We start from the raw sequence: 72,089 nt of genomic DNA on the forward strand, positions 1-72,089 counted from the left end.
TGCCTCCTCACCACAATCACTTGTAAACACAGAAGTCTGGTTTCTGTGTTTACAAGTGACAGCTCTGCACTCTGTGTGTAACCCCCTGAACTCTGCACTCTGTATGTTATGCAATCCTGGAATTTAATGCCCCTTTAAGACCTTTCTACTGTTTGTGAAATCTGAACGGGGTCGTGGTTGAGTTCCTGCACCTATTTTCTGATAAAAAAAGCTCTGGTGGCAAGACATGAAAATTGCTGTTCACAGACGCTCTCCATCCAATCTGACAGAGCTTGAGCTATTTTGCAAAGAAGAATGGGCAAAAATGTCACTCTCTAGATGTGCAAAGCTGGGAGAGATATCCCCAAAAAAGACTTGCAGCTGTGATTGCAGTGAAAGGTGATTCTACAAAGTATTGAGTCAGGGGGGCTGAATACATATGCACGCCACACTTATTACAAATGTATTTGTAAAAAAAATTGAAAACCCTTTATCATTTTCCTTCCACTTCACAATTATGTGCCACTTTGTGTCGGTCTGTCACATAAAATTGCAATAAAATACATTTACATTTTTGGTTGTAACATAACAAAATGTAGAAAAATTTCAAGGGGTGTGAATACCTTTTCAAGGCACTGTAAATAATTTTTTTTTTTTTTGCTTAAAACTAACAAACATGTTATACTTACCTGCTCTGTGCAGTGGTTCTGCACAGAGCAGCATGGATCCTCCTCTTCGGCCCTTTTGACCCCTCCCTCATGACGAGTGCCCCAAAGCAAGCAGTTTGCTATGGGGGCACCCGAGCTGAGCTGCAGCTCCGTGTGTCCATTCGGACATGGAGCTGCGACTAGGCCCCCCCCTCTCCTCATTGGCTCAGAGACTTTGATTGACAGCAACAAAAGCCAATGGCGCACTGCTGCTGTCTCAGCCAATAAGGAGGGGAGTCCCGGGCAGCCGAGTTGTTCCTGCATCGCTGGATAGAGATGGGGCTTAGGTAAGTATTAGGGGGGTTGGGGGGGACTGCTACATACAGAAGGTCTTTTAGATAGAATGCATTAAGATAAAAAATAACTTCTGCCTTTAGAACCACTTTAACTGTCTGTTCAAGAGCTGCAATCTCTGTAATGCCGCGTGCACACGATCATTTTTCGTCATGAAAAAAAACAATGTTTTTCGGCATGTAGAAAAAACGAAGTTTTTCCAACTTCATCATTAAAACGACGTTGCCCACACACCATCGTTTTAAAAAAATGCTCTAGCAAAGCGCGGTGACGTACAACACGTACGACGGCACTATAAAGGGGAAGTTCCATGCGGATGACGCCACCCTTGGGGCTGCTTTAGCTGATTCCATGTTAGTAAAAGACGATTCGCGCTTTTCTGTTTGTTACAGCGTGATGAATGTGCTTACTCCATTACGAATGGTAGTTTTACCAGAACGAGCGCTCCCGTCTCATAACTTGCTTCTGAGCATGCGCTGGTTTTTAACGTCGTTTTAGCCCACACACGACAATTTTTTACAACCCGAAAAACGACATTGTTTAAAACGTTGTTAAAAAATGCAGCATGTTCGAATTTTTTTTTTCCGTTTTTCAGAACCTGAAAAATGATGTGAAGCCCACACACGATCATTTTAAATGACATTTTTTAAAAACAAATTTTTTTTCATGCCGAAAAATGATCGTGTGTACGCGGCATAAGAGTCTTCATAGTTCATAGTTCATAGTTCCTGTATCTCCCGTCTCACGTTTCCAATTTCTAACACTTGCCTGACTATTTACTGTGCCCTATATTGATATAGGAGCAGGTTAGAGGAGCTGCAGAGCGCAGTGGGGGACCAGGAATCATACAGACTGGGAATTGTAATAGATCTGAAGCGGCAAGAGGACAAGATAACAAAGTTTATAGGAACAATTGGAGGAGTATATACAGGGCTTTTTTTCAGGGGGAACTCAGTTCCACCACCTCTGCACCTATTTTCTGAGAAAAAAAGCTCTGAGTATATATATTTGAACACCATTAAAGTAATCCACTGCAATATGTCCATGTGCTATGTTGCTCTTTATATTTTCAGAATTTATTAGGGTCTATATACTCTGCAATAAAATGGGACTGTCGCCTGAGGCCTCGTACACACAAACGAGTTTCTCGGCAAAAACCAGCAAGAAACTTGCTGTTTTTTGTACATTTTTCGATGAGGAAACTGTCCAGGATCCCGTCGAGCCAAAAAGAGAGCATGTCTTCTTTTTCCTCGACGGGAATGGAGAAAATTGGCACGTCGAGTTCCTCAACAGCCTAACAAGGAACTCGACGAGCAAAATGATGCGCTTCGCCCGTCGAGTTCCTCGGTCGTGTGTACGAGGCCTGATTCTTAACTCCAAAATGGATTTGATACTTTGCGCTATTCTGGATATAAAGAACACAGACTGCGTATTTGTATCAGCTTCCATTCATCTCCCCCCAGCAGGCTCCCCAGCGAGAGGGAGGATTAAAGAAGGGCAAAACTGTGATTGTCACAAAGATGCATTCTACACCTGAGTGCACATAGGTTGTAATGATAGCCATTCCTATTTCTTTCTGTTTTTCCTGGAATGCTCATTTTTACAAGAACATTTGCTTTGACTTTGGACTCTACTGCATTTATATTTCATACATAATGTATAGTATAGCACAAACTTTGACATTTAAAAAAAAAATAGATAGTACCTTCTATTCTTGGCAGGTGTTGAGATAATCCCATAAATCAATTTCTATTGAGTATGTTGATTCAGAGCTGAGTTTTCCCTGGCAGAACATGGGTCTTGGCAGAGCAGGATATATTAAAAAGCTATGCTATCACCAGAACAATTCCTGCTTTTCAATAGATAGAAAAGCTCATGCCAAATCTTCACACATTTCAAAGCAGGATTAATCAGATTTCGTGATTATATCCTGTACTGAAATGTATATCTTAGAATAGGGATATGCCCTATGAAAATGATATATAATGATGTCCCTCAGGGCTTTCTCACATAATGTGGTGCCCATAGGTGGCGTGCACCCCAAAGCTCAATTACTCATGCCTTTCTATGCAGCCTCAGATGCATGAGGCAGTGAATGAATTGGTCTGTTTGTTCATTCACAAACTTTGCTTGGTGTACTGTGTGGAGATGGATGCAGTCTATGTGATCTGTGATAGTTCTCTGTATAAAATCATCCCATACACACAGAGCTGTCACAGGTAGGGTGACCACGTGTCCTGGATTGCCCACATTTTGCAGGTCTGTCCCGGGCACATTCATTCCAGGACAATACAGTGTTCCGGAATGAAACTGACACAGCCACCCCCCCCCCCCCCCGGGCCAATCTGATGCCCCCAAAAAGGCCACCACATCACTGCTTTACTCACTGACAGTACTTGTCCTGGTCGGGAATGCCTGGAGGAGCACAATCCCTGCCCCCTGCTTGTGATTGGAGAAATCATAAATTCCGCCTCTTGTGTCCAATCACTGTGCTGTGATTCGTTACAGCACAAGCTGATTTTTGGGAAGGGAGGGTGTCCCTGAATGGTAGTTTGGAAATGTGGTCACCCTAGTCACAGGGGCTGCAGCATTTCCTGCTCCCCAGTGCGTGGGCACCCATTCTGAGGCATATACGGGTACATCCACTCAGAAAGTAAGGCCCGGAGCGAGAGAAAATAAAATGAAAGATAGTGGAGGGCCGGCATGGGAAGCAACTATGGGGTCAAGGATTGTAGGTGGAGAATGGGGGAGAGGTGGATTGGTTGGTGCAACAGGATGAGGAGAGGTTTGTGGTAGTTAGTTAAGGGATAGCTGGGGTCTCCTGGACAGCAGAGAAGGGACAGGTGACAAGCAGGCAGTTTCCCACCCACCCTCCCTGTGTTTTGTTTTGTTTGGTTGGTTTGCTTTATCTCTTTGCAGGTGCAATATGAGCAAGGGACATCATGGCAGCTGATCGTGTGGCGGTGGTTAGTTAGTTTTGATGGTAGAAGAAAATACGGTTAAAATGGAAGTGTGGGGGGCTCATCGGTGGTATGTGCCCCTCTGGTGAATTACAGTTACTAAGGTTAGCTGGAATACGGTAATGGTTGCCATGCACTGCGGGTGTGGGTTGTCTCCGAGCTGGTGTGTCACGACTGGAGGCCTGGTATGGTAAAAGGTCCCGCAGTGTTACAAGTGGAACAAGTTGGAATTCTGGGTGCCGTCATAAAACCAACAGGCTGATAAGTTGTTTTTGTTAATGAAAAGGCTGCTATGGCCATTTGTACTCCAATTCATGTGTGGTCTCATTAATTTAGTTAATAGCAAGTGGGATGGTGAGTACTCGTGGTCAGGCAGACACAAAACAAGGTGGAACATCTTATCAACACAGTCACGGTGAAGCTCCGGCTGTTTATGTATGTTGGCTGGGTGGGAAACGGTTAAAATATTATTTTCCAGCAAGAACTCATCTATATGGTCTTTATTAAACTCTCCAGTACCTTCTCAACTATAGAAGTTAAAGCGGAGCTCCACCCTAAAGTGGAACTCACGCTGATCGGCACCTGCCCCCCCTCCGGTGTCACATTTGACACCTTTCAGGGGGGAGGGGGTGCAGATACCTGTCTAAAGACAGGTATTTGCACCCACTTCCGGCCACACGCTACGGGCAAAAGACGGGTTTTTCTGACTTCCCGCCCGCCCGCCCGTTGTGTGTTGGGAACATTCGGCTCCCAGCACACAGCGTGTGAGCCAATCGGCGGGCGCAGCGCGACTCGCACATGCGCCGTAGGGAACCGGGTAGTGAAGCCGGAGCGCTTCACTTCCTGGTTCCCTCACTGAGGATGGCGGGGGGAGCAGCAGAGAGACGAGCGATCGCTCATCCTCTGCTGCTGACGGCGCTGGACTCCAGGACAGGTAAGTGTCCTAATATTAAAAGTCAGCAGCTGCAGTATTTGTAGCTGCTGGCTTTTAATATTTTTTTTTAATGGCACATCCGCTTTAAACTAACAGGTCTATAGTTACTTGGTAAAGACATTTATCTAGATCCACAGAGATGGCCGCAACTTTAAGGCGGCGTAGCTTATGTCATTTAAGCTATGCCGCCGTAAGTTAGCGAGGCAAGTACATGATTCACAATGTACTTGCCTGCTAAGCAGTGGCGGCCCGTCCATAGGGGGCGCGGGGGCGCCGCCCCCCAAAGCTACTCATCAACAAAAGAAAAAAAAAATGAAAAAAAAAAATAATAAAAAAAAAAATGAAATTTTTTTTTTTTTTAATATAACATGTCCCTTTAAGTGTGTGTGTGTGGGGGGGGGGGGGGCGGAGCGCCGGCCACAGAGGTGCTGTGGGAAGCATGATGTCATCGAAATCGTGAGATTTGGCAAGCCGCAAGCAAATCTATCGGCTGGCTTTTATACTGCCCATGGAGCGCAAAGCTCCGCGCTCGCACAACCACTCTGTGCTGGATGTGTCCTGTTGGTGGTTAGTGATTGGCTGGTCCATAGGACTTAGGGCGGTGCTTTTATCAGACCAACCAATCACTTCCGGTTTTCTGTGTGACTCATCCTGGCTAGTCTGAACATGAGAGAATTCGGCCAGGGGTCGGGACAGCTCACTGAAGCTGCTGGCAGGTAATTAGGCAGAGAGTTGTGCTCTCAGGACGTGCAGCAGTTTCCTGTGTACTTTGTGTAGTGGATCTGGGGGGTAGAAGGGGGGGAGTGCAGTGAAGGGCTGAGAAGCTTTTAGCACATTTCCTGGGGACAGTAATCTGGATGGGGCTGCTAGTGTTATATGTGTGGCAGGTAGGGGGAGGGGCAGCCTGGGACGTAGTGGATAATGTTAGAATAGTTGTTCAGGCTGTCCTCTCCTCTCCTCTCATCCAGCTAAATTTGCTCCCAGTCTGAGAGCAGAGATTAGAGGTTCTCCTTGGCAGGGGGATCAGATCAAACTGGATGGCATGGTGACATTGTGCTGGGAAGACAGGAGGAGGGGAAGACAAGCTTCCTTCACTGTACACTGATCTGTGCTGGATCAGGCAGATCTACATTCTCCTCCTGATCATTAAATATCTCCTTCATTGCTCCATCATATCCATTCCATCCATTCATCCATCCATCCATCCACCCCACCCCATCCATCCACCCCATCCATCCATTCCACCCACCCCACCCCATCCATCTCACCCACCCACCCATCCCATTCATCCACCCACCCCATTCATCCACCCCACCCATCCCATCCATTCCACCCACCCCATTCATCCACCCCACCCATCCATCAATTCCACCCACCCCACCCATCCCATCCATCCATCCCACACCATTCATCCACCCATCCCATCCATTCCACCCCATTCATCCACCCACCCCACCCAATTCATCCACCCATCCCATCCATTCCACCCCATTCATCCACCCCACCCCACACCATTCATCCACCCATCCCATCCATCCCACACCATTCATCCACCCATCCCATCCATCCACCCACCCCACCCATCCCATCCATTCCACCCCATTCATCCACCCACCCCACTCCACCCCATTCATCCACCCATCCTATTCCACTCACCCCACCCATCCATCCATTCCACCCACCCCACCCCATTCATCCACCCATCCCATCCCACCCCATTCATCCATCCATCCCATCCATTCCACCCACCCCACCCCATTCATCCACCCATCCCATCCCACCCCATTCATCCATCCATCCCATCCATTCCACCCACCCCATTCATCCACCCACCCCACCCCATTCATCCACCCATTCCACCCCTTTCATCCACCCACCCTATCCATCCACCTCATCATCCACCCACCCATTCTCCCACCCATCTATTCACTCCCCTACCTGTCCATCCATCCCTTCACACCCCTTCCTGCTGGTTGTGTATATTGTGGCTATCCCTCCTCTTTCCTATATAAAAGCAGTTGGTATTGTCCTAAAGCTGACCGTACGCTGTCCAATCCCCTTTTTCATCAGACTATATGCAATACAGTCTGTGCAATTTCCTATAGATCTGCCAACTACTATGTAGTGCAAGAGCCTGCCTTGGGGGGGAGAGCAAGTGCAGGGGGCCAGTTCTGTTTTGCGCCCCCCCTAAAATTTTGACCACCAGCCGCCACTGCTGCTAAGTTATGGCGGCGTAGCCTAAAGCGGGCGGGCGTAAGGGCGCCTAATTCAAATTTGTCTGAGGGGGCGTGTTTTATGATAATGAGGCTTGACCCGACGTGATTGACGTTTTTTTTTAACTGCGCATGCACCGTGCGCCTACATTTCCCAGTGTGCATTGCGGCTACGTCCGCCACACGGGCCTATTGATTTCGACGTGGACGTAAACGACGTGAATCCCTATTCACGGACGACTTACGCAAACTACGTAACATTTTTTAATTTCGAAGCGGGAACGGCGGCCATACTTTAACATTACTATTCCATCTATTTGATGGAATCACTTTAGGCCTGCTAATGCGTTACGTAAACGGCGTAAATGTACTGCGGCGGCCGGGCATACGTTCGTGAATAGGCGTACTGATTTACATATTCTACGCCGACCGCAATGGAAGCGCCACCTAGCGGCTAGCCTAAAAATTGCAACCTAAGATAGGACGGCGCAAGCCATCGTATCTTAGATATGTTTAAGCGTATCTCTGTTTGAGAATACACTTAAACATAGGTCGGCGCAGATTCTGAGTTAGGTTGGCGTATCTACTGATACGGAAAAAAACAAGATGCGCTACACATAATAAAATGTAAACATGTGTCCAAAAACAAATGAAATAAATCATCCGTGAATAATATGTGGAATATAAATGAACAGCAAATAATCAGGAAAAAAAATCAGGAAAAAAAATCCTTATTGGAAACAAAAAAAGTCCTTTCACCAGTGATTATGAAAAGAAAAGTCCATATTGGTAAGTGACAATCCAAAAAGAAGAGACCTCCACCATACGAGTATTTGAATCTGCTTACCAGATTCCCGGTGGTCTCTTAATTAAAAGAAGACCCCAGGTAGCATGAAGATTTTAAACTCTGCAGAGTCAAGGCTTGAAGGACAATCAGGACAACGATCTCGGTTGCACTCCAGTGTTAGGGGATACGGTGACCATACCACATAGAAAACATAGGAGGCCACAATAGTGTAAATCCGTAAAGAATTACTTTATTTAAAAGTTAGTAACAAAAACACACTTACAATTTAGCAGTGTTTGACAGGCTTATCAAGTTAAAGCTCCGGCCGGAAGCAGACCAAACAGCCCATCAAATGGTGTGGAAAATATGCAGACAACGGGGGGTGATACCGATGTGAAAGCACGTTCCGCCCGACCTGGTTTCGCGACAAATCGCTTCCTCTGGGGCACAGGCAACACACCGAATCACCCCCCTTAAATTAGCTAAAAAGACGCCAGTGTGGGAGGAGCTGACGTCACCTGCCGCGCGTGCGCATGACTGGATGGCCCAAGCCTCATTCTAGGACAAACCAGTGCTAGTGCGCATGCGCCGGCGGGACGTATGTCAGCAAACGCTTGTAATAGCGTTAGTGAGCTCCTATAATACATATATAGCGGCGTGTACATAAAAAAAGGAAAAAATCCCGCAGCGTAACAACAAACGGCTGCGGGATACATAATCTAAAACATCTTTATTAGGACGCGGGGATCACTTCCGCGTCACGTGGTCACACACGACCACGTGACACGTCAGCGGCGTGATGACGTGACTGGGCGGAGGAGCCCCGCGTCTCAAATGTAAATTAAAAACAGACAATCTGTATGGAGAATGTCAGCCAAGCCTCGTTTTGGTGAAAACCAAGGGAGCTGATCAGCTGGCTATGCCCCAACCAATCAAACAGCTCCGTTGACAAAAAGCTGGCCAAACACTCCAGAAATCGGATACAGCAAGAGAACCAATGGTTACAGCATCACCTAGTAGCTGTGTTCATCCGCTGTAGCCGGCAAGAGTATACTTGTTAAAAAATTGAGATAAAATGGAATATAATAAAACGACATAACTAGACACTATAAAACATAAAAATTGACAATGACCCCTGAATAAATTAAAAATTAAAAAATAGGGTATGTAAAAGGACTGCGTCCCAATATGGTAATTGAGCTGGGAAAACGAATCCTAATCCTAACATATTGGTGACTAACATATTGTAATTTAACTCAATATGGGCCCTAGTGATGAACATATTCAAGTGTGCAAAACCACATAATGGGAAGAGCAGACGAATCCAGGGTACAGACCGTAATAACCTTATTTGAGGGCATGATAGGAACACTGTTCAAAAGAACCATATACATTTACATAATAAATAATATGATACTGATGTCAGATTAAAAAGACACATGGTGACATAATGTGAGCTAGGTGAATAAATCTAGGAGTTATTTATAAAGGCATTAATATCTGTGTCGATATTCAGCCCGAATGGCGTATAGGTTTTAACCCTATGGATCCACGCCATTTCTTGCCTAGATATTTCACGAACAAGGTTGCTACCCCTCCAATGCGGGCGGTATTTGTCAATCCCGACAAACAACGTATTGGAGGGATCTCTATTATGTTTTAAGTCGAAATGTCTGGAAACAGAGTGTTTATCAAATCCTGCCCTAATTTTAGCAATATGCTCGTTTAGCCTAACTGACAAGGCTCTCTTAGTGCGGCCGATGTATTGCAAGCCGCAAGGACACTGGATGAGGTATATCACCCCCTTAGTCAAACAGGTTATAAACGGTTCGACCTCAAAAGTTTTGTTGGTGGCTGTGGATTGAAAGGAACAAATCTTTCTATTTTGGCAACTATTTAGAGAGCAAACTTGGCATCGTTTACACCTAAAATACCCCGTGAGGTTCTCAAGAAATGTCCTAGTAGCCTTAGGGGGATCATGAACACTGGGAGCAATGCGGCTCCCAATAGTAGACGCACCCCTAAACACCACATTTGGTCTAACCGGAAGTAATGGCGCTAAGACCTGATCAGTTGTCAAAATGTGCCAATGCTTCTGGATAAGTTTCTTAACGATAAAGTGTTAAGCGGAAAATGTGGTGATAAAGGGTAGAGAAAAACCCTCAGTTGGAGGCCCTTTAGCCTTATCTGCCAATAGTGTAGGCCTCTCGGTGTTTCTAGCTCTCTCCATTGCCTGTGAGAGAGTGGACTTATCATACCCCTTCTCCTCAAACCTCTTAGAAAGGACTGAGGCCTGCTTTTCAAACGTCAACGTGTTGGAACAATTGCGTTTGAGGCGCATGAACTGGCCCAAAGGGACAGATTTTAGCCATGCTGGCAAATGGCAACTGTCCAGAGGTATGTATGAGTTGCGGTCAGTTGGTTTAAAGAAGGTAGATGTTACAAATCTACCATTATCGATGGTAATCTGGAGATCCAAAAAGTGGATAGACTGTTGGCTAGATTCATAATTAAATTTAATGCCCCTGGTGTTTTGATTCAAGTGGGTCATAAACTCAAGAAGATCAGATTCACTGCCATCCCAAAGGAGGAGGACGTCATCGATATACCTTGACCAGAGTAGTATCTCCGGTCGACGTTGGCAATCGATGACATCCTCCTCCCACTTGGCCATGAACAGATTGGCCAAGCTGGGGGCATATTTAGCCCCCATGGCCACACCCCTATCCTGTCTATAAAAGATGTTATCAAACAGGAAATAGTTATGGGTGGCCGCATACTTTAATAGAGTCATGATGAACTCTATCTGCATCTGTACAAGACCAGATTGTCTTGTCAGATACAGTAATACGGCCTCAAGTCCCAAGTGATGTGGAATTATGGTGTAGAGGGAGGTCACATCAGCTGTGACCATCCATATACCTGGCTTGGGAGAGATACTGGCTAGTGTGTTAATCACCTGTTTCGTGTCTCTGATGTACGAGGGGATTTTCTGCACAAGTGGTTGCAGGAAAAAGTCAATGTACTTGCCCACCCGGGACGTGATGGAATCAATACCACTCACAATGGGCCGTCCCGGGGGGCAAGTCTGACTCTTGTGGATTTTAGGTAAATAGTAGATGACGGGAGTCCTGGGGGCACTCGGTACCAGAAAAAATGCTTCCTTACTGTTTAGAATGCCCCCCTGGAGTCCCTGCTTAACCAGCCCTTCAAGTTCTTTCTTATAACTGACCACTGGGTCCCTATTAAGGGGAGTATAAGTGTCCTCATCATCGACCAAACGATGCATCTCTTTCAAGTAGTCGCTCTGATCAAGAATGACAATGCCTCCGCCCTTATCAGCCGGTCTAATTACTAGCGACTTGTTGAGGCATAGGGATTCAAGACCATTAGTCAAGTCTCTGTTCAAGTTGGATTTGCGTATCTTAAGCTTATCCAAATCGTTCAGGACGACATCCCTGAATACCTTGATGCTCGGGGCCAGAGCGCCTGGTGGATTGAATAATGAGGCATTAGCCAAAGATGAGTGTTGAAACTCATTAATGGTCTGCTGGCTAGAGAGGGGGTTAGAGAGAAAATATCTCTTAATACTTAGGCGTCTGGTAAATTTGTGTACGTCCATATATGTTTGGAACTTACTAAGATTTCTGGGTGGGGCATATTTCAGTCCTTTATCCAGAAGCTTAGTCTCTGAACTGGTCAGTGTCTGTTGGCTAAGATTGAAAATGCCTATTCCTAGGTTCTCTTTCGCTTTGGACGACTGGGCCCTCCTCCCCCCTCGGGTGCCTCTCTTCGTCCTATGTTGCCTCCCTGATTGGGGGGGGGCCCTGCGAAAATCCCAATTCTGATTGAATGAATGAATAGGAGGGTTAGCAGGATAATTGGAAACCTGATGAGCACCAGGCATCTCTGGGTAACCTGGAGGGTAGGGGAATGGGTTCCCCATTGGATTAGGAAAACCAAAGCCCTCCCTACCAGGTGTATAACCGTTCATGTTATCAAAATTGGATAAGGGCCGGAAGCGGTTCTGTGTTGGTACATTGAACCCATAACCCCCTTGACCATAATCCTGTTGATACCCATAACTAGAACCGGGAACGCCCATATTAGGAGGCGGTACTCTCTGGTTAGTTGGGATTGTCGTCCACATCCGTGGGGATGATGGTTGATCATAATGAACCACCCCACGTCCTAAATTGATCCCATTATAGGACCCTTTAGAACCTTGTCCCCTCTGATTAGGTACCTTAGGAGGACCTTTGGTTTTCCGGGTGTTGGTGGAAACTTGAGTTGGGACCCCCTGACTAGAGGGGTGTGAAATAACACGTGGTGCTGAGGAGATGGATGACAAAGGGGGGATCACACCACTAGAAGGTTGTGGCGTGGTGTCCATAGTTAAATCACCCTCGTTAGTAAGGGAGAGTTTTTTCTGCCATAAGAATACAAGACCTGATTTGTAGTCATCACTATCCCTCATAAACTTCTTTTTCTTTTTGGCTTTTTGTTCTTTCTCCTCCTTATCCAGTGTTTTGAGCAGATTGGTAGAAAGTGTGTTATACTCATCTCCGTCTTTAAACGGTGTAAGAAGATCTTTAACAAGCTTAATGTCTTCATCCAACCTAGCCAACTTATCGACCCTTCTTTTCAGGAGGAATCGCAAGAAAGCTATACCTGACTCATTAAAATAGTTGTACCAACCAACAAGGTCAATGTCACCCTGGTGGGGCGACACTTCCCATCTGAGGCTTCGTGGTACCATAGACCCCTTAATGTAAGTCTCTAGGAAAGCGACATCCCATTGGGTGTATATTTCAGCTACCAATAGGTTTTTAAGTCGCAAAAACAAACCCCTTACATCAGTACCTGGGGTAATAGGGGTAGAGTCAAAAACCCCTTCCAAGTTAACTACTCGTTTGGAACGAAAGTCAAAAACGTCCATAGTGAAATGAAAAGAAAAAATACGCCGACCTAACTCTACCTGAATCTAGCTGTTTGATTCCTTTTTAAAGATTGGCACCACATTGGCCTTACGCCAATCCAGTTTTACTATTCCAGCCATGAAAGAGTCCCTAAAAATCACAAGCAATGGCTTTGAAATGAATTATTTTAGGATTTGTGTGTGTATGCCATCTGCTCCAGGTACTTTATCCACCTTAATTCTCTCTAGATATTTGTGGACCATATACATTTTGAGCCATTGTGGGTTATTTGGGGCTGTGTCAATCCCATCCCCATTATGGACGTGAACTCCCCCATGCTTCTTTGTATACACAGAGCTGAAGAAGGTATTTAATTCATTTGTCTTATCTCTGTCCCCCGTCCCCCACTTTACATTATATTGTAGGGGGGCTACATTTTTTACATATTCTGTTAAATTCTTTGTAACATTTAAAGGATAATAGTGTTCCTTCATTTTTATATTTTAAAAAAAGCTCCTTTCTTATTATTTATAGCTGTTTTAACTTTGGCCGTGAGCCACATAGGTTATATTTTTAGCCTTTTAAACTTATTGACCATGGGAATATAATTTTTACAATGTTCACATAGTCTTTTTAAAGAATTCACATTTCTGTTCTGTGTTCATCAATGCCAATATTCCCTCCCAGTTTAACCTCCCTGACAGTATTCCCGAGTCTGGCTCAGGGTGAAATTTCAGTACTAATAGCGGTAACCCCGAGCCAGACTCGGGATTGCATCGCAGTATCCAGGTAGTTACTTATCTTGTCCCCTGGATCCTGCGATGTCTCCCCGCTGTGTGAGCGAGCTGTCTCCTCGCTCGATTCACACAGTGCCCCGAGTGCCGCCGAGCTCCGTTCCCTGCAGCGTTACGACGCACAAATGGCGGAGATCGGCGCCAAATTCAAGAAAGTAAAAACACAGTACACACAGGGCCGTCTTTAATATGGTTTGGGCCCTGGGCAAACATTTTTTTTGGGCCCCCCTCCAGCTTATTTTGGGCCTGGCTGGTTCACATGTATGTGTTTTGGCGGCCCTCATTTGTGATTAGAATGGGCTGCCATGCCTTTGTTTCCTGCAGAAAAAAAGTGCACTAAGCATTTTAAAAATACAGTTGCCTTAAAAATCCATTCTGCTTTTGCACCATGCTACTTACCTGCAGTTCTTGCACACACAAACGCACTGTGTTTTTAAAAGCGTGACCTAAACGTCTAAAAATGCAGCAAGTTTGACAGTGCAGGAACTGCAGATAAGTCACAGCAGAATGGACAGACAGTGCTGTATTTCAGTGCTTGATGGGCATAGGGGTTCCGTGTGCGCATCCTATTACATGAGGCATGCGCTTTTCTTTGCAGGAAATGCAGGCATGGCGGCCCATTCAAATGAATGGGCTGCTGTGCCTGCGCAAATGTGGGCCGCCAAAACACATACATGTGAACCAGCCAGGCCCAAAATAAGCCCATCAAGCAGTTAAATACAGACAGTAATGCCATGTGCTCTGAGGCCTTACTCAGCCTGGACTGCAGGTCTGGTCTGTGATTTAAAGAGTTCCTCTATATTACACATGGCATGGCATGGGGTCCCATGGTGCTAAAGCAGAATGGACAGACTGTGCTGTGACCCCATGCCATGCCATGTGTAAAATAGAGGAACTTTTTAAAACACTGACCAGACCTGCAGTGAATCATCAAATATTATAAAGACTTTGGGCACACTCTACAGAAAACTTCTATTTACAATATAGATTAGCAAACAGTGACATACCTTGAGGAGCAGGACATGAAGAAGTCAGCCTCGGGAAGAGCAAACTGGGGATGTTATAAAATCACATTCTAATTCACTTTTATATACAAGCAGCACCCAGTGGCAGGAAGGGAGAAGTGCACGTCTAAAGGGAAGCCAGGGGTGCTGTACATTTTATAACACTCGGGAAGGGAAGCAGTACTGTCACTGGCTGCGTGCTGCTGATGATTTTCAGCCTGATTTGTGGGCAGCACAGGGGCTTAACGAGCGGCAGGGCCGCCATCAGGAATTATGGGGCCACTTACACAGCTTCAGGCATGGGCCCCCTGGAGCAGAGATTTACGTTACGCCTCCGCAACTTAGACGGGCAAGTGCTGTATTCTCAAAGCACTTGCTAAATAGGCCGGCGTAAGCCCGCCTAATTCAAATTTGAAACAGGGGGGCGTGTTTTATGTAAATGTTCTGTGACCCGACGTGATTGACATTTTTCACGAACGGCGCATGCACCGTCCATGGAATATCCCAGTGTGCATTGCTCCAAAGTACGCCGCAAGGACGTATTGGTTTCGACGTGAACGTAAATTACGACCAGCCCCCTTTCACGGACGACTTACGCAAACGATGTAAAATATTCAAAATTCGACACGGGAACGACGTCCATACTAAACATTGGTACGCCGCATGTACGCCACCATATAGCAGGGGTAACTTTATGCCGGAAAAAGCCTAACGTAAACGGCGTATCTGTACTGCGTCGGCCGGGCGCGAGGAGAAAAAAAAGCTGATCACTGGCGGATGACAGAGGGACACTTGCTGCCAGCTCATCTGTGCCCATGTGTACCACCTGTCAGTGCCACCTACCAGTGCACAACAGTGCCGCCTACCAGTGCCCCCCAGCGCCACCTACCAGTGCCCACAGTGGCACCCATCAGTGCCCACAGTGCCACCTATCAGTGCCCACAGTGCCATCTATCAATGTCACCAATCAGTGCCTCATTAACAGTGCTGCCCATCAGTGTCACCTACCAGTGCTCATCAGTGTCACCTACCAGTGCCTATCAGTGCCCATCAGTGCCACCTATCAGTGCCATATGCAGTGTTTCCTTTGGAAGCTCAAATATAAAGAGATGGAATAAAGGTGTCTGCATGGAGTGTCTTTGTAGTGTGTACGCATGGTGGGCTTCCACCCGCTCACCATTCCTGATGATACCAAGGCTCAAAGGAATGAGATGTCCTAGAACGGGCTCTTGAAGGATATGCAGTCAGATGAGGGATGCCAGACTGGCGACCTGATGACCCAGGGATCCAGCAATGCCTGTATAGGTGGCACCAGGAGGTGCCCCGAGTGTTCATACAGCTAATGGGGTGTCTGCTACGGTTGACCTGTGCCCAACTTTGGAGCCTGCTGGCGGAGAGGGTCATCACTTTGCCTAGGCCACGATGTCTCCACACAATGGGCAAGGTGGAAGAACTCATTCTCCTGCAGCTGATCATGAGTATTCTCTCCCAGGTCGCCATGTGTCCTCTCTCCTTCCTGGATCACTCTCCCCTGCTACTCAGCCTGCTGGGGGCTGTAGTCTGCCCCCTGTGGATCACCCTGGTCACTAATGAATTAATGCACATACTCTGCTCATGTAAAACTAGCTAGGAGGCTCAGTGCACTGGAGGGCAATGTCGCTGCTGGTATGAATTGCATAATGTATGTCTTACACTAGCTGTCCTGGCTAAGGCTTCCTCCTGACCTGATTTGGATCCCGCACTGTACCTCGGTTCAACCCCTTTCCTGGCCTTGTATCAATGGTTCAGGCTGGTGGTGGTATAATGGTGCGGGAGATATTTTCTTGGCACACTTCGGGCTCCTTAGTATAAATTAGGCATCATTCAAATGCCACGGCCTACCTGAGTTTTGTTGCTCATGGTGTCCATCCCTTTAAGTGGTTGTAAAGAAGAGCCGAAAAGCCCAGTCGAGTAGCCTGCGTGTTCACGACGCGGGACTTTCGAGGGCTCATGTAAGTAAATGGATGAATCATCGGATGTTTTTCACCTTAATGCACAGCCGTGGCCAAAAGTTTTGAGGATGACACAAAAATACATTATCACAAAGTCTGCTGCCTCAGTTTTTATGATAGCAATTTGCATATACTCCACAATGTTATGAGTGATCAAATGAATTGCAAGTAATTGTAAAGTCCCTCCCAAAAAATACATTTCCACTGCATTTGTGAAGAAGACTTCAGGACCCCCAAGAAAGCCCAGCAAGCGCCAGGACCGTCTCCTACAGTTGATTCAGCTGTGGAATCGGGGCACCACCATCTGCACACACAGTGAGGTGAAGACTTTTGGAGGATGGCCTGGTGTCAAGAAGGGCAGCAAAGAAGCCACTTCTTTCCAGGAAAAACATCCGGGACAGACTGATATTCTGCACAGGTACAGGGATTGGAGTAAGGTCATTTTTTATGATGAATCCCATTTCTGATTGTTTTGGGCATTCGGAAAAAAACTTGTCCAAAGAAGAAAAGGTGAGCGCTACCATCAGTCTTGTGTCATGCAACAGTAATGCCACGTACACACAATTGGATTTTCCGTCGGAAAAACCTTGGATGTTTTTTCCGACGGAATTTCGCTTAAGCTTGGCTTGCATACACACGATCACACAAAATGTATCTGAACTTTCGACCGTCAAGAACGCGGTGACGTACAATACTACAACGAGCCGAGAAAATTAAGTTCAATGCTTCAGAGAATGCGTCGAATTGTTTCCGAGCATGCGTTGGAATTTTGCACGTCGGAATTGCTACAGACGAACGGATTTTCCAATAGGAATTTTTTGCGTCTGAATTTCTGTTTCAAAAGCTCACATCGGACTTTTGCTGTCGGAAATTCCAATCATGTGTACAGGGCATAAAGCATCCCGAGGCCATTCATGAGTGGGGTTGCTTCTCAGCCCTTACAATTGAACACAACCGTGAATAAAGAATGGTACAAAAACATCCTCCGAGTGCAACTTCTTCCAACCATCCAAGAACAGTTTTGTGAGGAACAATGCTTTTCCAGCATGATGGGGCCCTTTGTCATAAGGCAAAAGTGATAACCAAGTGGCTTGGGGAACAAAACATTGAACATTTTGGTCCGTGGCCAGGAAACTCCACAGATCTTAATCCCATTGAGAACTTGTGGTCAATCCTCAAGAGGCGGGTGAACAAAAAACCCACAAATTCTGATAAATCCAAGCATTGATTATGGGCTGCCATCAGTCAGGAGGTGGCCCAGAAGTTGATTGACAGCATGCCAGGGAGAATTGCAGAGGTCTTGAAAAAGAAGGGTCAACACTGCAAATATTGACTTTTTGCATAAACTTCATGTAATTGTCAATAAAAGCCTTTGACACATTTATGAAATGCTTGTAATTATACTTCAGTATATCATAGTAACCTCTAACAAAAATATCTAAAAATACTGAAGCAGCAGACTTTGTGAAAATTAATATTTGTGTCATTCTCAAAACTTTTAGCCACGGCTGTTCAGTGTACCAGGGCAGCCATCTGAAAATTTTGAGCCCCATACACAGCTTTAGGCCTGGGCCCCCCCGAGCCTGACCACCAACATTCCCCAGGGCTTGCCCTCAGGCCATCCCCCGAATCCACACACCAGCCACCTCACCTGTACGCACCTACCCCCCTCAATCCTTTATATATGTCATCCTCCCCCTCAATCCTGTATATCTGCCGGCCCCCCTCACACCTGTATATATGTCAGTCACACCCCCCACACACCTCTGTTTAAATGTCAGCCCCCCCACCTGTATATATGCCAGTCCCCCTCACACCTGTATATATGCCAGCCCCCCTCACACCTGTATATATGCCAGCCCCCCTCACACCTGTATATATGCCAGCCCCCCTCACACCTGTATATATGTCAGCCCCCCTCACACACACCTGTATATATGTCAGCCCACCCCACCTGTATATATGTCAGCCCCCTCACACTTGTATATATGTCAGCCCCCCCACACACACCTGTATATATGTCAGCCCACCCCACCTGTATATATGTCAGCCCCCTCACACTTGTATATATGTCAGCCCCCCCCCCACACACACACACCTGTATATATGTCAGCCCACCCCACCTGTATATATGTCAGCCCCCTCACACTTGTATATATGTCAGCCCCCCCGCACACACCTGTATATATGTCAGCCCCCCCCACCTGTATATATGTCAGCCCCCTCACACTTGTATATATGTCAGCCCCACCCCCACACACACACACACACACACCTGTATATATATCAGCCCCCCCACATACCTGTATATATGTCAGCCCACCCCCCCACTTGTATATATATATATATGTCAGCCCCACACATACACAAATCTGTAAACACACCAAGCTTTGGCCCCTCCATGTACACAAACAGCCCCCCTCCCTTTCCTTCACAGCCCCTAGTCTTAAAGGAAATCGTCATACCTAGTCCCAGCTCGTTTTCACAAAGCTGACATGTTGCTGACACAGAGGAGCACAATACAGGCAGCTCACACGAGGGGTGCACATGCACATAGTAGCCAGAGGTGGCAGTAAAGAGCTCGATGTCTGAGCTCAATGACACAGAGAGCAGCAAAAGCTTCAAGATCATTTCTATAGTGCACAACACAGCTTCCCTTTACCCGTCCTGCCTTCTTCTGCGTTTGGCGGGCCCCTTACAGTTGTATCGGTTGTACCCCCCTGATGGCGGGCCTGCAGTGTACGCATCTTCTGATGGCTACTTCCAGCAGGATAATGCACCATGTCACAAAGCTCAAATCATCTCACCGCTGGTTTCTTGAACATGACAATGAGGTCACTGTACTCCAATGGCCTCCACAGTCACCAGATCTTAGTCCAATAGATCACCTTTGGGATGTGGTGGAATGGGAGCTTTGAATCATGGATGTGCAGCTGACAAATCTGCAGCAACTGCGTGATGCTATCATGTCACTATGGACCAAAATCTTTGAAGAATGTTTCCAACAACTTGTTGAATCTTTGCCATGAAAAATTAAGGCAGTTCTGAAAAAAAGGGGTCCAACCTGGTACTAGCAAGGTGGACCTAATAAAGTGTCGGGTAATGGGTGAGTGTATATCCTTTTTGGTTATTGAGGAATATATTTGGGATCGGCGTATTAAAGCGGAGCTCCACCCTAAAGTGGAACTCACGCTGATCGGAACCCTCCCCCCTCCGGTGTCACATTTGACACCTTTCAGGGGGAAGGGGGGTGCAGATACCTGTCTAAAGACAGGTATTTGCACCCACTTCCGGCCACACAGCTTCGGGTTTTCTGCGGGCATGACGTCACCTCCCGTTGTGCTCTGGGAACACTTGGCTCCCAGAGCACAGTGGGAGCCAATCAGCCGCGCAGCGCAACTCGCGCATGCGCCGTAGGGAACCGGGTAGTGAGGCCGGAGCGCTTCACTTCCTGGTTTCCTCAGTGAGGATGGCGGGGGGAGCAGCAGAGAGACGAGCGATCGCTCGTCCTCTGCTGCAGACGGCGCTGGACTCCAGGACAGGTAAGTGTCCTAATATTAAAAGTCAGTAGCTGCAGTATTTGTAGCTGCTGGCTTTTAATATTTTTTTTTAGTGGCACATCCGCTTTAAGTTACCTCTAATCGTTGTCTAGGGGTGATGGTAGTGAGTAGAGCAGTAAACGAATGTCCAATCAGCGAAATAGGTTTTCTGAATGCTTTATTTCACAGCCCAACATGACCAACATCAACATGAGGTAGGGCAGAAAAGGTTGATGAAGTATAGAACTTTGCGGTATCAGGCCTGGTTAAGAGAGGAAAGCAATCCTGCTTTCAGCAATAGTACAGTTCGTCGCCACTCTAGCCAGAGTGGGTGAAGTGCCTCTGGACAGACTCCTGCCACAAGCCTGGTAGCCGAAGTGTCACTTTAAGGATGCTGGGAGAAGCAGGCCTCTGCCACAGACCTGGCTCTGATGGGCCTCTGCCACAGGCCTAGGACTTGAATGAGCTAAATAGTTGAGCTTATCCTCCCAGTAAATTAGCGTTAGGGTCACCGGTTGACAGTTAAAGTGTACCTGTCAATGTCCCGGTCACCAGAACCCCGATGGTTCGTTCAAGCCCTTTTGGACAACCTGCCACCGGGTTCTCCTCAAGTCGATCCCCCACCGAACGGCATACAGCCTGGGATCTCCTCAGTAGAAGGGGGACCCAGTCAGTCACTGGGGCCCCTTTGTGGCATCAGTTGCTCCAGGCCAGGAGGGCCCAGAGTCTGGAACTCCGCGTTGCGCGCGACCCCAGGCCAGGTAGGCTATAGTGTGGGGCCCGCGATGTGCGCACACCCTAAAGGTGGGTGCCGCACCTGAAACCAGGAACCCGCGAAGAACCCAGAACAACGGCTTCCGCCACAGAAATACTCCTCCCGAGCATGCCCCACGAGGGAAAACTCCTCTAATTGGCTGCTGAGGAAAAGCGGCTCCGCCTGGACCTCTCTGGTGCCACATGCCGCCCAGGGATGGTACCACATCCCTAGAACGCAGTCTGACCCACAGAACAAATCCAGATTTGGCGACATCCAAATTTAACACAATTAGGAATGAGAGCAACGTACCTCTAATTCTCCCAATAACTTTAGCGTTGCGCCTTTAGTGAAAGTAAGGGGACGCTACATTTCAATGAAAGTTTGTGTGTCTGGAGTTCACCTTTAACATCGACAGATGAGAAGTTTCATCTTGTTGGTGGACAGAAAGGTTCATTGTTCACATGGCAGGTATTATGTAGCAGCACCTTTTGTCTCCCATCTCAGAGGAGTGGCTGTGTGGTTGATGAGTAAGCACAGAGGACATCAGAGGGGCCAGCCTGCGGAGGATCTGTCATGTCTCTCATTGGCTGCACACCCAGGATTCCCCCTCCCCCCACTGCCAGGTGAAGCCAGGTGAAGCCAAACTTTCATTCAGGTGGAATGTCCTTTTGTTTGTTCCAGGCAGAAATCTCAGGCTTGGAGGATGTGTTCATTTCTGCCGGGACACAGAGGCTGATCTTTTCTTTAGAACGCCACCAATCTTCATACAGGTAATGATTTACTATGGAACTTACTGTTCTTCTTACTTTGTTTCATACGTTGTTTGATTTGCAGCTTTTATAGGCCTATTGTTCTGCGGGCAAAAAAAATGACATGCAGTCCCTTTCTGCACAGTGTTGCAAAAATGCCAGAAAGCACCCTGGTGTGTTAAAGGGACTGTCACAAAGCCTAATGTGGGAAGCCACAGATGCAAACTGTCATTGTGAGACTCTTGGCTAACCTTATAGCCCTTGGCCATTATCTTAGGTTCACATCTGTGCGTTTCTGCAGGCTGCGTTTGTGCACGCACAGCAGCGCATTCATTTCAATGGGCTGCCTGTGTTTCCTGCAGAAATAGGTGCATGCGCCTTTTTCCAAATGCAGTTTCTGCATGCGCACTGCGATTTTTACATGCATGGGGGTTCCATTCAGTTTTCACTGCGGGTGGGCAATTTCTGCACCTGCACCTACACACATAGGTGTGAACCTAGCCTTAAACCTGACTGTTGATCACTGTAATTTAAGACTCCATACACATTATTCATAGGTGTGCGCAGACCATGGCATTAGGATGTGCACCCAAAGCGCAAACACACGTGTGTGTATATATGTGTGTATATATGTGTGTATGTATGTGTATATATATATATATATATATATATATATATATATATATATATATATATATATATATATATATATTCTCTCTCAATAGATCAGTGGACGGTGTCAGTAGGGAAGAAATTTATGTCAGTAGTATATTTTATTTATCATAACTTTTCTTTTTATTATTATTATTATTATTATTATTATTATAATTTTGAATTTTTTTTTAGATATAAAATAAATATATACCGTATTTATCGGCGTATACTGCGCACTTTTTTTACCTAAAAATCAGGGCAAAATCGTGGGTGCGCGATATACGCCGATACCCGCTTCCCGCGCTGTGTTCGAACCACTGCGTCGACATATACCGAGCGGAGTACACTCGGGTATAGTCGGGCAGGCTCGGCTCCTCTCACGGTCACGTCCTGTACGTCCTTTACGCGAGAGGAGCCGAGCCCGCCCGACTATACCCGAGTGTACTCCGCTCGGTATATGTCGGCGCAGTGGTTCGAACACAGCACGGGAAGCGGGGATCGAGCGGGGAGGACACCACGATGGCCGCAGAAGGACGCCGGACCGGACGAGGCTGCCGATGGACGACGGGCAGGACGCGATGGACGACGGGCAAGACACCGACGAGGGGCATCCAAACTGTAAGAATTTTTTTTTTTTTTTGCAGGAATTTTCCTTCAAGTTCGGGGGTGCGTGCTATACGCCCGGGGCGCGTTATAGCCCGATAAATACGGTATACACACACACACACACACACACACACGTTCTTAGGAGCTCCACTGGGGGCTTTGGTGCGATATCGGAGGAATAAAGAGACCCCTAATATCTCACTTTTAAGACAGAGATTCCCCAGTCCCTTCTTCTGCAGCCAAGCAGCAGGGGGAATCTGTGCAGCAATGTCTGCTATAACAAAAGACAAAGCATAACAATAAAAGTTTATATAGTGCAGTGATGACGCTTCCGGTGGTAGAGAAAATGCATTCGGTACGGAGACTTCTTCCGGTGACATCATTTCTTGGATTGCACAGTTTTTTTTTTATATGCTTGCCATGAAAGACCAAAGAGTGAGTGGATATTATTTTATAATAAAACCTTTTTAAATGATATCACTCCATTTATGCTCCTTTTCTTATCCTATGAGTACATCTAACTATTGGGGACATGTGGAAGAGGAAAAAGACACATCTATGAAAGATATATTTCATCAGTACAGGCGATCTTTACATGGATAGCTGGTGAGTGGGGGCACAGGAGGAAGGGGAGCACAGCACTTTGCCATATTATTGCACTTTTAAAAGAAATGTTTCTGCACGGATGGCACTTTAACCACTTCCATACCGCGCCTATTCTGGCACTTCTCTCCTTCATGGTAAAAATCAATATTTTTTTTTTTGCTAGAAAATTACTCAGAACCCCCAACATTATATGCATCTGTTTCTGGTAAGTCTTGGTCAGAACTGAAGGGATACCTGTTCAAGAAATAACAGTTTATATAACCAACAGGTGTCTCAAAACATTGTGTTATTATATATTTATATATATATATATATATGTATGTGTGTGTGTGTGTATATATATTTTTTTTAGCAGACACCCTAGGGAATAAAGTGGCGGTCATTGCAACTTTTTATCTCGCACGGTATTTGCGCCAAAAAATTCATGGATTAGAAAATAACAAAACAGTAAAGTTAGCCCAATTCTTTTGTATAATGTGAAAGATGATGTTACGCGGAGTAAATAGATAACTAACTTGTCACGCTTTAAAATTACGCACACTTATGGAATGGCGCCAAACTTCGGTACTTAAAAATCTCCATAGGTGATGCTTTAATTTTTTTACAGGTTACCAGTTTAGAGTTACAGGGGAGGTCTAGTGCTAGAATTATTGCGCTCGCTCTAACGCACGCGGCGATACCGTATGTGTGGTTTGAATCGCGTTTACATATGTGGGCGGGACTTGCGTGCATGTTTGCTTCTGAGCGCAGGCTACTGGGGAAAGGGGAGTTTTATATATCATTTTTTTTTTTTTACTTAATTTTTTTTAATTTGTAAACTTTTATCACTTTTATTCCTATTGCTAGGAATGTAAACATCCCTTGTAATAGTAATAGTGTGACACTTGCCTGCAGGAGAAGCCCGCAATGTCCCCGTCTTCCTCGCGAGTAGTGAGCAGCCATTCTTCACCCCTCTTCCTTCCGGGGGGGGGGGGGGGGGGCGCGAACTCTGGCTCTGTGAGTGGCCGGAGTCGCATGATATCATGCTTGCGGGAGCCTCCACTAACAGCATGACCCGAGTTAGAAAGTTAGAAACTCCACAGCATGCCCTTTCTAACTCTGGCGCATGCGCATAACAAATCGTTGTACGCCGATTTGCAAATATCTCCTAGACTGTGTAGGGAGATATTTCAAGCACCTAGAGGTAAGCCTTAATCTAGGCTTACCTGTAGGTTAAAGTGGTTGTAAAGGGTGTACAACCACTTTAAATAACTACACATCCTCCTGCCCACCCATTCCCATAAATTAGACAGTACTTAAAGAAGCTCTGCAATACTTGCACAAAATGCCGCTCTGGGCTCTCATCGGGTCTGGTCTTGTGACTGCAGAAGGAGAGGATCTTCAGTAGAAATTATGGGCCAGATTCACAGAAGAGATATGACGGCGTATCTCTGATATGCCATCGTATCTCTGAGTATCTATGCGACTGATTCATAGAATCAGTTCCGCATAGATAGCCCTAAGATCCGACAGGTGTAATTGACTTACACCGTTGGATCTTAGGATGCAGTACCTCGGCCGCCGCTGGGTGGAGTTTGCGTCGTTTTCCTGCGTCGGGTATGCTAATGAGCATTTACGGCGATCCACAACGGTTTTCGTGTTCGTTACGTCGTCGCTAGTAATTTTTACCTGTCGCAAATTTACACCTGCTTTAACATGGCTTAACTTTAGTCGAGCCATGTTAAAGTATGGCCGTCGTTCCCGGGTCGAATTTCAATTATTTTTTTTGTTTTGGCGTAAGACGTCCAGGAATACGAATGGACGCTACGCACGTCGCCGTTCCAAAAAATTACGTTAAATGGTACACGCCCCGTTTGAATTGGACGGGCTTGCGCCGGACGTGTTAACGATACCCCACCGCAAGTTTACAGGTAAGTGCTTTGTGGATCAGGCACTTACACTGAAAACTTGCGGCGGTGTAACGTAAACGGGTTACGTTGCGCCGCCGCAAAGGTACGAGAATCTGGCCCTATGTGACCAAATATCAAGGCATTTAGTCATGTGACTGCCGCTGTGGGAGCCTGAAGCAATATTGTGTACAAGATGGTTATTCCAGAATGCCTTTTGGCATTTATTTATTTCAAACTCGAGACTAACAACTGAAATGCAAATAAGGAGCTGATTTTTCTGCCAAAGGGTTTTCGTTTTATGTCAGTTCACACAGCATAGCCAGATGGATAACTGGGCAAAATATCAAATCATATATTCATTTTTACATTGTAGTTCAATTATTTCTAAAGCCTTGTACACACGGTTCGATTGTTGGAAGGGGATTGTCTGTTGTCCTAAATTTTTACCGTTAGTACGCTCTTTTTAGACAATTGTTTTCCAATTTTTGGCCTACAAATGTTGGATGACAGGCTAATAAATTTTCAGCGGACAACGGCTCCATGTCTGATTTTCGTAAGGTCAGTACACAAAGTCGAAAGTATAAACACGCATGCTTGAAATCAATGCTCACCAATCATGAAATTAGCAGAAGAGGGGCCCAAAGGGTGACGCTCAAGAGCTTAAATTACACGTAGTACGTCACTACGTTCGTGTTTGTGGTACGACGAATTGTGTAACGTAAGTATGCAAGACAAAATCCTGGCACGCACCTATTTGTCCAACAATCGAACCATGTGTACGAGGCTTTAGTCGATTCATTGTTTTTAGGTATATGCTGTTTGTTATGTGTTCCCATTCAAACATTTGGCTTCAAAGTTGGAAATACACTTAAGAGTCGGTTCACACAGCAGCGGCACGACTTCGGGGGGCGACTCTGCAAGTCGTCCTGAGGTACCGCCTCGAACCGCCCCCAAAGTCGTACAAGAACCTTTTTCTAAGTCGGAGCGACTTGCATTGCTCCTATTAGAACGGTTCCATTGCATTCAATGGGACGCGACTCGTCAGGTGGCTGAGCCGCCTGTCGTGTCGCCCCAGTATGAACCGGGTCTAAGGGGTTAGGTGAAGAGTTCAGTGCTGGGGCATATTACAGTGGTTCCTTAGGCTCCCATACTAAGTGTCCCTCCCAATCAGCAGCTTCCTAATAATGAAAACAACTCAAGCAAAGAGGTGCTGGATAACTCTCCATCTGTCCAATGCATTTGGTTATGTGATACATTGTCTTTTGGAGGGGTGGGATGGCAGTGGCTTCTGTAAACGGGGTTCTTAAAGCGGAGCTCCACCCAAAAGTGGAAGCTCCGCTTGTTCGTACCCTCCACTGCCACATTTGGCACTTTTTAGGGGGGAGGGGATACCTGTCAAAAAACAGGTATCCACTCCCGAGTAAGATCACCACACAACAATGCAGCGCTCTACAAAATTTCCGGCCCCTTCTCCTTTCCATCCCGTTGCCTTCTGTGTGACACACAGGTCCCAGAAGACAGCGGGACCATTCAGAAAATGCAGCACGACGCATGCATGTGAAGTAAGAAACAGGCTGTGAAGCCACAAGGCTTTACTTCCTGTTTCCCTTAGTAAGAATGCTGGTGCCTGCACACAAAGCCAATGGATGGATCAGCTAGGGGTGCCGACATCATGGGATACCTCAACAAGTAAGTGTCCTTATATTAAAAGTCAACAGTATTTGTAGCTGCTGACTTTTAATTATTATTATTTTTTTTTTTTTTAATACAGGCTAGAACTCCGCCTTAAGTATATGTGACTCATTTGAGGTTCAGTTAATAAAAGAGAAGTATGGGTTTAGGTAGAAAAAATAAAGTATACTCCCCTAGGTGGATGCAGCATCTGTCCCCCGCTAGTTCGAAGTCCTGAGCAATTAAACCCCGCTAATCACTCAGTTCTCAGTCTTCAGAGATTCTGTAACTGTCAGTCACTGGCTCTCTGCTCTGCCCCTCCAGCGCTCACTGGAGCACCAGGCTGTAGAGGAGGCAGGAAAGGCTGGCTCAGGCTTTCGGAGGCTTGCTGAGACACTGTGCCAGCTGCCAGTCCAGGCATCTGGGTGGGTCCTGGCCATAGGGCCGGGATATTTTAAGAGCCTGGACCGGTTCTGTGACATCAGTTGAAATGGGCCACAGGAGTGCAGAACAAATTGCACTGCTGTGATCCATAGAAGTACAGGCAAAAAAAGCTTTAACTATACTTCTCCTTTAATAAAGGATGTTGCATTTTGAATGCGGTGCAGTGCTAGAATGTTTGACCACACTCAATATTGTACAATCCATGGGGCCTCATCAAACATACAGGAATTGCTTCCTTCTTTCTAGAGCAGGGGTCTCCAAACTATCTAAACAAGGGGCCAGTTTATTGTCCTTCAGACTTTAGGATTGTAGCCAGTGGGAGTGGAAAATGTCCCAACGTCAGTGGGGAAAAAATAATGCCTTATCGCTTGTTTTAGTGGGAGTAATTGTGCCTCATCATTGGTGTCGGCAGGAGCAATTGTGCCCCGTCATTGGGAGGAATTGTGCCCCATCATGTGTGTCAGTGGGAGGAATTGTGCCCCTTCATTGGTGTTAGTGGGAGGAATTGTGCCCCATCATTGGTGTCAGTGGAAGTAATAGTGACCCATCATTGGTATCAGTGAGAGAAATTGTGGCCCATCATTGGTGTCAGTGGGAGGAATTGTGCACCAACATTGGTGTCATTGGAAGAAATTGAACCCCTATATTGGCATCAGTGGGGGTAATTATGACCTATTGTTGGTATCAGTGGATGAAATACTGTAGTACCCCAAGGGCCGGATAAAAGCAGGCAAAGGGCCGCAGTTTGGAGACCACTGCTCTAGAGTAAAGAGAATACTACTTCAAAAGTTGCAGATATTTTTATTCACTCTGAAATAAAGATTTAGACCCCTTTCACGCGATTTGCAGGCACTATAATGCTAAAAATAGTGCCTGCAAAGCGCCCTCAAAGAGCCGCTGCTGTCTCTCCAGTGTGAAAGCCCCTGAGCAGTGCGCTAGCATGACGGTAAAAACAGTCCTGTTAGCAGCATCTTTGGAGCGGTGAAGGAGCGGTGTGTGTATACCGCTCCTGCCTATTGAAATGAGTGGGACAAGATAAGTAATTTTCATTCCGGTACCTCGAGTGGAAAGTAAAATTCTGCTGGAAATGGAGGGTGATTAAGCTGAAATCTGGTCTTTTGCTTGACTATAAAGGCTCATACACACGGTAGGACATCCAACAAAATTTCCCTTGGATTTTTGTCCTAATTGATTTGTCCTGCCACACCCATAGCATACACACAGTCAGACTTTTCTGCAAACTTTTCTAAAAGTTTCCTAACATCATGTGTTTTTTTTTTGCTCTTTTCTGCTCTTTACCGCCACCCTTTGGTTAACTTCTGCTATTGTTTTTTGCTTTTAACATTGGTTTTGAGCATTCGTATTTGCACTTTGTCCAAAAGTTGGTTGGATTGCTGTACACACGGTCACACAAAGCACCATCGGACTTTTGTTGCCGAAAAGTTGGTCCGTTCGCAGACCCAACTTTTTGTTGGATGAAACCAGAAAAAGTTGGTCTGATGGAGCGTACACACGGTCGGACAAATTTGAAAATTTGCAGATTTTGAAGTTGGTTGGCCAAAAGTCCTACCGTGTGTACAGGGCTTAAGAGCCATGTTTTTGAATCTGGGCTCTGTACAGGCGTTTCCTATAATACAGACCTGTCACTGCTGCCCTCTCTACTTGTGCAGGGTGACCGGTCTGTTAGTTTTTTCTATAGGAATGCTGTGAAAGGGCAGTTGTAGCATAGCACCATTGACTTAAACTGGTTGGCCCAGATTCACAAAGCACTTGCGCCGACGTATCTCGAGATACGCCGCGTAAGTGCAAATATGTGCCGTCGTATCTATGTGCCAGACTCAGAAACTAAGATACGCCTGAAAATAGGCTTCATCCGACCAACGTAAATTGACTACGCCGGCGTAGAGTGGGCGCATATTTACGCTTGACGTATTTGGTGCTCCCATTGATTATCTATTCACATATGCAAATGGGGTAGATACGCCAATTCACGAACGTCCGTCCGTCCATCGCAGTGCGCATAAAATCATACATCTGGCGTAAAGTTATGCCCCATAAAGGAGGTGTAACTCAGTAGCATCCATGCAAAGGGCTGCAACAGGGAACACAAGCCAACGTATTTTACGTAGGACGTGAATATGACTAGGCGTAGGTTACATTCACGTCGTAGGCAGTTCCGACATGATTGTGAGCATGCGCACTGAGATGCGCCCACGGGACGGCGCATGCGCAGTTGGCGATTCGTATCTGTCTGGCTCTCGGCCCATCATTTGCATGGGGTCACGCCTCATTAGCATGGCTCACGCCCACTTCCACTTACTCCGGCTTACGCCTTGGAAACCCAGCGCAGATTTGGGAGGAAGTGCTTTGTAAATTCAGTGCTTGCCTCAGGAGAAAGGAGATACGCTACGGCGGCATAAATATGCCCCAGTGTCTGTGAATCCGGGCCGTTGTGTTCAGTGGTGGTACACAATAGCGACATGATTAATGTTTTCGGTCTGTAAAAGTGCGGCTCAGCTGCCTGGTTTTTACAACCTCCTGGTTGCTGTAAGCAGGCCCTCAGTGCAGAACCCGTGGTCCCATTTCCCAGCATTTTTAAAGGTCATGGATTTGTAATGCCTCCAAGTGAAAGTTTAAACCTTGGGGGTTCTTGCAAGATCTCGACCTGTATTTTGGCCAACCCTGCACTACATAAGTCATTATAAGGAAATAAAGGCATGCCTTGTATCTGAAATGGCAGCGCAGGGAAAGCTCCTTGGGCAAAAGTAAGTGTCACTTTAAAGCGGAGGTTCACCGCTAAAATGCTGTTTTTACCCTTAGAGTGATGCTCGTTGTGTCAAGGGGAATCGGCTAGTTGTTTTAAAATCGAACCTGTACTTACCTTTTTAGAGAGCAATCTTTTCCGCCACTTCTGGGTATGGGCTGCGGGACTGGGCATTCCTTCTTGATTGACAGGCTTCCGACGGTCGCATCCATCGCGTCACGATTTTCCGAAAGTAGCCGAACGTCGGTGCGCAGGCGCAGTATAGAGCCGCACCGACGTTCGGCTTCTTTCGGCTACTCGTGACGCGATGGATGCGACCGTCGGAAGCCTGTCGGAAGACTGTCAATCAAGAAGGAACGCCCAGTCCCGAAGACCCATACCCGGAAGTGGCGGAGAAGATCGCCCTCTACAACGGTAAGTACTGCTCGGGTTTTAAAACAACTAGCCAATTCCCCTAGACAAAACGAGCATCAATCTAAGGGAATCGAAGTAAAAAAAAACATTTATGGGAGAACTCCCGCTTTAACCATACATCAGATGTAGACAGTTTTAGTTGTCTGCTGCTCTAAGGCGTTCCCATCTCAACAAAATTCCCATGACAGTTGGATTCCTGTGTAATAACGTAATGTTTTGACTTTTCTAGTTAATAGTATTTTATTCAGTGTTTAATTCTTTCAAAAGCAATTTATTTTGACCTGCTGATTCTCTTTGAGATAAAGGCTCCAGAAAGTCTCATGCAGCTTTTGTTATACATTAAGTGAATTTAACTACTGAACTACATCATTCTCCAAAGCTTTAGTTTAGGTAAAAACGCAGAGTGATATAGTTCAAGCATTTCTTTCTTTTTAATTTTGATGATTATAGCTTACAGCTAGTGAAAACACAAAATTCTGTATCTCAGAAAATTGTAATATTACAGAAGACCAATAAAAAAAAAAAAAAAGTTTTTTAATACAGAAATGTTGGCTCACTGAAATATATGTACAGTATAGTATACGCTTAAAACTTCGTTGGGGCTCCTTTTGCATGAATTATTGCATCAATACGGCGTGGCATGGAGGCAATCAGCCTGTGGTACTCAGTAGTGTATTTAGGTTTTGTGCTGCCCTAGGCCTGACTATACTTGTTCACCCCCTAATTTAAATTTGACCCACCCCTTCCTATTTAAGACTTTAAGAATTTTCGACTGGGGACACTAGTTCTTAGGGCCTGGGGGGGAGGTGGGGGCATTGGATTCCCTTAATTTGCATAGATTTACTCTCACTTCCTGTTTGTCTATGGGGCAGGAAGTGAAGGGAAATCTATGCAATGGGACAGGGATGGTAAAAAATAAACTGATGGGGGGCTATAACCCTCCCTTAGGCTGCATTCACACCTAGGCGTAGGGCGTACAGGCGTTTTTACAGGCGATTTTTACCGACGTTTTTGTCGCGTGTATATGCGCGTTTGCGCGCGTTTTCGCACAGTGGCGTTCGACGTTTTTGTACTTTGTCTTTTTCCATATTAGCCAATAAGAAAAATGATCATCCCTGACATCACTTGTTGCTCTCCTAGGAATTTTTTATTCCTCTTCCTAGGTGAATATACCTCTTCCGGATTTCAGCAACACAGGCGTCAAAACGCTTGTACAAGCGCGTGTTTACGCGCAATACGCGCGTATCAGGCGTTTTACATTGACTTCAATGTAAAAAAAAACGCTCAAATACGCGCATATCGCGCGCTAGGAGCGACAAAAAAGGGTCCGGAACTTTTTTGAGCTACAGGCTACAGGCTACAGGCGTTTAGGCGTTCAGATGTGAACCATCCCCATTGCCTTTCATTACTTTTCGTCCCTCTGGCGTTTGTGCGCGTCGCGCTACAGGCGTAAAAACGCCTAGGTGTGAATGGAGCCTTACTCTATCCAAAATTAAAAAAAAGTGTTGCCTATAGTTCTACTTTAAGCACAAATTTCTGATAACTTTATGGAAAGGACTAAGAAGATATAACCAAGCCAATGGTGCAGCAGAAAATATATAGCACAGAGGAATGTTTGTGGTCCAGGATGATAGGACAGTCAAAATTAGAAGCAGCTTGCGTTACACTAACAGTGTAGCGCAAGCCGGCTGGGACTCTTTCTGTGCTGCCCCCCTGCAAAATTCTTCCCTGGGCCTGGGCCTTGTTGGCCTAGGCCAGGATACAGGGTTAGTGGAACTGCTGAGGTGTTATGGAAGACCAGGTTGCTTTGATAGCGACTGTCAGCTTGTCTGCATTTTTGGGTCGGGTGTCTTTCATCCTGCTTTTTTACAATACCCCACAGATTCTCTATGGGGTTTAGGTCAGGCGAGTTTGCTGGCCAATCGAGCACAGTGATACCATGATAATTTAAACCAGGTATTGGTGCTTTTGGCAGTGTGGGCAGGTTCCAAGTCCTGCTGAAAAATGAAATCAGTATCTCCACAAAGCTGGTCAGTAGAGGGAAGCATGAAGGGCTCTAGATTTTCCTGGTAGACGGCTGTGCTAACCTTGGACTTGATAAAACACAGTGGACCAACACCAGCAGATGACATGGCTTCCTAAATCATCACTGGCTGTGGAAACTTCAAATTGGACCTCATTTCAACTTGGATTTTGTGCCGCTTCACTCTTTCTCCAGACTCTTTACAGCTGCATCGGCTGTGTGGGCACTGACAGCACATCACCCACAGAGGTAAGTACAGCAGGGACTAGAACAGCGCACATGGTTAAGGATTAAATTTTTTCCGGAAAAGCTGAAATTGCACTTTAAAATTTAAAGTGCACCTGTGCCCAGACTTCAAACTACATGACCCATGCCGTGCATGGGTCAGGAGTGCATGAGGCGCAGCATGCATGGGTCAGGAGTGCATGTGGTGCACCGCACATGGGTCAGGAGTGTGTGCAGCACGCATGGGTCATGAGTGCGACATGCATGGGTCAGAAGTGCGTGCAAAAGTTGAAAAGGTGAAAACGTTTTATTGTGCTTTAGTAAACTCTCATTTACTTAAGGTTTACATTTACTTTAATAATACTCTTAAAAAATACTTGATCATATTTTATGTGGTCGTTTTGATTAAGGTCACAAGGTTTCTGTGTCAGAGTGCGATAGACACTATATAAGTTGACCAGATGCCTATTTATAAATCATGGATGGCTATCCCACCTGTCAAAGTTTTGCACTCATAGAATATTCTATGTCACTTTAGGCCATTTCATCTGTTTGGTGACGAAGTGAGAGGAGCAATGGAAAAGGAGGCAAGCCACCTGGAAAGACAGCATGTTCATAATGTATATGAGAAGATTGCTCCTTACTTCAATGACAAACGGTACAAGGCCTGGCCAAAGGTACAAGAGTTCTTATTAGCTCAGGAGCCAGGAAGTCTGGTGGCTGATATTGGTGAGTGAATTAATTAAAAGATTTTCATTTCATTAATAGTTGCCATAGCACTGTAGGGATTAACTCCTTGTATTCCTGAAATCATACAAATACTGTAAGCATTTTCCTATGTACTACTCATCAGTTTTATTATTTATATTTCTGGCACCTATCTGGTTACAGCAGAATACTTGGCCATAGATGTTCAGATCTCTCTCTGAAAACAATGGCAAGGGATTAATGAATATCTGTTTTGTAAGCCATTGAGCATTACAATGTGGTGCAATATCCATCCCCCCCCCCCAATTCCCTTTCCTTCCCAATCCTTAGGCCTCATTCACACTGGATATTTCTTTCCTTCCCTGGACGTCTTTGCTCCTGGCAAGAAAAGTAGGTTAGAAAATGTGCCTAGAATTCATTAATGTGCAAATGCACCTAAGCACATCTAACTTTTATGTGCGTTCGCAAATTTTCTATGCCCAACTGCTTCGCTCCCAAATGCACCGGTGAGGGTTTTTTTTCCAGCCTGTAAACGCTCTTCTTCTAATATGCCTGTAAATGCCTATGTGTGCATGGACTCATAAGCCAACGTAAAGGTGGCTTTAACAGACTGAAAAAAAGTCAAAAGCCTGTAAAAGTTACTTTTTTTTTTTTTAAACCCAGTGTGTATGAGACCTGACATTGGCATGTGCATATTGTTTTAGATTGCACAGTCTTCTTTATCTAGGAGTTGAAGGATCAGGTTCTGCTTTGGGGTAGACATTCAAACATGAGGAACAATCTCCAACTGTCTGAAGCACTAATTGCCTCTCTGAGTTTAAAAATTTACCAACTGTCACAAGCAATTTCCAGTTGTAAAACTTCATTAACTACGGTCCATCTATATTCCTGCAAACATATCTTTTTACTACATTCACTAAAGCCAGGGCTGGTGCAAAGATTTTTGACACCCTAGGCGAAACCTCATTTTGCCGCCCCCCTGGCTCCACCCCTGACTCCACCCCCTTTGCCCTGCCCATGTACACCCCACCTTTTTAATGACTGCTACTATTTTGCATGCAACACTTTGCTAGATCAGCTAATTGTGGAACGTCTCACCTGTGCCCATCAAATACAGTCTGACCTGTGCCCATCAAATACAGTCTGACCTGTGCCCATCAAATACAGTCTGACCTGTGCCCATCAAATACAGTCTGACCTGTGCCCATCAAATACAGTCTCACCTGTGCCCATCAAATACAGTCTGACCTGTGCCCATCAAATACAGTCTGACCTGTGCCCATCAAATACAGTCTGACCTGTGCCCATCAAATATAGTCTCACCTGTGTCCATCAAATATAGTCTGACCTGTGCCCATCAAATACAGTCTGACCTGTGCCCATCAAATACAGTCTGAACTGTGCCCATCAAATACAGTCTGACCTGTGCCCATCAAATACAGTCTGACCTGTGCCCATCAAATACAGTCTGACCTGTGCCCATCAAATACAGTCTGACCTGTGCCCATCAAATACAGTCTGACCTGTGCCCATCAAATACAGTCTGACCTGTGCCCATCAAATACAGTCTGACCTGTGCCAATCAAATACAATCTGACCTGTGCCCATCAAATACAGTCTCACCTGTGCCCATTAGTGGTGCTTCACCTGTGCCCATTAATGCCGCTTCACCTGTGCCCATTAATGCCGCTTCACCTGTGCCCATCAAACGCAGTCTCACTTGTGCTCATTAATGCCGCTTCACCTGTGTCCATAAAATGGTCTTACCTGTGCCCATCAAATGCAGTCTCACCTGTTCCCATTAATGCCACTTCACCTGTGCCCATCAAATACAGTCTCACCTGTGCCCATCAAATACAGCCTCAGTGCCCATTAGTGGCGCTTCACCTGTGCCCATTAATGCCGCTTCACCTGTGCCCATTAATGCCGCTTCACCTGTGCCCATTAATGCCGCTTCACCTGTGCCCATCAAACGCAGTCTCACTTGTGCTCATTAATGCCGCTTCACCTGTGTCCATAAAATGGTCTTACCTGTGCCCATCAAATGCAGTCTCACCTGTTCCCATTAATGCCACTTCACCTGTGCCCATCAAATACAGTCTCACCTGTGCCCATCAAATACAGCCTCAGTGCCCATTAGTGGCGCTTCACCTGTGCCCATTAATGCCGCTTCACCTGTGCCCATTAATGCCGCTTCACCTGTGCCCATTAATGCCGCTTCACCTGTGCCCATCAAACGCAGTCTCACTTGTGCTCATTAATGCCGCTTCACCTGTGTCCATAAAATGGTCTTACCTGTGCCCATCAAATGCAGTCTCACCTGTTCCCATTAATGCCACTTCACCTGTGCCCATTAAATACAGTCTCACCTGTGCCCATCAAATACAGCCTCAGTGCCCATTAGTGCCGCTTCACCTGTGCCCATTAATGCCGCTTCACCTGTGCCCATTAATGCCACTTCACCTGTGCCCATCAAATACAGTCAGCTGTGCCCATCAATGCCGCTTCACCACTGCCAATCAATGCAGCCTCACAGGGGGGGGCTTGGTACATACTTAGCACTTTGGCAGATCAGTCAATGGTAAATATACGCACATATAATACACACATAAGATTTGAAAATTGCATTCCATTGTCAATATATACACAATCTAGTTGTGCTTATCTAAGACAGCAACAGTGTTTACTGATCACACAGCAGGTGATAGTCTTGGGCTCAGCAAACTTGTATCCAACGTGAGTGACCCTGGCCTGTGCTTGTTATCTGCCTGTTCCTCGCTCACACCAATCTAAAATTCTGCTGTATATGGATGTACCTGCCTCTGTCCGTGCCTCTTCCAGGCTCCACCTGTCCCCAAGCCCGGAGAGCAGCCGCCAGGCGCCATGCTACAAGACTGACTGTCCCATGATTTACTCCATCCAGTGTGACACAGCCAGCCAGGAGAGCATCCTGGGGGGAAGAGGGGGGGGGGGTGATGCTGGACAGACACACGGAGAGCAGAGAGCATCGAGGGGGAGGGGTGCTGGACACAGGACTCATGTCACTGTGTCAGAATGATCTCTGTTCCGATTCAGAGGCTAAGAGTGCAGAGCGGAGAGCCGGCTGTGGGGGAGGGAGGGGTGAATCCACGGCAAAAATGTCAGAGGCGGAGAGCGGCGGGGGAGATGTTCTGCACACTGTGGACACAATGTCAGGGCGGAGACCCGGGAGTGGGGGCGCTGCTCTGCTTCACACGTCAGAGGCTCAGAGGAGTCAGAGCAGCTGCCTGGTGTATAGTTCAACTGCAAGCTCTGTCTACAGTGGCCGGGTGCTCCAGGCGGCAGTGCGCTCTAGGCGACTGCCTAATCTGCCTAGTGGTAGCGCCGGCCCTGACTAAAGCCATAAAGAACATTGAAAGTTTTCCTGAAGTTATTGCTAATCTTCAGCCCGCTGGTGTCAGTCATGTGGCCAATCCTGAGACATTGATCATGAGGTCTGTAATCAGGGCCGAGACAAGAGGTTGGCAGGGGGGCAGCTGACCTGCATGTGAGGTGGCAGGTGTTGCAAGGAGATTGGGGGGAGAGGATTTGTGTTGGAAGGGGGATTTTGGGGTGCGTCAGGGGTTAAGTATTCTAGAAGGAGAAATTAGGGAGGTCTAGGGCCTTGTACTCACGACCGGATCTGTGCGCTGGAAACTGTCTGCCCGACAGTTTCCGGCGTACAAGGCTGATTTGTGTTTGGTTCCGCTGGCGTGTACACACCAGCGGACCAAATTCCCGTCGTACCGGAACGCGTGCACGTAAACTACGTACGACGTCACTATAAAGGGGAAGATCAAACTTAATGGCGCCGCCCTCTGTTCCTCTTTTGCTAGTTACGGGTTTGCTCGTGTTAGTGAAGGTTTGGTTAGAGCTGATTCGCGCTTCTCGGTCTCCAGGCTTTGACAGCGTGTATTCACGGGTTCAGTGCGTGTGCTTGCGGTAACGTAGTTGTCATTCGGCTATAGGCTAGCAGGTTGTTTCTGCTTTAGCAGTTGCATCCTGTGCGCTCGTATCTGTTTGTCACGCGTTTGTCGCAGGTAGTGCTGGATTTGCGAGTGCTTTCTGTTTCAGTGTGTTCTTGACTGACCAGCCGGCCGGTTTGAAGCCATGATGGAGCAGCAGCGTCAATTTTCGCGAGTTGGTGCTGTTTATGGGATGGCTGCTGGATATGTTCATTTGTCCAGTACTTTGGCCAGAAACAGGGGGCGGAGGCGTTTCTGGACCAAGAATTGGTTGCGCCAGCGTGACCAGTTCTCACATATGCCTCTGCTTAGGGAACTCCAGGAGAATAATCCTAATGACTTTAGGAATTTTCTCCGCATGACGGACCCCGTATTCAACAGTCTGCTGGAACTTCTGTCCCCCTATATCACGAGGCAGGACACTGTGATGCGCCAAGCCATCACGGCCGAGCAGAGGCTTATTGCCACGTTGCGGTACCTGGCGACTGGGAGGAGCCTGCAGGACCTCAAGTTCTCGACAGGCATCTCTCCGCAGGCGCTTGGGGTCATCATACCGGACACGTGTGCTGCCATCATCAAAGTTATGCATGAGGAGTATATTAAGGTAAGTTTCCTGGCTGTAATAATGTGGCCAACTAACTTTATTTTTAATTTCCCAGATATGCTGTGTGTTTAACTAACGTTACCTTTTCTCCCTATGCATGTTGATATCAGCTTTTACATTTTTTTTTCTTGACCTACCTGCATATTTGTCCCTTACCCAATATTAACCTGTCCAGCATGCTATCCTAGGGACAAACCCACCTTGCCATTTTTGAAAACAGGACTTTTTGGTTTTTGTGTCCCCCCCCCCCCCCTTCAAACTTTTATTGTCCCCATCAGAGGGCTGTGGAGTCTCTTAATGAAGTGGCCCTATATATTTCATTTCCCAAATTCTCCATGCACATTTTTCGAATGCAATTTTAATACTGTGAACTGTCACAAGGATGCTTGTAGGATGTTTTGGTTACAAAGTACTAAATCTCTTTTTTTGTTTGTCCCCACAGCTACCCTCCACACCACAGGAATGGCAGTCTGTGGCTTCCCAATTTGCCCAGCGGTGGGATTTTCCTAACTGCGGTGGAGCAATAGATGGGAAACACGTCCGCATTGTGCCCCCACCCCGCTCGGGGTCCTACTATTATAATTACAAGGGTTATCATAGTATTGTGTTGATGGCGGTGGTGTCGGCACAGTATGAGTTTCTATATGTGGACGTGGGGAAGAACGGCCGGATGTCTGATGGGGGAGTGTTCGCACGGACTGATTTCTATGATCGTCTCCAAGCTGGTGGTCTGGCATTGCCACCAGATGAAGATAATGTGGAAGGACTTCCGTTTGTGTTCCTAGCGGACGAGGCTTTCGGGCTTGGTCCTCACCTCATGCGGCCTTTTCCCCAGAGGACCCTCACCTCAGAGAGGAGTGTGTTTAATTTTCGGTTGGCCAGGGCTCGGAGGGTAGTCGAGAATGCCTTTGGGATACTCACCAACCGGTTCCGCCTGTTCAGGACATCGATACATCTGGCGGAATATAAATTGGACACCGTTGTATTTGCCTGCTGCATTTTGCACAACTTTTTACGCAGGCACTCCCAGACGTACCTACCCGACATCGGTTCTGAGGCAAGACTACCCTCAGATCCCCTTCCCGGGCTGGACACTGGTCGCGCTGGCTTGGCCCCCCAATCAGCTCGTGAGGTACGCGACAAATATGTTGAGTACTTCATGGGTCGGGGGGCCATTGCTATGCCAGATCATATTTCTTTCTAATTCGGCCCCCAAAGAAAGGAATATTCTCAAAAATAATAAATAATTAGACCATTGGACTTTATACAGTTGTTTGTCATTAATGCTTTTTCTCTTTTTATCTGTCTTCCTGGTTCTCTAACTAACTTCTTCAATTGTAATGCATAATTGATTTCTCCACTTTTAGTAACTAACCACATTTTGCACAGTATTCACTCATCTACAAACAGGGTATTGAGTCTAGAAATAAGAAGCAACTCCATTTGTAAATTTTGAGGTCAAGTATTTTAATTTTTGCTTGTTCATGACCCCAAAAATTATTTTAGATTTTTTTCATTACTCCCTGCTTTTGTACTTAGGAGTCTACAAAAATTTTTTTAATTTTTTTCTTTTTCAGGTAATTCAACCAAAAATATTATGCAGATTATACATTTATTAACAAGTTCACATTTTTGTTTATCAAATATAGTTAGATTTATTGTTTACATATATATATATATATATATATAGACTATTTTTGGTGGGGTGTTTACCGCCTTAATTTTTTTTTTTTGGCATATTTATTATGCACAAAAACCATTATTTTTTTAAGCATTTTTTTTGTTTTTGGTGTGTTTTTCAAAAAGTAAATTTTTTGGTGAGATTTTGGAGTCAAATCTCGACTTCACTAAATTCAGTGATTAGAGAGATTTATAATTCTATATATATATATTTGAAATTTTTTGGCGTTGTTTATTCTTTATGGTCTAAACTTTATAGTATCCCAAAATGTTCAACATGGTCAAAAAGTAACAAAATCCAATTCAAAAAATATAAAAACTCACAACAGCAGTCAGTCATGGTGTGCTTTCACACTGGAACACGCCAAAATTTGAAGATACACACATTCAGTGCAAACTCGCCAAATGTCATTGGTTCAACAGACAAATGGCCACATGTGCTATCTGACATCATGGGTGATCAATGTCTGTGTTCTGTGGGAGCAAACCCTTCCTCTCAACTACTTGAGGATGGAGGAGGGGGTTGGACCCACAAAGCACAGACATTAGATATTCTGTGATGGCAGATAGCACATGTTGGCACACTGTGTGTGTATCTTCAAATTTTGGCGTATTCATTATTAAAACTGTAAAAATGTTTGTGGGGGCGGGGGATGGGCGGGGGGTGTTTCAGTCTTTGACACGGCCCATCATGTCAATAATGTTTTTAAAATTAGATTCGATGACCATCATTCTTTGCCGCATATTGTCCATTTCCGTGCAGCATTCCAAAAGGACATTTGTTAAATTCTCTTCCATGACAACCATCCTTTCACGCATATTGTGCATTTCAGTGCTGCACTCCATTACCTGCTGAATAATTATAGCAGCACTTGCACGTGAAAATATTGGCACACCATCCTCCTCCCCTAAAAAAAAAAAAAAAAATGGCATTTACAACATTATTTTTCGATGAGGCCTATCTACATATGTTTTTTGGAATCAAGCTAGGGTGACACTGACCTGATGGGCTTCTCCTTTCCACCTCTTCGACATCTTCTATCACTCCTCCTTCTTCCACCACCTCCCCATCATCTTCTATCACTCCTCCTTCTTCCACCACTTCCCCATCATCTTGGACTCCTCCTTCATCCATCAATCCACCTTCTTTCAATTCGCCAAATTGTTCTTCCGCCACTTGCCCTTCATCTGCTATAACTTCTAAGTCCAAAATTACTTCTTCCTCCTCTCTTCCTTCCTCCTTTCTTCCTTCCTCCTCTCCTTCCACATCCTCTTCTCCTTCCACATCCTCTTCTCCTTCCACATCCTCTTCTCCTTCCACATCCTCTTCTCCTTCCACATCCTCCTCCTCCTCCACATGTTGAGATGGCAGATTTTGGCCTTGTCTGGCCCTCTCTGCCTCCTCCAAATGCTGGCGACTTCTTTCCCCTGAAATAAACCAAAAAAAATGTAGACTCATCAGCACACAGATATTGGAGAGCATAAATCGCACACATTGCTTAGAAGATGCTTTCATTTAGTTACTTTTATCTTTCACCAAACCTACATTTTGCAATTACTTCTATATGGCAAGCTCTGATCCTGCCCCTTTTTAGCAAAGTGACACACATGGATGTCCCCCCTAAACTGTATTTCTGGGAGACCCTACCAAAACCCATTTTTGATTTGGGGAGACACAGGTGCTCTGCATTGCAGATGTGAAAACATCTGCTTTATTACCACTGTTTTTAGAATGAATCCTGTTTGCCTTTCCCATTCTCATAATTTTATTTTCTATAACTAGCTTTTACACAATGTTTACAAACAAAGTTTTTGGCCAGTGAGCCATGTCCAGGTGTGTTGTTCCTGGAATAACCGAGCCTTTCTGAGAAACTATGTGATGTTACGTGGTTTACTAAGAACACTATTTGTAAATATGTAGGTATTTATGTCCTAAAAAATAAATGACAACATGTCTTTAAAATTACAAGCAGGCCAAGGAGGCAGATGGTGAAATATACATGGCAACACATTATTGCAGACAATCACCCCCCCCCCCAACCCCAATATATATTTACTTACTTTTACGCAGAATTTTAAGTATTTTCTTCATCTGATGTGGCTTCCTCAATTTTAAGTCTGACCATCGTTTCCTCAGCTGTTCCTTGGACCTGGTGATCCCAAACATCCTCTGCATTCTCCTCGCCACCGTGTCCATAATATGTGCCTTTCAGCGGTTAGGGGTCTTGTATGGCCCTAATTCACCATCATAGTCCTTCTTTCGCATGATGTAAACTAACTCCACCATTTCCTGGAACCGCATATTAGTGGCTTTATATCTTCTTTGCCTTGATCGGGACGTCCCTGCCTCTGTCCCTTCACTTGTGGCATGAGAGCATCGTGCCCGCTCGTGTGACATCGCCATCTTTCCTTTCCCACAGAGATTATGGGCGTGGAAAAGATGAATTCTTACGCCATGGGCGGAGAAGAGGGCGGCGTTTAATACATACGCGGAGTGTAGAGAATGCAAACAACGTGTTTACGTCGGTTACGCGGAGAATCTTCGAGCGCATCCAGAACATACACAGTTAACGCCATATTTCCTAAACTCATTGATTAGGGGCCTCGCAAAGGTGACGAGGGCGGGTTTTAATAAATACGCGGAGTGTTTAAAAGGTGCACGCCGTGATTACGCATCTTACGCGGTAATTAGGCGAGCGTGAGAAACGAGGAGCGAGAGACAGGAAGGTAAGGAAATTAAAAATGTGATCAGCAGAGGCCTTGAAAATGTAGACACATGGGATGGGGGTTTGGGCTGTTGGTTGCACCCTTTTTAAGCTATTCTGTCTATGGGGTACCACAATGTTATTTTGGTATCCAAATGCTTTTGGACACCTCACAAAATAGAGATGTGAACAATGCTGTACCTCATTGACAAGTTTTTGAATGGTGTATTCAGATCAGGCAAAGTATTGTTCAAGTGTTGGTTGTACAGAGGTCATTAGGAAGTGTCTTTTATGTCATCCATTGTCAGGGGCATGAGATTTACACATGAAAGAGTGCCTAGATGAATACTGTCATTTGTAATCCTTGTTTATTTTTCTATATTAAAAATATTTACTGCAATGTTAACAATGGCTCTGCATCTAGCAAATCAATGTTTGGTACAAGCAATGCGGCCGAGCTGCCAATCATTGTTTAAACAAGAGAGACTGTGTTTGTCATTAGATATAGGTAATAAATTTGAAGACACATATTAGATCAAGGTCAACGCTGATCCTTTTGAATATTTATTTTTCTGTGGTTTATGTTTTTGGAATCTAGACTCAAAAAGAAATATAATTTTTCAAACAATTCAATGGACCTCCTACAAACCAAGGAAGCTATAGAGGCCTTACTCCAAAAATATCAGGAGACGCCCATCCTGTGGAATTCCAAACACGCATTATATTGCAATAAAGAGGTACGAGCGGCAGCACTAGAAGAGCTAGCAAACTATATGCAAACTTGGGTGCCAGGATGCACTGCCAACATGGTGAAGGATAAACTTGCCAACCTCAGAAGCACATACAGGAGAGCATACAAAGCTAATAAAAGCAAAAAATCGGGCGCAGCAGCAAGACAAGCAAAGGAACACAAACTGTGGTATTATAAACAGATGGCTTTTTTGCGGGACGAAATGGAAGGCAGGAAAACGATGTCGAGTCTTTCTTCCAACCTTTCCTCCATGCTACCTTCCAGCGGACCTTCCCCAGATGACCACAGCCCTGCAGAGTCGGAGGAAGAGGGCCTGGCTGACAGAGATGCAGATCTGCCACCCTTCGATGAGGAGGTATAGTAGTTTCCTCTATATTTCTTGCGTAAATAATTCTTGGTGGATTAATGATTAGATATTGTAAAAAAAAAAGCCAAGCTGGGAAAAAGCAAAAAAAAAGGTGTTCAGACAAATAGGTGTCAGAGATGACAACTGCAGGGGTCAGAAGTAGAGTGTATTCAAGTAATAATGAACAGAAAATACTAAACGAAAAACATGAAAATGAGTGTGGTTTTATTTAGCGAAATTGTAAAAAATGTCCTTTTTTTTGCACACAGGAAGAAGAGATCAGCCAGGAGGTGGCAGATCCTCAGGTGTCTGTCAGCCAGGAGGAGGCCGGGGTCAGTGGCAGCCAGGAGGAGGCCGGGGTCAGTGGCAGCCAGGAGGAGGCCGGGGTCAGTGGCAGCCAGGAGGAGGCTGGGCCCAGTGGCCTGCAGCAGGTCCCCCCGGCCAGGAGAACCACCACCAGCCAGTCTTCTCCCCCCCAGGTGAGGCCATCAGGCCGAAGGAGGCAGTTGAGGCCTGTGGAGGAGGCAAGCCTCCGCATGATACAGGAGGCAAGCGCCATCATGAGGGCCCCCCTCAACCCCACAGAGGCCTTCAGTGCCTCATTGGCCCATGATTTAAATGAAGGGGAGGAGGACCAGAGAATACTGGCAAAGGCCCTGATGAACCAGGTCCTTTGGTGGATGCAGAGGGGCCTGCTGACCCCAGAGACTGGGCTATGTGACCCGGCCCGGCTTGCGGAACACCATCCTCCTGCTGCCACATCGACCCCACCTGCAAGACCCCGTGTTAGATCCGCTGGAAGGCTGCCTGGAGGGAAGGCTGGAAAGAGGAGGAAACGTTGATTTTCTGCCTTCCATTTCCTTCCACATAAAGGACATCTTGTTTGTACTACCACAGTTTGGGTTCCTTTGTTTGTGTGCTGCTGCTTCATAATTTTGTGTTTGGCTCCTGAGGCTTGGAAGTTTATCCTTCACCATGTTGGAAATGCAAGTTTGCATATAGTTTGCTATCTATTCTAGTGCTGCCGTTCTTTTTATTTTTTGTGATGACATTTGCCTGAATAAAAGGCTTTTTGCTTTCATTTGAAAACATGTCTATTGTTTGTTATACTGTGGGGATTATTATAGGCAGCAAACCTTTAATAAATATACAATGGGTAATTTACAAAGGACACACTCCTTGGGGGGGGGGGGGGGGACATTTGGTGTGCCAACATGGTTTAATATTCTCTAATGAAACACAAAAAAAAAAAATTAAAAAATAAAATTAAAAAAAACATGTAAAAAAAAAATATTTTAAATGGTGACATAACTAGAAACAACAAAAAAAAAAAAAAATATGCACATTCCTTTACAAAAATGACTACTATAAATTATGGAGGACCACCAACCAAAACACACGTCTGGCATAGAAAACATTATTAAAGGATTACATCACAAGCAAGAAATGTGACATTTCAGTATGGGACAACTCTATTGAAATTGCATCAGCAAGAGAACGGGGTTATTCTAGCAAGAGAAGAATTAATAAAACGAGGCAAGAAAATGTGGTTTAGTGCGCCTTTTTAAGACATTGTTCTCTTGCTAGAATAAAAGGGTTCTAATGACGAATGTGCCATATCCCAAACAAACGCGAGTTTTACCTGAACGAGCGCTCCCGTCTCCTCATTTGGACTGAGCATGCGCAGGGTTTTTGTACGCTGCTTTTGTGTACAGACGACCGAACATGTCTGACGGACACGATTCCAGCAGACTGTTTTAAAGCAAGACCAGGAAACAGTTGTTCGTTGGAAAACGGTCTGGCCGACGATTGTTTGCTGGAATCCTGTACGTTACTGCCTACACACGAACGAACATGTCCGCTGAAACTGGTCCGCGGACCAGTTTCAGCAGACATGTTTGGTCGTGAGTACGGGGCCTAAGAGTGGTGATTTAAGGAGATTTGTGTTGGGGAATAGGATTTGTGCTAGGAGGGAAGATTTGGGGGGACATTGTGCTGGGGGGGATTTGAAATGGGGGGAGAAGATGTGTACTAGGAGGGTACATTTTAGGGGTAGAGGATTTGTGCAAGGAAGAGTGAATTGTGTGTGTTTTTTTGTGGGGGGGGATATTCGTGCTGAGAGGGGGTGTGCATTGGGAGGAGGGGGAATTATGCTAAGGGACTAAGCATGCAGATTAGTGCTCAGTGTTTTTGGGGGGGGGGGGGGGGGTTGCTGACACATAGTGCTCATACGTCTTGGGGGAGGGTATAAGTTTGGCATGTTCGCCCTGGGCACTAGATGACCTTGCCCCAGTACTGTTTGCAATGAGAGGGTTCCATTGAAATGTTTGATGTTGCTGTCAAGCGCTCATCTACTCTCTGGTATTGACCCTCGCTATGGTCTACTTTTTAGTCCGCACTTAATTCTAGGAGGGAGATGACAGAAATCTGTGAGAGATGATATATAGCCTGTGTTGGGGAAGAGACGATCTCTTGGGACCCTGGCCTTCGGTTGGGAAAAGGGACCCGGACGCTCAGGGGGTTATGAGGAGCGGTGCGGGCTAGTCAGTCTGAGGAACCTTTTAGTGGATGGGTGAGTGGATCACTTTGGCCAGATTGCGGTCAGGCACTTTTCCCTGGTGACGTATTCTACAGGGGCCTATCCAGGGACGTCCTATTGCCTTGAGCTTGGTATTATCGGGATTGGTGAATAAGCAAAAGCCCACCCTCCATACAGCTAAAGAGACACTGCATGCAGACACCATATCCCATTTATTTGCACTGGAGTTTAAACAAGGAGACACTATGCACAGGCAATTTGCAGTATTGGATGCCATTACACAGAGATTCCCTCTGGCCCCTTGTTAAGCTAGCTGAAGACGTTGGATATCTACATCATCAGGACTTACACCCCCCCTTAAAGGACTTTGTGCACATGGGGAACTCTCCTCCAGAAATTAAGGGTTACATTTCTGGTGATTAATTGTTTTGATATTTGGTCACATAGGTTGTGGGCCCGTGACACCTGGAGTTGAAGAAATCAGTCTGAAAAAAAGATGTCCTTCTTTCCCCTTTTATGCCTGGGGTCATCAGTCTATTTCTTGTTACTGTTTGTCTTGCTGTAATTTTCTCTACATTGCATACCAGTTTATATGTGCCAAGAATAAGAGTCTAAAACTATAAGAATATTTGCCTAAGCTAATATTGTTCTACCTGTTCTAAAAATGCTAAGTAAAAGAACACTTGGTTACCTCACTGCAGTGTAGTGTCTGTACAATTGCATTGTCCTGGGTGTCAGAGGTGCCGGGAGGCTTGGAAAGTCATCTTCAAGCGGCCCCCACGGTGGTGGTGCTACACAAAAATTATGCAATATTGACGCCAGTGGTGTATTTAGGTTTTGTGCTGCCCTAGGCCTGACTAAACTCGTGTACCCCCTAATTTAAAAATGACCCACCGCTTCCAGTCAAGACCACACGCCCTGAAATTTTCGAGTGGGGACACTAGTTCTGAGGGCCTGGGGAGGCGGGGGCAATGGATTCCCTTAATTTGCATAGATTTCCTCTCACTTCCTGTTTGGCTATGGGGCAGGAAGTGAAGAGAAATCTCTGCAATGGGACAGGGATGGTAAAAAATAAACTGACAGGGACTATAACCCTCCCCTTACTCTATCCAAAATGGAAAGAAAAAAAAGTGTTGCCTATAGTTCCACTTTAAGCACAAATTTATGATAATTTTATAGAGAGGACTAAGAGGATATAACTATGCCAATGGTGCAGCAGAAAACATATAGCACAGTGAGGAAGATTTGTGGTCCAGGATGATGGGACAGTCAAAATTATAGGAGCTCCCCCTCCCCCACAGTTGTAGAATGACGGCCGTCTGCATACCGTAAGCTGTGCGACCACTTTATCGGGGCGCTAGACTAATTTGCCTCTCAGCTCAGTCCACCCAATAAGACTGGTGCTACACTAAAAGTGTAGCGCAAGCCGGCGGGGACTCATTCCGTGCTGCCCCCTTGCAAAGTGCTGCCCTAGGCCTGGGCCTTGTTGGCCTAGGCCAGGATACAGCGCTGATTGACACTATAAAAATACTGTAAAATAATATAGATTTTTAAAAACACATGAAATCTTTCTTTTCTTTCTCCGTGTGCTAAGCCAAAAAATAACCAAATAGAATATAGGTCGAGTATACTTTGTTAATTAGTATGACTTGATCGTAAAAATATTTGCGTGACAACAGATGAAGGTTAATGTATATTATAGAAGTTATGTACAGTATAGCTATAACTTGTTTTCTGGGTTGATGTAGGGAGGGAGGGAAACGAGACAATACTGGTCCTACTTGTCTGTGTACTATGAACTACGATGAATTTTCAATAAATGCTTTAAATACTGATTTATAACTTTTATTTTCTAAATCACACACGTGATTTAGAATGTTTGTTTTCTTTCACATCAGTCAAAATATGTTTTCGTGTTTTAACATTCGTATTGTATGGCTTAATTGTATAGGCCGAACAAGAAATTCCCCTTGCATCTTATGGCCTATTGACATTTGATAAGTGGCTGGTTCACTCTATAAATCTGTCTCGGGCCCATGCATCAAAACCCTATACAGCAAAATATATAGGAAACCTGTAATGCGAGATAATGGAGGTTGGCATTGGTGACACCTCCTGACAATAAATGTTATGCAGATGCAATGGTTTTTTATACTCCCCAGTTCCGTCTCATCCCCCAGTTCTGTCTCCGTCTTACCCCTCCTCCAGTTCCGTCGCATCCCCCAGTTCTGTCTCCGTCTTACCCCTCCTCCAGTTCCGTCTCAACCCCTCCCGCTCAGTTCTGTCTCAACTCCACCCCCCCCCCCCCCGTTTCCATCTGATCTTTTCCAGTTCCGTCTGTCCAACTCCCCCTAATCCCCCATTCTTTCCCCAGTTTAGTCTTTTTCTCTCCAGGTCCATCATCTTCTCTCCAGGTCCATCTCTCTACCCCCCAGTTACGTCGCCTTCTTCTTCTCTCTGGGCCCGTCGCCTTCTTCTTCTCTCTGGGCCCGTCGCCTTCTTCTTCTCTCTGGGCCCGTCGCCTTCTTCTTCTTCTCTCTGGGCCCGTCGCCTTCTCCTTCTTCTCTCTGGGCCCGTCGCCTTCTTCTTCTTCTCTCTGGGCCCGTCGCCTTCTTCTTCTTCTCTCTGGGCCCGTCGCCTTCTTCTTCTCTCCAGGGTTACAGCTGGAACAAACAAGGGCCTTCCTCAACTGTTACCACAAGGCTCAATATACACAGCTGTTTAACAGGTCTTTGCATGCTATAATATAAACAGTACCCTTCACAGGCAATGGCTGAACCCGATAATTTACCTTGTGTGTCCTCATACTTTGAGCATATGGTATATGAAAGTGTGTGTGTGTGTGTGTGTGTGTGTATATGTGTGTGTGTGTGTGTGTATATATATATATATATATATATATATATATATATATATATATATATATATATATATATATATATATATATATAATAATTTTTTTTTTTTTTTTCTTATGGACAATTGCTCCACTCTCCTGTTAAAATGAAGACTTTGACTTTCAGAAAGTCGCATGAAAACAATATACCAATTAAGCAAATACAATGCCAAAGGATAAAGTTTACGTTTCAATGCAGTCGTTATTTGTGAATGCTAACACGTATTCTATTTGAATAATAGGCTTTCTGTTCTCTTGTATGGCTAGAATTTATCAGGAACATTTTCAGCAAAATTAAGCAAAGCCTGGCAACAGTAATTTGATTCCAATTCAAATGAAAACAATTGCTGCTAACAATTAGCAGTAATGACTCATTTAAATACATAGCCTTTTAATTTTCCTCTTGCTGAAGAATCAGAAGAGTGAAATTAGAGGCTGAAGGTTGTAATTATTTGGATGATACAAGCAATCGGTGTCAGGTAAGTGTGTATATGGGAGTCTGTCAAACTGGTACATCAATGGTTTACTGAGGTCAATTGTTTAAACGCTCATAACAGAAGAATATCACACTAGAAAAAGAAAATAAATGTGGTAATTCATAGTAAAAACAAAGTATGTATAATGACTATAGAAAAAAATCCCTCAACTTTTTGCTGGATGGTAGTAAATGTCAGTGGCTTACAGCATGTAAAAATTAAAGTTAGTTCACTAAAAAGTGGTACCATTTTTAAGAAGACACTGGTTGATTTAACTTAAAACAATAGGGACCTAGAAAGAAGACCTACCTAGAGGTACTGTACAGCATTTCCAAACCAATCCAATCCAAATAAGAAATATTGTCACCGGGTAGTACTGTTTTCACACAGTATTTATTTTATGAAAGTGTAGGAAAAGTGTGGGTACACCAACAGGTTTACACTTAACAGTTTTCACCTGCAAGGCTTGTTTACATACAAATCTCATGTGTACACCATGTTCTTTGCTTTACAATTTTTAGCAATTCTTACAATATCCACAAATTCGTTAATTCGGAAATATCCAAATTAACGAAAACCCATTTAACAAACTTTTCTGAATATTCAAAAACCCGAAAATTTTAAAATCGGAAATAACTAATAACTTATTACTGACACTTCTATTATAGGTATTGGAATTTTCTTTCAAATTTGGCTGTTAGTGAACGTAACAAATACTAATTTATCCAATTTATCTGAAATAACGAATGCCATATCTAAACAAATGGAATGTAACAAATTATTACTAATAAATAACCATAATAATAATAAAAACCTATTTATTAATTATCTGTCCTGTTCCTTTTTAGATGCAGCATTCGTTATTTCGGATAATTCGTAACTTCAGATAAATTTGCATTCGTTACATTCACTAACAGCCATATTTGAAAGGATATTCCAATACCTATAATTGACTAGTTAATTATTATTAGTTATTCTTTTGTATTTTCTTTCTTATTTTCGAATATTTAAATTTGCAAATTTACGAATTGCAATCATAACGAATGACCCAAAAATTGAAAAAAAAAACACGATTGAAATGAAAACTAACCCATTTTTCGGCAGTGCATATGTCTAACCAAAAGTGGTCTCGGAACTAGGAGATTGCACAGGAGCATTATTCCACACAGAAGCATTAACATTTCCTCCGCTTGGGACATCATCTACGATCTGTACAATCAAATGAAGAGATTTATAATCTAACATGCTTGCTTTTCCATATTTTTGTCATTGTAATATGGAGAATTGTAGATAGGGCACTCTTTGGTAGCCAAAGTGGCTTGGTACCATTGTCTCTATGAACCACCTTTTTAAATGAGATGTGAATCACATGGGTAGTGTATTTTTGTTTTGTATTGTGCAAAAATCAAGCAAGACCCTGCAAAGGGAATGAGCAAATATGGCCCCAAATGTTCGAAATGCCTGGAGTTCTGCTTAAAGTGGTTGTAAATCTTCATATTTTTTTTTTTTATTTATTATAAAATGGAAAACGTGATACTTGTCATGTGGTACCTGTCCTGTGCAATGGTATATGCTGGAGTTCTCGGCGCACCACCATAGGAAGCCGATCTCTCCCGAGTGGGACTGTGTGCATCCATAGACGCATTGTGGCAGAAGCTCTGTAAAGTGGCGGGAGTCACCTGACCGGCCTGAAGACATTTTAAAATTGGTAATTAGAACACTCGTTTTTTTAAAACTAATGACATAGTGTACTATGCCAGCCTCTAATAGAGAGGCTGACAGTTATAATTGAAAGTTTTTATTTTACAGGAATAGCAGCGGGGGAAGGGATGGGCTGGAGACAGACAGAGGGAGATGACAGGCAGGATAGAGGGGGTGAGGGGGGAGAGAGGAGAGCAGAGGGGATGCGTATGATGGAGGGATGTACTTTGACCACATTGATCGGCGAGCGGAACAGCCCCGATTTTCGTGGTCAGTTTATAGAGGGCATACAGGAAGTGCCAGGTTCAGGGTTTTTTTTTTTTAAGTTTAGAGGGGGGGCAGATTACATGGCACAAGTGCTATGTAATTTGCTTTTAAGGGACCAGGAGATATATATATATATATATATATATATATATATATATATATATATATATATATATATATATATATATATATATATATATATATAATTTTTGTGACAGTGGGTTGGGCATCCTCTCCCTGCACCCTGTGTCACATTTTTAATACTGCGTGGTTGTGCTGGACTCTGACCACACAGCTATGCCCACACAGCTATGTCAATCATTCACAGAGTTCTTTGAATTAACAAATTAACTACAAGTACCATCTACCATAGAGGCAGATGGCATGTAGTTATCAATGAACTGCGAGGGCGCTGATAAGCTCTCTTGCTCATGTCCACTGCATCTCAAAGAAGTGGGTCCTACAAGCTTTTGAGCTTTTTTGAGCTCCCATTTTTTCTGCCTGGAAACTCCCCTCTGTTAGCCATTATGACAGCGGCTGGTCGGCAAGTGGTTAAGGTAAAAAATATCCTAAATTTAGAACCACTTTAAACTTTAGTATTCCACTCTACCCAAAACCTATGCACACTGCAATTTTCTAGTATCTTTATATATCAAATGTATTTATTTTCTATGCAACATGTCCTAGTACAGTAATGAATTTTGATATTTCAGGCTGTGGAAATGGGAAATATCTGCATATCAACAGTCAAACTTTTAAAATCGGATCTGATTACTGCTTACCACTGGCAGAGGCTGCAAGAAACCGAAATTTTGAAGTAATGGTGTGTAATGGACTCCAGCTGCCATACCGTGATGGTGTCTTTGATGCTGCTCTCTCTATAGCTGGTAAGGTACTGAGGCAGTAGACATACAGTATATAATAGGTGCATAGGACCTACAGTTTAAAGGATTCTAACTGATTAATGAAGGTTCATCTCTTGAAATAAAAACATTTTGTACAGGGATGAGTTTGCTGTCTGAAACCCTTAATGGATAGGTTCACCTGTTAAATAAATAATAAAAAAATATGCACATTTGTTTGTAGGTAAAATAAAAGAATGCATTTTTTTATTTTTTTATAAGGAGCCTGCAGAGCATTGCATCCACGATCAGCAGATTGCAGGTAAAATCTCAGGCTCCTGCAGACTCTCAGGATAGCTGTCTACCTGGTATAGACAAGCAGGAACCTGAGAGCAGGAAGATCAATGGACTATGACAGCACCCTCATAGTTCATTGGGAACTACAAACCATCAACCACAATAGCTGGCAGTACTTAGGCATTCATTTACAGGAAGCTATTTTCAAATTGTGGCAGCGAATGCGGGGAGAAGATCCCCCTGCCTGCTGTCATAGAGGGGGGATTTGGAGGGGGAGGCACAGATGCTGGAACATGTTACATGTTCCACCCTAACAATTTGTTGAACATGTTCCAAAGGGGAACCTATCCTTTAAGGTCCCCATAGATTGCTCACATTTCAGCTGATGCCATCTGAATTTGTAGGCACCACCTGGCTCAACAAATGTTGACTTAAAAAGCTGAGCCAGGTGACAAACAATTGAGCTGGTTTGGTTATTCAGGTTATTCTGGTTATTCGTACAGCCGTGGGTGCCGCAACTGCCTAAAAACTATAGCTGGCAACCGAGATTGCTCTGTCCAAGCTTTGAGCTTAGATGGTAGAATCAATTGAAGTGTCAACAATATTGCTATGTTATCTGTATATTGATCGATTTATTTAGCATAGAGCGCGGTGTAGTAATTTATATAGCAGGCTTTAGGCCTGGTTCACACCTATGCATTTTTTTTTTTTTGTGTGTTTTCAGTTTTGCAGAAACACACTACAGCCCATTTAACATGGTTTCCTATGGGTCATGTTTCACATCTGTGCATTTTATGGAAAGTGCCAGGGACTTTTGGTTCCATAGACTTCAATGGATCAAAGACTAGTATTGAAAAGAGCAAAATGCTCCTGAAATATGCAAACCGCAACCTGCATAAGTGTGAATCCGGCCTTAGAAGCAGAATCATATTCGAGACCTCTTTTGTTCTTGTTATATAACCAAAATTGTAAGGATTGTACATTTTTCTTTAAAACTGCATCCAAAACAAAAAGACAACGGGCCAGATTCAGAAAGAGATACGACGGTGTATCTCCTGATACGCCGTCGTATCTCTGAGTTCCGACGGTCGTATCTATGAGCCTGATTCATAGAATCAGTTACGCATAGATATCCCTAAGATCCGACAGGTGTAAGTGTCTTACACCGTCGGATCTTAGGCTGCAATTCCAGGCCGGCCGCTACGTGGCGCTTCCGTATTTTTACGCGACGAATATGCAAATGAGGAGTTACGCCGATTCAGAAACGAACTACCACCCGGCGCTTTTTTTTACGTTGTTTGCGTTCGGCTTTTTCCGGCATATAGTTACCCCTGGGTCTATGAGGCGCAGCCAATATTAAGTATGGCCGTCGTTCCCGCGGCGAAATTTGAATTTTTTACGTCATTTGCGTAAGTCGTTCGCGAATACGGATGGATGTAATTTGAGTAAACGTCAAAAGCATGACGAATTGCCAACGTCATTTGGAGCATGCGCACTGGGATTCAGTCGCGGCCGGCGCATGCGCAGTTGGTTCGGCACGGGGACGCGCATCATTTAAATGATACACGCTCCCTACCCGCCGAATTTGAATTCCGCCGGGTAATTTACGCTACGCCGCCGCAACTTTACAGGCAAGTGCTTTGTAAATACAGCACTTGCCTGAAAAACTTGCAGCGGCGTAACGTAAATGAGTTGCGTTACGCCAGCAGAAAGATCCGCTGATCTTTCTGAATCTGGCCCAACACATTTATATGATTGCCTTTACATATTCATGACTTTTGCCTTTCCTTGATATTACATGTGTGCATTTTTTTTTTTATAATTTCAGCAACATACATTCAGTTGGAAGGATGTCCTTATCCACTATTGTAATGTTAATTTAACTTCTCGTGAATTTGCAGGAGTACTTGTACTACAAATGCTCCAATTCTTGACTGATTCCTGGTCAGCGTCACAGATGATCAGTGTGGCAGTGGGGGGGAGTTACAAGCACTGATCTCCCTGTACAGTACAGCTTTTTTGACAGCTGCTTCTCCACCTCTCCCTCCTGCGGCTGTCAGGGAGATTGGTGCTTGTAACTGCCCCCACTGCCACACCAATCACCCCCGACTGTCCCTGGATCTCTTTGTCCCTGTGTCGCCTCTTCCAGTCCTCCTCCAGGTCCTCCTGTGTCCTCTCTGGCTCCTCCGGGTCCACCCTCATCCTGGATCTCTCATTTACCAGCTCCTTCCTTTTCTGAATGCGCAGAGTCAGTGATTACTGACTCTGTCCATTCATAACTGAGCATCATAACCGGTGACGAGGTCTCAGTTTATGAATGGGGAGGAGCCTCTGTCTCCTGTTCATTCATCTTCAGTGCAGCTGAGGCTGCAGAGAAATGGAACTGTGGAATGCGTGTCCTCAGTTCCTTTCCCTGTCTCAAAGGGGAGATATCAGGGGTCTGTTTAGCCACCTCCCAACAGGGCTAATAATGTATATATTTTTTTTAATATTTCAAAGTTAAATTGTAAATTTAAATAAAAAAAACACTGACACCATTCACCGTCCCTCCCCCCCCCCCCAAAAAATTTTTATGAGTATTTGTTGATATATTTTAATATTTTTGTTTTGCTTGGTTTGTTCATTTTAAATGTTCTTTCCTTTTTTTTTTTTTGTTCGAATAAATTCAGATTTTGTGATTTTACCTTTTACACAATTTTACGTTTTTGTATATTTTTTGTATATTTTGTTTTAAAAGGTATTTGCATTGGTACATTCCCTCTTTTAGGGCATGAATTAGCCTGACTCTAAGGATACAGGATTTTACTTTAGTAGATGTAGTGTTGTCAGCCTTAAAAAAAAAAAAGTTAGGATACTCTGTTTTGACTGCAGCAAAGAAAGATCAGCTACCTTGCCAGATATTGCGGTGTTGTGGCAGAGGTGTGTAAGGCCAGCCATAGACGGTTCGAATCTCGGCCGGCTCAGCAAATTTAAACCATGTATGGGCACATTTTGCGTTGTGGCACAACCAGACATCCGGATTTTACATGCGATTATCGCTAGTGGCTGGCATAGCTGCTTACAATAATCACTGTCTTCTCCCAACGGGGACAGCTGCGAAGCCCCTCCCCCCTCCGAGGTCGGGAGAATACAATGGATCGTGGGATGGATTGGAGGATGGATTGGAGGGATTCCTCCCCGTCAACACTCTGTATTCAACCAGTCAACCTAAATTCTTTCCTGCAACCCAGAGCAAGCAGCAACATAAACTTAAAAGGAGTACATTCAAAAAAATCCACATACCGTTACTACAGTGTATATAAAAATGTTCTAGAATTTTTATTGTTTGGCATTTTTATGACCTAGCAAACATTTTTTAACTTTTTTTTAATTTTTTTTCAGTAATCCATCATTTTTCAACCAAGGAGCGCCGCATACGAGCTATTAAAGAGATGGCTCGGATTTTGAGAGTTGGTGGACGGATGATGATATATGTATGGGCAATGGAACAGAAAAGAAGGACATTTGAGAAGCAAGACTTGCTAATACCATGGAATAGGGAGCCACAAAAGGCTTCAGAAAAAAGGAAGGACCTTACTGAACCAGATTTCAAGAACCTACCACTGATCAATCCTTTGAGTAGGGTTCACAGCAATATGCTTCCAAATAGTAGGACTAAACATTCTTCATTTGTTGATGGGATGCCTTTAACATTTAATAATAGCCTCCATTCATCAAGATGTTTAACACGGTCCCTAGAATCAGGACTGGATATAAGCAGTATGTATGTAAGCAGTGACCAGAAGAATGGAAGCATTCTATGTAGACTGTACAACTATTGCACCGAATTCGGAAAAACTGCAAACGTGCATCCACCTAGATTGTCCAAACCTCATTTCGTAAAACAAATTGGTGACCTTCTACCAAAATACATACAGGACCTGGATAATAATACGAACAAACGCAAAGAGTTCTTTACCTTTCCTCTTGCTAATAAAAGTTCTTGCACATCTTCCAATGTAGAACTTGGTGGAGAAATAATCAAAGAACTTGGTAATGTTCCGTTACCAGATCTGAAATCTAATTGCAATGGACCAATTGATATGAAACTGTGTTCAAACTCTGACACTAAATGTAAAAATGATCAGCAGATCCCCACAATCGAAAATACAGACCATCTTCGATATTATCACATATTTAAACAGAATGAACTTGGTGACCTCATAGAACAATATATTCCTGAACTCCTTGTTGTAAGCACATTTTATGACCATTCCAACTGGTGCGTCGTCGTAGAAAAGAATCTTCTTTGAAAAATGTGTCCTCATAATTGCTACAATTTTTAACATGTTATGCACAGAAAATTGTTACAGCACAAAGTTATGGATCAGTTCTAATGCTTATCAAAAATACTTCCTATTTACTAAATGTTTTTTATACTTTTTTTTTAACATAATTTTTGTATTTAATAGCTGTGAAAAATGTAAATATTATTCATCACATTTTAAATAAATCTTTTTATACCAGAAAATATTTTTGAATAAAGGTTATCCTTCCTTCAGATGTTGGGATGGGCAAGGTACAAAGCCATTAAAGTGAATCTGTCTGGAGGAAAAGATGCAATTACAATTTTAACCCAGCTACTTATCTCAAAGTGCAATATGCATGCCTCACTTACTGTATCTATTAAGAAACATGAACTTTAACTGTGGGATGGGGTAGTAAGAGTGCTTAAAGCATACCTAAACCCAAAACCAAAAATGCAATTTATTGCACCTTACCACTTCTTAGATGTAATGGGCCAGATGTAGCGTATCTCAGATACACTACGCCACCATAACTTAGAGCGTAGGTTCCTTATCCAGAAAGAATTTGCGCCGTAAGTTATGGCGGCATAGTGTAAATGTGTCAGGGTGAGGGCGCGAAATTCAAATGACTAAGATGTGGGCGTGTTTTATGTTAATTCATCTTGACCCCACGTAAATGATGTTTTTTTTAACGGCGCATACGTCCGTGGGGGTATCCCAGTGCGCATGCTCGAAATCACATCGCAAATAGTCAATGCTTTCGACGTGAACGTAATTTACGCAAAGCCCTATTCGCGAACGTTTTACGCAAACAACGTAAACGACGGAAAATTCGACGCTGTCCCGACGTCCATACCTAACATTGCATACACCTCATAGAGGCAGGGGTAACGTTACGCCGAAAAAAGCCTTACGTAAACGACGTAAAAAAAATCGCCGGGCGGATGTACGTTTGAGAATCGGCGTATCTAGCTAATTTGCACACTCTACGCAGACATCAACGGAAGCGCCACCTATCGGCCAGCGTAAATATGCACCTAAGATCCGACGACGTACTAAGACGTACGTCAGTCGGATCTAGCCCACATTAAGGCGTATCTTGTTTTGTGGATACAAAACAAAGATACGACGGCGCATCGTAGAACTTACGCGGCGTATCAATAGATACGCCGCTGTAAGTTCTTTGTGGATCTGGCCCAATGTGTGCAATCAGTTTTTTTTTTTTTTTTTTTTTTTGGGCTAAGAACATTTTCAGCAAGTACAGATTATTGTTTATCCTACCAAATATGTGGCTGCAGCAGTGAGCTTGGTCTAATTATTTTTTTAGCCATTGATCATCAAATGATCTGGTTGGTTCTACAGCTGCCTGATCGCTTTTATGGTAGTGAGAAAGGCCGACTCGCTCCATAAAATATGAGGTTATCTCTGGTAAATAAACACATGTCAAGCTTGAAAATTAGGTTCACCTAATGGAGTGGTGACAAACTTTTGGTACACAATTTTTTTTTTTTCATAGGTGATACTTTACAAGTCCTTACAGGTCATCATTTTAGAGTTAAATGTGACTAACAGCCCTAGAATTATTGCTCTCACTCCGTAATACACTGTGTACAGATCATGCTCAATTAGCTGCTTACTCAGCCAGGGAATGACAACTCTGAACTAAGATGTGACTTAATACATGTGGCTTCTTTGTTCATTTACCAGAGGGAGGATCAGCGAATAGATGTTTTCTGAGCTCCCTCCACCCTACCCAGCAACATCCACAATGGTTGTCCCAGGCCTACACGTGGGATAGAAGAGCCCAGGAAACGTGATGGGGGGATTGCATGGGGGGGGCAGGCTGTCACAGTACTGTGGAAGTTTTTGGGTGGTTGTGCACAAGGAAGCTGCCAGTCAGTGCTTCTACAGTACACATGTTCCCAGGAGCTGCACCCACCTGCAGTGTGTGTAAAAGCAGTAACCACTTATTTTTAGTGTGTGTGAAAGCACCCGCTGCCACTGATGTAAGCCTTAAGCCGTGATGGGATTGAAGATGGCTGGAATGGTGTGGATGATCGGCTTCCAGTTCCTTGTGCTAAAGATAGGTAGACAACCTGTTAGCAGCTCCCGGTATAGGCAAGCATCCTGGGTGCTGATTTGGCAGGGGAGATGCAGCCTGACCAACCCCCTCACCAGCACTGTACTTTGTAAACTCTCTTTTGACAACAAGATTGCCTTCTCTTACCAGATTGGTTTCCTCTTGACTGGAAGTGGCCATCATATATGCAGGGGTTGAGATCTCTATAGCAAACCCACAACACATGTGGAGGGGAACCCTCAATGCACTGTGACCAACATACTCATTGGGGGATATAAAGGAAGGGCTGCGCCAAGCCCCAATGTTTGTGTGAGAATTCTATGCTTCTCTCCTTGATGGAGTCTACTGTCATGTTTTTCTGCCATGGAAAACAGCAGTTTACCTTTACCTGGGTGTTCCTATGCAATTTGTATGAATAGAATACAAGAATCTGTTCAAGTTTTAGTGTCTTTGGATATTGCTAGATCTAAGTATCTGCTGTACAGTGCCTTGAAAAAGTATTCATACCCCTCAAAATTTTCCACATTTTGTCATGTTACAATCAAAATATTTTATGTGATAGACCAACACAAAATGGCACATAATTGTGAAGTGGAAGGAAAATTATAAAATTATTTTTAGAAAATAATATCTTAAAAGTGTGGCGTGCATTGTATTCAGCTCCCTTTTACTCTGCTACCCCTAACTAAAATCTAGTGGAGGGAAGACCTGCAGGAGTCTATAAAATGTAATAGGGAGGTTTCCCATTGTGCGGCTCTCCCCCCTTGCACAATAGAAACCGCAGCGCAGGCGGGACACAACGTTTTTGCTTTATACAGAGAGCAAGAGGGGGTAAGGGATAGTAAGAGAGTAAAGCCTCGCACACACGGTAGGATTGTTGGGCGACCAAGCTTCTGATCTTTGTCAAAAGGAGTGTGCAGGATCTTGTCTTGCGTGGTAACGGTACACAAATTGTCGTTTGACAAACAAACGTAGTTATGTACTATGAGTGTATAAAGAGGAAGTTAATTTCTCAAGCGCCACCCTTTGTGCCCCTTCTGCTAATTTCGTGTTAGTAGAAGTTTGGTGAACATTGATTTGCGATTTTCATATCGTACAAAACAAATGCCTTTTAAAATACGTTTGGCATAACTACATGCAAAGCAGCTTCATTATTATCCCATTAAAGAAGATGAGAATATTGACATTTTATCAATTGCTGCGTCACGAATATTCTAGATTAGGAACGGCAGTTTACAAGACCAAACTCTTCCCAGTCGTTCCTTAATTTCGCGCATTTGAGCTTGTACTTTCGACTGTGTGACGGATTTGTGTACAGACCATCCGAAAATCAGACGTGGAGCCGTCGCTCACCAAAATTTACTAGCCTGTCATCCAACATTTGTTGGCCGAAAATTGGAAAACCGTTGTCTAAAGGAGCCAACTAATGGTAAGAATTTCGGACAACAGCCTGTCAAACGACAATCCCCTTCTGATTTCCATACCGTGTGTACTCTTTATAAGAGTAGAGGAAGAGATGGGGGGGGGGGGAACAGAAAAAAAAAGTGGGGGAAGTTGCTGGACCAGCAAGAGCAGAGCCAATGAAAGCCCTGCCTTCATCAGAGAACACAAACCTGTTGCAATGGAGCCATGTTTTGGAGTATTGCTCTCGTTTATTCTGGGCAGTCGGTATCTGACTTTTTTTAATAAATATATATATACACACACACACACACACGTTAATCTAGAATAATTTTCATCTTTCTCCTGGAGGAAGCAATGTGAAATGTTTTGGAAAAATACTGCTCCCCTATTACCACAAAAAGAACTATGGTAATATTTGAAATTTTTGGGGGAGCTGTCTCGATATTTAAGTTGCACACTTTGCTCTTAAGATATGATTTATTTATTATTAATTTATTTATAATAGGAATTGTTTTTTATTGATCCCGTATAAAAAAAAAAAAAAAAAAAAAAAAAAAGCACCCTAAAAGTCCCAGCATATACTGTACCTTCCAACTGTGTTAAATATAGTTTGGATGCGATGCTTGATCCCTCTATCTTAAAGCAGAGTTCCACCCAAAAGTGGAACTTCCACTTTATGCACTCCTCGCCCCCTTACATGCCACATTTGGCAAGTAATTTTTTTTGGGGGGGGGAGTGGGGGCTTTGGTAGGAGTGGGACTTCCTGTCCCACTTCTTACTTCCACCTAGGGACCGCCTAGGCGACGACTTCTCTGCCCCTAGGCGGCCCCTCCCTCTAGGCAATCTCCTGGGACACGTGACAGGTCCCAGGAGATCGCCTGTCAATTCCGGGAGCACAGCGCGACTCGCACATGTGCAGTGCGTGCCCGGCCGTGAAGCCGAAAGCTGTCACGGCCGGATGCCTAGAATAAGAATGGAGGCGCGGGGAGAGAAGCAATGCTCCGTGCAGCCGCATCGCTGGACCGTGAAACAGGTAAGTGTCTGTTTATTAAAAGTCAGCAGCTATACTTTTTGTAGCTGCTGACTTTTAATAAACATTAAAAGGCTGGAACTCCACTTTAACTATACTTTGATAATCCCTATTGACTCTCATCCTGATTACCCCATAGCTCCCAACTGTCCCTGATTTCAAGGGATTGTCCTGATTTAGAGCAATGTCCCTCTTTCCCCCTCCTTTTGTCACTCATTTTGGCCTGATCTATATAGTTGTATGCATAAAGTGCACTTTTTATCTTTCAAAAAGTGGTTCCCAGTGCTAAAGCTATTATTCAATTTCTAAATTGCCGCATTTGTATATTTCAAAAGCCGATATAAAGGAATAGTAGTGGTAAAAAAAAGCACTTGTGGATTCAATTAACTTTTTAATTTGGTTAATTCTCACGCCCCCTGTGTGTGACAGGGGGCGTGTCCTATGCCTACATACATTTTCTAGTAGGTGTCCCTCATTCCCATTTCAAAATGTTGGGAGGTATACCCCCATTAAGGATGGGTCTACTTTTTTGCTCAGATAACACAATCGGCATATATTTTAGATTAGTAAATTGATAAATATGGACAGTAATCCTTGTGTTTCAAGAAAGCTTTTGGAGGCATAATAGCCTGAAATCCAATATGGATAATTGTTTTTTAATGCCAGAAAGTAAGTCGTTTATTGCTTATTTATTGCTGCAATTACAGGTCTGTCTGTTGCTCTCTATAATCCCAACCCTTTATAATACACACTGGTAGTCCACTCGTTATTTTAAAGAGATTTCCACTTCCAATAGCTTGATTTGCTGGTAAGAGATATTATCTCTTCATGTGGATCCAGTTTTCTGTTGTCTTCTTAATCATACCATTAAAAGGCTTAGAAAATCCTGGAGATTTTCTTTTTTTAAAACCCTTTATAATCTTACACTATCTCCACATCTAATATTGCAGCCAAGTAAAATGACCAGCAGATATATTATGGATGCATGTAGTATCAATCTAGAGTAAATATGCCTAACGGTCAGGGTCAAGAATTTTGGTTAGGAAAATAAATAAATCTATATTACAGGAAAGGGTACTTTTTGTAATAGGAGTTTTATATTTTTACCTCTGAGACATTTTGGGCTTTGAGGTTTCAGTGATGAAAGTTTCCCACCCCATTAATATGCTTAAAGGTGTTGAAATTACTATTTACAGGGTATAGAGACATAATAGTTAACTGATTCATTTTAAAAACAATTAAAAATAGATAAAAATCAATCATATAATGTACTTGTAGTTTCTAGTTTCGTTTTTGCATCTAGTTTCCTGCTTCTCTGCTGTACAGAGCCACAGAGCCAATACAGGGCAATGATGGTTTGGAAAACTAAACTGATTGGTGCTGAGGGGTTTTAGACACACAGTAATCACACCTCCTTGATTAGTGACCACAGAGAGAAAGCTCCCAGTACTGTGGTTATCAGGAAACAGACAACCAGGAAGTGTGGAGATCAGAGAAGAATAACAGCAACTTGAGAGCAAAAACGAACAATGAGGACATGAAAACAGCACTGCATTAAGGTAAAGGAAGCTATTAAGATAAAAAAAAAAAGTTCCTTTACAAACCCTTTAAGTCTTCTTGCAAGGTGTGTAACAGGGGCGAACACTGACACTGACACTGACACTGACACTGACTCAATCGTTTTTTGGTCAAACAGAAAACAAATATTTTGGTGTCACTGCTGGATGGTAAGAAACACAAAATAAACGGGGGAGGAAGGGGTTAATCTCTTGGCTTTTCTAAAATCGCGGTAAAACACCGCTGTTTTATCGCGATTTTAAGGCTCCCCTATAGGCGTATCCAGTGTGAAAGGGGTCTAATGAAGAAACATCAGTGGCTGTCCTAGCTTCATTTAGCAAGAGCCCACAGCGTAGCACTCGCCACATGTCACTGGAGAGCACATTGAACACATTTTATAAGTGGTCAGAAACTTGTAAATAACTCATGAAAGAATAAAGTTACGTTAAAACTAAGCACACTATTGTTTTTCTTGTGGAATTCCTAATAAATTTGATGGGTCACATGACCCTCTTCCTATTGAAAAAACAAAAGTTGGATTCAAAATGGCCAACTTCAAAATGGCCGCCATGGTCACCACCCATCTTGAAAAGTTTCCCCCCTCACATATACTAATGTACCACAAACAGGAAGTTAATATCACCAACCATTCCCATTTTATTAAGGTGTATCTATATAAATGGCCCACCCTGTACATTGACAATTGCCTCTTAAAACTGTAAAAAATGTTTTTCCTCTTTTATTTTATTTTGTGTTTTTAAACACATAAAGCATGATATGTTAAAATAATACTTCCCTTATAAATGAATGTTAAATCTGCAAAGTGAATAAGATGATGACCTGCTTACTTTAAATACCATGATTGGGTATTTAAAGTGTGATGTACTACAGACATCGGGCCAGATTCAGAAAGATCAGCGGAGCTTTCTGCTGGCGTAACGTATCTCATTTACGTTACGCCGCCGCAAGTTTTTCAGGCAAGTGCTTTATTCACAAAGCACTTGCCTGTAAAGTTGCAGCGGCGTAGCGTAAATCACGGAATTCAAATTCGGCGCGTAGGGGGCGTGTATCATTTAAATGAAGCGTGTCCCCGCGCCGAACGAACTGCGCATGCGCCGGCCGCGACTAAATCCCAGTGCGCATGCTCCAAATGACATTGGCAAATTGTCATGCTTTCTACGTGAACGTAAATTACATCCAGCCGTATTCGCGAACGACTTACGCAAACAACGTAAAATTTCAAAACTCGGCGCGGGAACGACGGCCATACTTACATTAACTACGCCTCATAAAGCAGGGGTAACTATACGCCGGAAAAAGCTGAACGCAAACGTAAAAAAAAAGCGACGGGCGGTCGTTCGTTTCTGAATCTGCGTAAATCTTCATTTGCATATTCCTCGCGTGAAACATACAGAAGCGCCACCTAGCGGCCAGCGTGAGATTGCAGCCTAAGATCCGACGGTGTAAGACCTGGCGGATCTTAGGGAGATCTATGCGTAACTGATTCTATGAATCAGGCGCATAGATACGACCAGCCGGACTCAGAGATACGACGGCGTATCAGGAGATACGCCGTCGTATCTCTTTCTGAATCCGGGCCATCATCTTCTTCACTAAGATCTACTTTGCAAAGTGAACATCCAGTTTGCTAGGCAATCCACTTAGTAAATCAATCCCAGTGTATTTTTGGTTCTATTTGGAGCCCCCATAATAAGTAAGCTGGTAGGTGCTGCACGGTACTGATCCTGTTAGCAGAAATAAACACCCAACAACAGTCATCAGTAGTCATGTAAGGCAACAGACCGATTCTATGTTTGCTCAGAGACAATATTTACCAACGACTGATATGAGGTTTTATGGAAAATGTAATAATGCTTAAACTACCACTCCACTAATAATGGGTTGTAAGGAAAGAGATTAAGCCACAGCTCACTTTTCTTTTATGTTTTCGGTCTAACAAGATATCTAACAAATATAATCTGCATTACCCCTCTCAATTTGTGAAATTAAAGGATATCTAAATCCAAGAACAAAAATATAATACGGTAAAACCTTGGATTGTGAGCATAATTAGTTCCAGAAACATGCTTGTAATCCAAAGCACTTGTATATCAAAGGGAATTTCCCCATAAGAAATAATGGAAACTCAGATGATTTGTTCCACAACCATTTATTCATAAATCCTTCAGTTTATAGTCCTTATAAAAAGATTGTAGCAATGTGATAGGTTGTGTAACCATAAAATGTCCATCCACAAATGAAAGCCTCCGCAAGGGGATTAGAAGCAAAATTCAGCAGGAGCTACAGAGTATAAAAAAGAAGAGAGGCGCCTCTAAGTGTAGCAATATGGTTACTTTTAACCACTTGCCGACCGCCGATGTACATCGGCAGAATGGTGTACAGGTACGTCCATTTGAATCTGCCACCCAGCGGGCGCGCACATGCCCGCCACGTGCCTCTCGAGTGCGGCTGCGGGTCCTGGGAACTCAATGTTCCCAGGAGTCCCGCGATTGTGGTCGGCAAGAGCAGAACAGGGGAATGCCTTTGTAAACAAGGCATTCCCCTATTCTGCCTAGTGACACTGTGTCACTGATGACCGTTCCCTGTGATCGGGAACGGTCATCAGTGACGTGTCATGTGTAGCCACGCCCCCAAACAGTTAGAATCGCTTCTTTGGGAACATTTTACCCCTGCAGCACCACCTAGTGGTTAACCCCTTCACTACCAGTGTCCTTTTTACAGTAACCAGTGCATTTTTATAGCACTGATCGTTGTAAAAATGACAAAGGTCCCAAAATGATGTGTCCGCCATAATGTCGCAGTCATGATAAAAATCGTTGATCGCCGCCATAACTAGTAAAAAAAAAAAAAAAAAACTTATTAATAAAAATGCCATAAAACAGTCCCCTATTTTGTAGACACTATAACTTTTGCGCAAACCAATTAATAAACGGTTATTGCAGGGTTTTTTTACCGGAAATATGTAAAATACGTATCAGACTAAACTGTGGGGAATTTTTTTTTTATATATATTTTTGGGGATATTTATTATAGCAAAATAAAGCTCTATTTGTGGGGGAAAAAAAGATGTAAATTTTGTCCGGGGCTTAATCGGTTAATGAAGGTACAACATTTAGCAACTCACATGGTTGAGTATTGAGGCTGGGTTCACACTATACTACACGACTTTTATCCTACTTTGCTCTGCTACACTGCTCCTACATTCGTCCTACATTTATCCTACATTGGTCCTACATCCATCCGACTTTCATGAACAGGATCCTACTTTGATCTGGACTTGAAGTCCGACTTTCAATGAGCAGGGATCAGACTTGGATCCCTGCCAATATCAGGCAGTGTTTGATATGAATCTTGAGGGGGAACTCCATGGCAAATTTTAACAAAAAAAACGGCATGGGTTCCCCTCCAAGAGCATACCAGGCCCATGGGTCTGGTGCGGATTTAAAGGGAAACCCCCCTACACTGAAAAAACGGTGTGGGGGGGGGTCCCCCCAAAATCCATACCAGACCCCTATCCGAGCAGCAGCCCGGCCGGTCAGGAAAGTAGCAAAGTAGGATAAAAGTCGTGTAGTATAGTGTGAACCCAGCCTCAATACTCAACCATGTGAGTTGCTAAATGTTGTACCTTCATTAACCGCTTAAGCCCCGGACCATTTTGGTGGTTAAAGACCGGGCCACTTTTTGCGATTCGGCACTGCGTCTGACAATTGCGTGACCGTGCGACGTGGCTCCCAAACAAAATTTACATCTTTTTTTCCCCCACAAATAGAGCTTTATTTTGCTATAATAAATATCCCCAAAAATATATAAAAAAAAAAATTTCCCCACAGTTTAGTCTGATACGTATTTTACATATTTCCGGTAAAAAAAAAACGCAATAAGTGTTTATTAATTGGTTTGCGCAAAAGTTATAGTGTCTACAAAATAGGGGACTGTTTTATGGCATTTTTATTAATATATAAATATGGCGGCGATCAACGATTTTTATCATGACTGCGACATTATGGCGGACACATCATTTTGGGACCTTTGTCATTTTTACAACGATCAGTGCTATAAAAATGCACTGGTTACTGTAAAAAGGACACTGGTAGTGAAGGGGTTAACCACTAGGTGGTGCTGCAGGGGTAAAATGTTCCCAAAGAAGCGATTCTAACTGTTTGGGGGCGTGGTTACACGTGACACGTCACTGATGACTGTTCCCGATCACAGGGAATGGTCATCAGTGACACAGTGTCACTAGGCAGAATAGGGGAATGCCTTGTTTACAACCCAGCCTAAAAGAGGCATATTTAAGGCCCCTTTCACACTGGGGTGGGAGGCGCGGTGGCGGTATAGTACCGCTAAAAGAACGGTATTACCGCGGCTTCCCATTGTTTTAAATGGGAAGGAGCGGTGAAGGAGCAGTATAGATACCGCTCCTCTCACCGCTCCAAAGATGCTGCTTGCAGGAGGTTTTTTTCTCTCCTGCCAGCGCATCGCCTCAGTGTGAAAGCCCTCCGGCTTTCACATTGAGGTTGCTGGGCAGGAGTTTTTCAGGCGGTATAGCAGCGCTATTTTTAGCGCTGTACCGCCTAAAAAACTCCTCAGTGTGAAAGGGGTCTAAGTATGAAGGCATCCGGTGTAAAGCGATCCACATAGACCATCCTCCGCACCTCCGGCTCTCACTGCTGTCAGTCTGTAATCGTGACAGGGAAGACTACCCTGCAGTAGAGCGATGTGAAAGCGAGGCTTGAAGCGCATTTGTGGAAGGATGACTTTGGTGGCAGTGAGGAGGATGGTCTATGTGGATCGCTTTACCCCGGATGCCTGCATACTTAGATGTGCCTCTAATAATTATCAACCCTGTGAGTTGCTAAATGTTGTACCTTCATTAAATGTAACCATATTGCTACACTAAGGCCTCGTACACACGACCGAACATGTCCGCTGAAACTGGTCCGTCGGACCAGTTTCAGCAGACATGTTCGGTCGTGTGTAGGGCCGACCGGACAATTTTCCAGCCGACAGGACAGGTTTCCAGCGGACAAATGTTTTTTAGCATGCTAAGAAACATGTCCGCTGGAAGCCTGTCCGCCGGACATGTCCGATGGTCAGTACGACTCATCGACGCATGCGTGGAAGCATTAAACTTCCGGGTTCGCGCACGTCGCCGCGTCGTCACCGCGTATTCTGTCCGCACGGAATTTGGTCTGATGGTGTGTACAGCCATCAGACCAAATTCTCCCAGCGGACATGTCCGCTGGCCCGAGAACCCGCGCATCGCGTCGAAGTGATTCGACGTATGCGTGGAAGCATTAAACTTCTGGGTTCGCGCACGTCGCCGTCACCGCGTATTCTGTCCGCGCGGAATTTGGTCTGATGGTGTGTACAGCCATCAGACCAAATTCTCCCAGTGGACATGTCCGATGAAAATGGTCCGGCGGACCGTTTTCATCGGACAGTCCCGTCGTGTGTACGAGGCCTTAGAGGTTGCACAACCTATCACAGTGATGGTGAACCTTGGCACCCCAGGTTTTCTTTAAAGTGGAGGTTCCCCCTAAAAAAAAATTCTAACAATACACTCAGAAGACTGATTACACTGTGGGTATGCTGGTTTTTTTTTCCGTACATACCTCGTTATCGCCGTTTCATCCCTCGGCTTCCGGGTATGATTCTTGCTGGACCTAGTTGATTGATGTTCCTCCGAACCGGCGCATACTGCGCGTCACGACTTTCCGACAGAAGCCGAACGTCATTGCGCAGGCACCGTATAGAGTCGGCTCTATACGGCGCCTGCGCAGCGACGTTCGGCTTCTTTCGGAAAGTCATGACGTCAAGTATGCGTCAGTCGGAGGAACGTCAATCAACTAGGAACGCCCAGACCCGCAAGAATCATACCCGGAAGCCGAGGGATGAAACGGCGATATTGAGGTATGTACGAAAAAAATAAATAAAAAAACAGCATACCCGCAGTGTAATAAGTCTTCTCAATGTATTGTTAGAATTTTTTTTTAGGGGGAACCTCCACTTTAACTACATTTACCATGATGCTCCACTACACTCAAGAGTGCATGAGCATCATGGGAAATGTAGTTCCAAAACATCTGGGGTGCCAAGGTTCTCCATCACTTACCTATCACATCGCTATAATCTTTTTATATGGACTATAGAGATCAAATCACATGACAAGTCGCAGCCTATTGGAGGCAATGGCACTGTGCCAATCAGCGCGACAACGATTTTGCAGCTCCGCACCATTTTGCAAAAGTAGTTCCTGCACGATTTCAGGTGCGATTTCAATAGACATCTGTGCATGATGCCACACGGATATCTATCAAGTAGCAGCTGAAATCACGCTGACCTTGCTACTTTGAAATCACGCTACTTCAAATGGGGAATTTCAAAGTAGCATCAATGTGAACCAGGGCTTAGTGACAAGTTGATGTTCTTGCATGCCGAGATTTGCATCTTCCCTATATGATAGCAAATCTTCCATTTTTAATTTCAGGTCAACTTTGAAAAAGTAAAAAGTTAACGAAACAAAGCTAGAAGCTTAGGGAATTTTCTGAGGTTTTCGGTGTATACATTTCTATATGCACTCCACCTTGTACGGGGCTGTGTTTTGCCTATTAGCACAGCAGTATTTTTCCACAAATAAATGAAACAGACATTTCAATTTAATTCCCTGCAATTTGCCTAGGAAAATATACTGGACGTATCTGCTTGTTAATGGATGTGCTTCTATATATATAAAAATAAATATGGAAAGTACAAATTGTACAAATATGCGTCATTTGAAGACAGTGACAGCTGCACATTTTCAGAGCCACGGCAAGCAGATGAAGTCTCCTGGAAAGAAATGTAAACGCTCTCAGCAGAACAAATACTGTCCATTGGTCGGTCATCAAGGTGACGGTATTATGTAGGTGTCATATTAGTGGTGAAGCAGGAAAAAAACAACTAAGTAGCGGCGGGAGATGCTTTCATGGTACATCCTTTAACCACTTGCCGACCGCTATACGACTATATACGGCGGCACTTTAAAGATGGATATCTCGGTAACGGCAGCAGCTGCTGCCACAACCGAGGTATCCATCTTTAGTGTGAGCGGTCCTGCAAAAGATAACAGTGGTCTCCGCGGCGGATTCGCCGCGAGATCACAGGTATCGGCGGCGGGAGGGCGAGGGCCCCCCCCCCTCCGCCGCTTACCGGAGCCGTCGGTAGCGGCGGAGGTGATTGGGTGCTTAAGCCTGCTCTGTGGGGATACGAGTGAGGGCAAGATGGCCCCCACCCGTCCTCATAGGATTGCTGGGCGGAAGTGACGTCAAAACGTTAGTCCCGCCCAGCGTCTTAAGGAGACATTTTTTTTGTTGTCATTTTTTCAAATGACAAAATTTACATTTTTTTTTTTTTTTGCTTTTAAGTCTAAATATTAGAACTGAGGTCTTTTTTGACCCCAGATCTCATATTTAAGAGGACCTGTCATGCTTTTTTCTATTACAAGGGATGTTTACATTCCTTGTAATATGAATAAAAGTGATCATTTTTTTTTTCCCCAGTGTAAAAAATAATAAAATAAATAAGAAAAAAAAAATGTTTTAAAGCGCCCTGTCCCGACGAGCTCGCGCGCAGAAGCGAACGCATACGTGAGTAGCGTCCGCATATGAAAACGGTGTTCAAACCAAACAAGTGAGGTATCGTCGCGATCGTTCGAGCGAGAGCAATAATTCTAGCCCTAGACCTCCTCTGTAGCTCAAAAAATGCAACCTATAGAATTTTTTAAACGTCACCTATCGAGATTTTTAAGGGTAAAAGTTTGACGCCATGCCACGAGCGGGCGCAATTTTTAAGCGTGACATGTTGGGTATCATTTTACTCGGCGTAACATTATCTTTCACAATATATAAAAAAATTGGGCCAAATTTTTTGCTGTCTTATTTTTTAATTAAAAAAAGTGATTTTTTTCCAAAAAAAGTGCGCTTGTAAGACCGCTGCGCAAATATGGTGCGACAAAAAGTATTGCAATGATCGCCATTTTATTCTCTAGAGTGTTAGAAAAAAATATATATAATGTTTGGGGGTTTTAAGTAATTTTTTTGCAAAAAAAACTGTTTTAGTCTTGTAAACACCAAATCTGTTAAAGTGAACTAAACTTTCACATTCAACATTAACTATTTTTAATCCCTATGTTGCTACCATTAGTAAACACCAGTAAGGGAGATTATATTTACTTGTTTTACTTTTTTTTTTACATTTCTTCAGTTGCTTTCTATCCTAGGTCAAAATGATGTCATACATTTCTGGAGTTTTTATTGGCATTTTTTTCTTTCATCTGGAGGAGTGGTGGAGGGGGGGGGGCTAAGCACACCCTCCTGCCTGTATGCCTGAGCTAAGGGCAGATTTATTCTACAAAGTAAATGCTACATGAATCTGCCTTAACTTAACCACTTCAGCCTCGGACCATTTTGCTGGTCAATGACCGGGCCACTTTTTGCAATTCGGCACTGCGTCACTTTAGCTGACATTTGCACGGTCGTGCGACGTGGCTCCCAAACAAAAGTGACATATTTTTTTCCCCACAAATAGAGCTTTCTTTTGGTGGTATTTGATCACCTCTGCGATTAAAATTTTCGGCTCTATAAACAAAAATAGAGCGACAATTTTGAAAAAAAAAAATATTTTTTACTTTTTGCTATAATAAAATATCCCCAAAAAATATATAAAAAATTATTTTTTTCCTCAGTTTAGGCAAATACGTATTCTTCTACATATTTTTCGTAAAAGAATATAGCAGTAAGCGTTTATTGATTGGTTTGTGTAAACGTTATAGCGTCTACAAAATAGGGGATAGTTTTATGGCATTTTTATTAATATATTTTTTTTACTAGTAATGGCAGCGATCTGCAATTTTTATCAGTACTGCGACCTTATGGCGGACACATTGAACACTTTTGACACATTTTTGGGACCATTGGCATTTTTACAGCAATCAGTGCTATAAAAATGCAGAC

The 72,089-nt window shown here is 44.2% G+C and overlaps 1 protein-coding gene across 1 annotated transcript; it reads left to right on the plus strand.

Annotated features, from left to right (window-relative positions):
• The first annotated feature begins 21,378 nt into the window (after positions 1-21,378).
• Positions 21,379-57,230, plus strand: LOC120929162 (probable tRNA methyltransferase 9B). The gene is made up of 4 exons (XM_040340416.1): positions 21,379-21,648; positions 33,462-33,652; positions 52,293-52,466; positions 56,100-57,230. The coding sequence occupies exons 1-4, from the start codon at positions 21,539-21,541 to the stop codon at positions 57,008-57,010; spliced, it is 1,386 nt and encodes a 461-aa protein (XP_040196350.1). The 5' UTR covers positions 21,379-21,538; the 3' UTR covers positions 57,011-57,230.
• The last annotated feature ends 14,859 nt before the right edge of the window (positions 57,231-72,089 follow it).

The sequence above is a fragment of the Rana temporaria genome, chromosome 2 (genome assembly GCF_905171775.1).
Source record: "Rana temporaria chromosome 2, aRanTem1.1, whole genome shotgun sequence".
Lineage (NCBI taxonomy): Eukaryota > Metazoa > Chordata > Amphibia > Anura > Ranidae > Rana > Rana temporaria.

Coding starts and splice junctions, on each gene's coding strand:
- LOC120929162 (XM_040340416.1), top strand. CDS start 21,539: ATGTCCTTTTGTTTGTTCCAGGCAGAAATCTCAGGCTTGGAGGATGTG. Junction 21,649..33,461: donor CGCCACCAATCTTCATACAG/GTAATGATTTAC, acceptor ATGTCACTTTAG/GCCATTTCATCTGTTTGGTG. Junction 33,653..52,292: donor AAGTCTGGTGGCTGATATTG/GTGAGTGAATTA, acceptor TTGATATTTCAG/GCTGTGGAAATGGGAAATAT.